The sequence below is a fragment of the Chlorocebus sabaeus genome, chromosome 11, assembly GCF_047675955.1.
Source record: "Chlorocebus sabaeus isolate Y175 chromosome 11, mChlSab1.0.hap1, whole genome shotgun sequence".
Taxonomy (NCBI): domain Eukaryota; kingdom Metazoa; phylum Chordata; class Mammalia; order Primates; family Cercopithecidae; genus Chlorocebus; species Chlorocebus sabaeus.
This window is the reverse complement of record NC_132914.1, coordinates 22,862,385-22,934,473: the sequence shown is the minus strand read 5'-3', so window position 1 is coordinate 22,934,473 and position 72,089 is coordinate 22,862,385. Positions and strand designations below refer to the sequence as shown.

At 39.1% G+C, this 72,089-nt stretch overlaps 1 protein-coding gene across 1 annotated transcript; it reads right to left on the bottom strand.

The window, feature by feature from the left end:
* Positions 1 to 21,021: 21,021 nt before the first annotated feature.
* Positions 21,022 to 40,017, bottom strand: CMAS (cytidine monophosphate N-acetylneuraminic acid synthetase). Its single transcript, XM_007967885.3, has 8 exons — positions 39,639 to 40,017; positions 31,257 to 31,399; positions 30,939 to 31,094; positions 27,879 to 28,012; positions 25,728 to 25,822; positions 25,203 to 25,374; positions 24,238 to 24,391; positions 21,022 to 21,564 (listed from the first exon to the last, which is right to left on the bottom strand). The coding sequence occupies exons 1-8, from the start codon at positions 39,896 to 39,898 to the stop codon at positions 21,374 to 21,376; spliced, it is 1,305 nt and encodes a 434-aa protein (XP_007966076.1). The 5' UTR covers positions 39,899 to 40,017; the 3' UTR covers positions 21,022 to 21,373.
* Between the last annotated feature and the right edge of the window lie 32,072 nt (positions 40,018 to 72,089).

Here is a 72,089-nt window from a genome sequence, read left to right as displayed (position 1 = left end):
CCAAACCATATCAGAAGGCTTGATAGCAGAATGATTTTAGTGGGTGGGTAGGAAGCAAGTGGATAAAGACTTCTGTTTTCGTCATGCTCTTTGAAGTGTCTATTAGATACCAGGTACTTGGTTGTATATAAGAATTATTCTGACTGCTGCAGTTTTTGCTTGATTCCAGTGGGAAGTTGCATCAGATTACAAGATTTGTAGAACATTATGGTAATGAGCATCTGTATGATGATGAACTGGGAATCTTGGACTTCTGATAGTGGCTGACATAGCTTGGGATATAAATTAAGACGGATTGATCCTGCAGGTCAGAGCATACAATAGATGTAGACGCTGGTCATTACTTGGCTTGCTTCCACTGAGACAGTTTAATGATACTCAACAGCATATATGTTGAGAATTATCCTTAGCTTTTTCTTTTTCATAAAAAATTTTAATAACCAGTTTTAAAATCATTTTCCTGGTTAATCTTTCTAAAATGAAACTTTGGAAGAATTATTTTGTCAAAGTTTATTCTGTACCCATGAGTTCAATACTTCAATAATAAACATCACCCAGGAGTTGTGTCTTAGTGCACACAAATACAACGATATAAATTGTAAATGGTTGGTTCTTTCATTAAAGAGGCCAAATACAGCTAAAATATCCTAAGGGGTCACCTTTTTTTCCTTTACTTGTAGATATCAGGCACAATCAGGTACCTAATCACTGGGTATCTAGATTTTAATGAGAATTCCATCTTCCCTAACTTTAACTTACACCCATTGGGAAGGGGAGGGGCTCCACTTTTAGAGGGCAGAGCAAGGTTGGAGAATGTACAAATAGACTTGGGTAAGTTCTTTCAAATCTTAGTACTCATCCTTTGTTCATCTCCTGGATCATTGCCCAAAGAGTGGAAGAAATTGCCAGTCAAGCCAGCCAGGTGGGTTAAGTCTATCCTGGCAGTCCTGGAGACTGCTGCAGACTGACTGCCTGATGTCCATGCCCCTTGGGGCTTTTCCCCTTTCAGAAGGGATTTCTCCCTGATCTCTCCCCACAAACTCTGACTTTGCTTTCTCATTTCCTAAGAGCAACTCAATATGCATTTCCTCATCCAAGCTACCTTCCACTATTTCCCTACTGATTCTCTCTGTCATGTATATTTTTCATTCTTCTCTTCCTTTCTCTGCTCTACCCTTGCCCCTTTGTTGTCAACGAGTAACTGATAAATGTGAATGATTCTTCTAAGGTTTATTGACCAGCGCTTTCCCCCACCCGAGCATTTGTTGGTGACTCACAGGCATTTCATCCCATAGTCGATCAACACCAGTTCCATGACAATCTGCTCTGATAGTCCCCACTCCTTGCCCCTGTTACTTTTCATTTCTTCCTCATTGACTCTCTATAGACTCTTCGCTTATATTTTACTTTTCATATTTTATCACTTGAGCCTTGTGTTATTAAGTAAATGTCTACCTGCCATTCCAGTTTGTAAAGTTCTTGCCAGTTAGAGTCCATGTGCTGTTCATTTTTGCATCCTTCAGCACACCTAGCCAAGTACAGCACTCATGATAGATGTTTAACAAATGTTGGTTGTGAATGAGCTCATGGACCAACTTAAATTCTATGTCTTCTAGAAAAACTCAGTTCCAATACTGCAACCCACATTGATCCTATTTTTGTATTCTCCTAGTACTTCATGTCTGCATTAGTCAATTCTTTGTTTTTAACCTAATCATATGTTCTCTTCCATTACCATTTAGCTGTTTCACATTGTGTAAACCTTTTTCCCCTCATTTTATTGTAAACATACAGAGAGCTCATAACCAGCCTCTTCAGGGACTGATGCAGTGTATTTTCCACAGAAATTGTTCAATAAATGTGTGTTGCATGGAAGAATGAATGAATTAATGCATGATTTGAAGAATGAATAAACACACTCCTGTCTTTTTATCTACTCCTCAGCTTCCTGATCCTGTAGGCATGAATGCTTAGTGTCACTTAATTCTTTGCTTTTCCTCCACTTTCCAAATCAAACCAGTCACAATATGTTATTGATTCTTATCTTTCAGTGCCTCTTAATCCATTCTGAGTGTAATGAGAAATTTTACCCATCCTCTTTCAAACATAAAGGTAAGCAAAAATCAGTTATAAATTATAAAACTAGCTTGTAGCTACTACCCATATGATAAACACATCTGGCAGAGAGGTTGGTGGATTTCACTCAATGTATTTTAGCCTTTTCTTTGATAAGTTCTCCTTGTAAAGGAGAACTTCTTATAAAACATTAGAATTAGATAGAGAATATAGAAATTAAGATAGAGGTCATGGTAATGGCCTGAGGTAACCAGGTGATAGATCTGGGTAGCTTAGGGAATACATGTGTGTGTGTCTGTGTGTGTGTGTGTGTGTGTGTGTGTGTGTGTGTGTGTGTGTGTTTTGAGACAGAGTCTTGCTCTATTACCCAGATTGGAGTGTAATGGGACGATCTCAGCTTACTGCAACCTCTGCTTCCCGGATTCAAGTGATTCCTGTGCCTCAGACCCCTAAGTAGATGAGATTAGAGGTGTGTGCCACCACGCCTGGCTAATTGTTTTTGTATTTTTAGTAGAGATGAGGTTTCGTCATGTTGGCCAGGCTGGTCTCATACTCCCGGCCTTAAGTGATCCACCTGCCTTGGCCTCCCAAAGCGCTGGGATTACAGGCTTGAGCCACCCTGCCAGGCTGCGAATACATCTTTCTTTTTGGTTGGCACTGGTCCTCTAGTAAGGCAGTAGTTTAATCATTTACATGTCCTCTTCCTACCTCAGCCTTCCTACCACGCTTCCCCACTCGAGGCTCACTCCAGACATTGTTAGAAGAAACTTTCCTTCTATCCATGTGATTTGTTGTAAAGAAAGACTAAAAAGTATCCGAATTGTACTTTATAAAGAATTTCCCATAGTGGAGATTAACATTCGACATATGAAGGTCAAAGGATGAAGATGTGCCATGAAGCCTCATCAGACTCTATTAGTTAATTTCAATCAGCAAGTGACAACTGCACATTTTAAAGCCTAGATCTGTGATGACACCCAGTGGCCAAAATGTCAACCACTGAAATTTGAAAAATATATCCAGTAGTTTCATCAGCACACAAATAATATTGCATCCACTTTAAATTTTGATTAAATAACAAAGCATGAAAATGTTCTACATTGAGAATATCATCAATGAAATGTGGACAAACCAACTTTCTTTAGTACTATATTTAGTAGAACTTTCTCAACCAGTTCAGGCAGATAAAAGCACCGGGTTATCAAAGGTGACACATTCCTAAAAAAAAAAAAAAAATGCTTTTAAACTTGGAAAAAGTAATTTGTGTCAGTATACAGCAAAGAACCAAAGACCAAATACAGGAGAGTACAAACAGAGATTATTAAGACTTCACACATGGCCCTTTAAATAACTAGAAAATCATTAACATGCTTAGCTTGGCAATTCAGATCACATTAATTACTTTAGCCAGTACCCATCCCAAAATGTATAGGATGTTTTGTACATTCCTTCACTTGCTCATTCAAAAATATTTCCTGGTGTCCTGGGTTGAGAAGCAGACTTGGAGAGGGAGATTAATATCCATGACATTTGTGAAGGCAGGCTCTTGGGATCACACTTGTCGACGGAAAATGAAGGAGGAGGATTGTGGGGAGAGAGAGAGGAGATGGTTCCTATACAGCCTCAGTTGACCTCACAGAGAGCTCTGAAGCTAGCCTGGCCTCTCAGTGTTGTCCATTCTTGGGGTAGTGAAGCAGGGCTTTTATCCTCTGCCTCCATCCAGTCATTGGATGTGGGCTACTCCCAGAAAGGGAGTAACCTTAGGTGAGGCAGCTCTGAAGAGGCCTGACAGCTGAGGCTTGTCTACTGACAACACTCCCAGCAGCTGGGTGGGGGATAGGACCTCCAGACTCAAGGGTGATCTCTGTGGCCCACCACAGCATCCACCACACTGACGCAAGATGATGCCAACAAAATAAACAGGCTTTTTGATCTTCTGTAACTTAAAGATAAGTGTTAAGCCAATGAACACTTCGATATATACTTAAGGCTGTGAAGGAAGAGAGGGCTTTAAGACAAGAATGGGCAGGAGTTGGGGGAAGGCGAGGAGGGCTAATGCCTGGCTGTCTGCTGGTTTCATAATCAGGGCAGAGTGGCAGGAAGGATACAAAAGAGAACTATAACGCTTGGACTGGGAATTGTTCACTTTATTCTTTCGGCAGCATGGAGTCACTGAGAGGTTTTACAAAGAGAACAGAAAGCATAATGTAGACACGTGAAGTGGTAATGGAGTAGATTGGATTAGAAGGAAATTGGGCATTTTAAAGTCAACACAGGAATCAAGCATTTTCTTTTGAAGGTCATCTCCAATTTGGGCCTGTGTTTCTCGTCTCATTTCTCACCATTACCTTCTAGATCCTTTCGGGCCCATACAGATAATGGCCTCTTTCATTATCTGAACATAAATGTTAACTCCATTTTTTTTATATTGTCCTTTGACACCAATGAAATTTTCTAGTCTTTAAGATCCAGCTCAAATTTCACCTCCATCTGAAATGTTTTTTCTGCTTCAAGCCCTTCAAGGGTGTCTCTCTACCCTTATTTTCAGGATAAAGCAAAAATGTCTTACTGTAACTCACAAAAACGAGTAGGATCTGGCCTCTGTTTATTCACCTTGCCAGACTTTTATCATCCCATTCCCCTATGTTTGTTTGCCAAGGTGGAGAACTTGTGCCTTATTTGGCTTTTTAGTAGGTTGGTGCAAAATTAATTGTGGTTTTTGCCATTAACCACAATTACATTTGCACCAACCTAATAATTTCAGAAAAAATAATCATATATTTGACATGCTAAATGCTTCATTGTTAAATTGAAAAAAGGTAAACAATCTTCACAAATAAAATTACTTACTTTTGATAACTCTTCTCCTTCAAAGAATCATGGTTTAATGCAGAGTATTGGCTGGGTGCAGCGGCTCATGCCTGTGCTGCCAGCTTTTTGGGAGGCCAAGGCGGATGGATGGCTCCTGCACAGGAGTTCAAGATCAGCCTGGTAATATAGTGAGACCTCATCTCTACAAATAAATAAATAAATAAATAATAAAGAGTATTTCTTTTCTAAGTTCACGGATGTACTAACAAATTTAAGACTTCTGCACTATAATTTGTAGCCAGTCATCCCCGGAGCCTTAAATGCTCATGTTAATGATAAATATGATATATGTTTCTTCTATGTGAAATATTTCTTCTAAGTAAAACATTAGTACATTTGCAACTGTAGAACTAGAAGGGACAATTAGAAGGGACAATAAAGATCGCCTATTATAAGCCCCTCAGATTATAGTCAAATAAACTGGCTTGGGGGTGCTAAATATGACTTGAAAAGCATCCCTTAGCTTGTTCGTGACAATGTCGAAGCTAGAAACTAAGTTCATTTATTGCCAATAATAAGAAACATTTAGAGGCCCTACATGAGCCAGGTACTCCTCTGAACATGCTAGGTATATTATCTCATTTAATCTTCACAATCCTATGAGGTGATACTGTTATTATCTTCAATTAGAGCAAGGAAGCTTAGCCACAGAAAGGTTGGCTAAACCTGTCCAAATTGTAAAATGCAGAATCATTACAATAAAAACCCTCAAAAAGATCTTTCTCTTTTCAGCTTCTCAAATTTCGAAACCCAGACATATCAACATATATAATGCACTAAAAATTAAACTCCTTCCATTAGAAAGTAGACTCCATCTTCTGACCTCTTGATCTGAGCTGGATGGTCAGAAACCTGACTCACTTTGACCAGTAAAATTGAGGCTGAAGTAACATTGTGTGGCTTCTGGGGAAGTTATCAAAAAGTGTTGCAGCATCTAATCTCACCTTCCAGCTGCTCAGAGACTGCCAAGTTAAGACACTTAAACTAGTTTCCTTAAAGTTGACAGACTGCAAGAAGAGAACAGCCCAGATACCAGTAGATATATGTGAGGGAAACTCACTTGGACTGTTCATCAATTCCCACTATCAGCTGACTGCAACCACAGAGTGAGACCACGAGAACAACTCTACTTACCTTAGCCCAAATTGCTGATCCACAAAATTATGAAAAAATAATTATTTTTTCAAGCAAATATGTTTTGAAGCAATTTGTTATATAGCAATTGATAACTGATAGAGCATATGATATTGTTGTTTGATTGATTTAGCATGGTATTTCTTTTCCTATCACGTTGTTTTTAACTGTTCTGAGTCTCTCTCTCTCTCTCTCTCTCTCTATATATATATATATATATATATATAAAATTTTTATTTATTTTTTTTGAGACGGAGTCTTGCTCTGTCACCCAGCAGTGCAATGGCCGGATCTCAGCTCACTGCAACCTCTGCCTCCCAGATTTATGCCATTCTCCTGCCTCAGCCTCCCGAGTAGCTGGGACTACAGGCGCCTGCCACCACGCCCGGCTAATTTTTTGTATTTTTTAGTAGAGACAGGGTTTCACCGTGTTAGCCAGGATGGTCTCGATCTCCTGACCTCATGATCCGCCCGTCTCGGCCTCCCAAAGTGCTGGGATTACAGGCTTGAGCCACCGCGCCTGGCCTGAGTCTTTATATTTAAAGTAGGTTTGTGGTAGCCAGTACACAGTTAAGTCTAGTTTTTTTTTTTTTTTTTTTAATCCAACCTGACAGTCTCTGGTGTTTAGAACATTCATATTTAAAGTGATTATTGATATAGTTGCATTAAAATTTACCATCTTTGTAATTGTTTTCTATTCATTGCATTTGTTCTTTATTTCTTTCTTCTGCTGACTTTCTCTTTCTGACTTCGCTGGGGTTAATTAAGCATTTTGTATGATTTGATTTTATATGTTTACTTGGTGTATCATATACTTTTTATTAAAAAATTTAGTAATATCCCTAGGGTTTACAATATACATTTTAAAATAAGTCCACCTTCAAATAACATTATATAACTTTATAAGAACATGCTCCCGATTCATTCCTCCCATTCCTTGTGACATTGGTGTCAATTATTTTACTTGTCCATATGCTATAGTCACCCTGTACATTGTTACTATTATTACTTTAAATAGCTATCTTTAAGATCAATTAACAATATTATTTTAATTTCACTTATTCTTTTTCTAATGCTTTTCTTTGTATAGACACAAGTTTTTGACCTATATCATTTTTCTTATCTCTGAAGAATATCTTTAATGTTTTTGCAGGGCAGGTCTGCTGGCAATGAAAGCCCTCAATTTTCTCTAAAAAAGCCTTTATTTTTCACCACTGAAGAAAAATGTTGCTGGATATAGAAATATAGGTTGACAGGGTTTGTTTCAGCATTCAAAGATTTCACTTCACTCTTCTTGCTTGCATGGTTTCTGAAGCCAAATCTGCCATAATCTGTATCCTTACTTCTGTTTTTTTGTTTGTTTGTTTGTTTTGTTTTTTCCCTTCTAGCTTCCTTCAAGATTGTCTTTGATTTGCTGCAGTTTGAATATGAAATGCCTGGTTGTATAATTTTATTTTTAATCATTTGTTTTGGCCTTCTCTGAGCTTCCTGGATCTGGAGTTTGATGATACTGTTATTATCTTCAATTAGAGCCAGGAAGCTTAGCCACAAAAAGGTTGGCTTTGGTGTTTGTCATTAGTTTTGGGAATTCTTGGCTGTGTATTATTTCAAATAGTTCTTCTGTCCTGTTCTATTTGTTATCCTTCTGATATTCAGTTATACCTTTTGATACAGGCCCACAGTTCTTGCATATTCTATTGTTTTTTAAAATTTGTTTTCCTTCTGTTTTTCAGTTTGGGAGCTTTAAAAATTGACCAATATTCTGGCTGGGCCTGGTGGCTCACACCTGTAATCCCAGCACTTTGGGACGCCAAGGTGGGTGGATCACAAGGTCAGGAGTTCAAGACCAGCCTGACCAAGATGGTGAAACCCTGTCTCTACTAAAAATACAAAAATTAGCCAGGCGTGGTGGTGCGTGCCTGTAATCCTGGCTACTTGGGAGGCTGAGGCACGAGAATCACTTGAACCTGGGAGATGGAGGTTGCGGTGAGCTGAGATTGCACCACTGCATTCCAGTCTGGGTGACAGAGCGAGACTCCATCTCAGAAAAAAAAAAAAGAATTGACCAATATTCAAGTTTACCTATTCTTTCCTTAGCTATCTCAAGTCTACTGATAAACCACCAAAAGACGTTCCTCATTTCTGCTACTGTTTCTTTGATTCCTAGCATTTCCTTTTGATTCTTTCTTACAGTTTCTATCTGTATTGACATTATCTATCTGATTTTGCATTTGTGTACTTTTTTCAATCCCTTTATTAATCATACTGTAACTGAGTACCCTCATTTTTCTAAGAGAGAGTTCTTTACTCTTTCTTCTTCTCTCTTTCCTTCTTTTCCTCACTTCCTACTTAGGTCTTTAGAAATGCAGTTATAGTCTTTACCTCCTCTTCACCAGACACTCCTAGAGGGCAAGTTTATTTAGCTATGTTATTAGAAGCTCCAGAGTGAAACTCCTCTACCAGAAGGCTGCCTAAAGAAACAACAGTCCATCTACTACCCAAAGTATTTCCGCTATGAAACTCTCTCCCACCTGGAGAATTTTCTGCTGCTTTTACAACCTAGTCTTGTCCGCAAAGGGACCAGCAGTCACCAGCTTGACCACCCAGTAGATAAGGCACCAAAGCTAGTATGCAGACCCCCCCCACCTGCTCATTGCCTCCTCTGCATGTCATTCATGCCAGCATGCTAGCCCCCCTTTAAAAGCACCCCACTTTCTGCTCCAACGGTGAAGAGGTACACATAAAGACAAGATCCTGCTCTTCTTCCCCTAAGCAAGCTTTGGAACAAAATGTCACTTTCTTTATACCTTGCTCCTATTAATTGGAGTGACTGGACTTGTGTTTTGGTTACAAAATGTGGAGTGGGGAGTGACTGAACCTGTGTTTTGGTTACAATTTTTGTGGCTCATATGGGGAAGTGCTGCATGCCCTGGGTGAGCTAAGTTTGCCAGCCCAGTTTCACTACCGGGTGAGGTGCGGGGTCACCTGTGAGTGCTAGCTGCTCATGGCTAGCAGACCCCATCATGGGAACATTAGGAAACTTCCCAGAAGCTGCCAAAAATGAATTTGTTTTGGGGGGGAAGCTCCCTTTTGCCTCATGGCATGACATCTGCTGCCTTTGGTGTTTCACTGGTACAAGCAAAATGGCCTCTTAAGACACTGACAAACTTTGAAATTGAGTGAGTAGTTGGAGTACACCCAAACTGGGTGGCTCTTTTGAGGTATCACTGGGGCCTTGCCCTATTTAAGACTTGGCTCTTTTGGAGTGTCACTGGGGCCCTGCCATATATATATGTGTGTGTGTGTGTGTGTGTGTGTGTGTGTGTGTGTGTGTGTGTATTTTTTTTTGTTTGTTTGTTTTGAGATGGAGTCTTGCTCAGCTGCACAGGCAGGAGGTCAGTGGTCTGATCTCGGCTCACTGCAATCACCGTCTCCTGGGTTCAAGCAATTCTCTCATCTCAGCCTCCCAAGTAGCTGGGATTACAGGCATCCGCCATAATGCCCCACTAATTTTTGTATTTTAGAAGAGACAGGGTTTCACCATGTTGATCAGGCTGGTCTTGAATTCCTGACCTCAGGTGATCTGCCTGCCTTGGCCTCCCAAAGTGCTAGGATGACAGGCGTGAGCCACCACGCCTGGCCCAAGGCCCTGCTGTATTTAAGACTTGGCTGCTAGTGATAGCATTTGAGCATTTTATGCATTTGTATTTATTTGAATATGAAGTTCCATAGGAACTTGGCTCAGAGTTAGCTTCCTGTGGAGCCATTTGGAACTGGGGCAGGGGATTCAGGACCTCACCCAGACCCTTGACTGGGGACTCATTTGAAGCACACTGTCTGCATGTGTGAATGAATGACTTTCTATGTGGGCCCTGTTGCCTTTCTTTACCCTCTACTTCCCATTTCACCCTCCTGACTATCTTGGAGAGCCGCCCACCTAGGGTGCTGAGACTCTCCCTGACAGAAGATAAATGAGAATGGTGGGCCTAGTGCCCCCACACTGTGTCATGGTTGGAAGATTCCCAAGTTTCCATCTGGTCACTTTACGTTTTTTTTTCCTTCTCCTCCTTTCTTTCTCTCACTCTCCTTGTGAAACCTGGCTCCTATGCCCGGTATGGATTACACAGGAGCATAGGCCTGGCTCCAGTGAGGGCTGTCTTTCCCTCGCTCTTCTTTCCTGTCCTGCTTTAAATATGCTGTTACTAAGCTGCTGGTGCTGAGATAGGGCTCATGTGGTCTAACTAGAATGGAAACATCGGAAACTGTTCTGCAACTGAGGGAAGAAAAGATGAGTCTGTTTTGTTTTTCTCTCTTTTATAAGGAAGGGGTCTCTTTTGGAGCCAGGAGCTGTGCAACCTGGGGTTGGGGAGGGGAGATGGCAGAACTCCTTTGGCCGCCCCAGCTGGTGTCTAGTAGGTCATGTGTCCCTCCAGTCCACTGTCTCTAGACCCAGTCCAGCACTGGGACGCTACTGGGTGTTGCAGTCCTTGGGGCCTTGACTGCCTTTCAAGTTTATTTAGAGCCTCAGACTACTTTAGCTTGTGGTGGCAAGGCTTGCAGGAACTCAAGATCTGACAGTTGGGATTAGTGATTTCCCTCTGGCTACGGCTGGTTTAAATGCTCCCTCCATGGACAGGCATCAGCTGAATTTGGTCTGATTTTTTTCTTTCTGCTATAACAGGGCAGCACTGAGTTCAATGCCTTACAGTTGGAATGCTCTCCCTCCCCCAGGACTCAGAGACACTCTTTGCCCCACACTGCTGCTGCCACGGTGGTTTGGGACAGGAGGCAAGGGGTGGCATCGGTGATTCAAGAGTGTTTTTTCTACCTCTTCAGTTTCTCTTTCAGTGATACAAAGTTAAAACCAGGTACTGTGAGTGCGCACCTGGTGCTAGATGCTTTAAGGTCATAAAATACTTTTATGAGTTATAATAATTATTTGACTTGTCTGTTTTATAGCTATTAGATTCTAGGTAAGGTCTAGGGACATACAGAGTTAGCCAGGTTCCCTACCTAGGCTGGAAGAGTCAGACAGTTGTCTGCAGCTCTGTCCTTGTCCTGGGCTTTACAATCCAATATATGGTTAAAATTACTTACTTACCAGGTTTTTCACCAAAATTAAAAGTTGCTGAGAGTTAACATTGTAACATGTAATTGAGACTACTGGAGAAACAGTTTCACACGCAAGATATATAAGGAAAGTAGAATGTGATTTTGGTAAAAGGTTATAAGAAGGCATATAACTATGATATGGTTTTTGTTAAAGGTAATGTAATTTTGTCTAATTCAGAGGTTTTTTAAGGATTGGCCTAAGCTAAAAGAACAATAGAACAAAACTGAAAGTTTAAACAAATTGTGAAAGATTTGTGAGAGATTAATCTTGTAAAAGAAGTTCCATGGGTGTGAGAGAGCTGGCTAAAATTGGAAAGGGATTATTTAGTTCTTCCATAAAAGCACACTGATGCAGGATGAGAATCTGGCCCCATGTGTCTGAATAACAAGGTTTTCTTAGAAAGCTGATCTGCTCTTTAACACAACATTGTAAAGGATTATAAAAAATTTATGGAAATTTTACCTTGTGGTCATATTAATTAAGATTGGATAGATTTGTTTATAAGGTTTTATTGAGAATTGGGTTTAACATTAATAGTACAAATTAATGCAAAGGTGAAATTTGGCTTTCTCTTTTGAATAAATTTTTGTGTAATATTAAAAAATAATAAAAAATAATTTGTTTGCCTTTTGAATAAATGACAGAAAACAGAGGGGAAAGAAAAGAGACAGATTCAGTTGGCCTCACACTGTCTTTATTGGGTTTTGTTTGAAAAGCTGTCTATCCTCCATCAACAAGTAAAAATGTTTCCCTTTTACTTATAGTGACCTGAGATTTTATTTTGTAATACCAAGTGTTTAAACCTTTGATATCTGACAAACTTTCCAAAGTGAAATTCTAAATTAAGTTCTTTTTTTTTTAAACCTGGTTAAACTTTTCAGATATTAGGTCCCCTAAAGTCTAAAAGAGACATATCTGGCTTATTTGGCATATAAAAACCATACAGGAAACATTGTCAAATATAAAATGATGTTTACGTTTCTTTGGGTTATATTTATGTAAATACGTTCTGAGCATGTGTTCCAAAATTGTATGATTCCTATAATTCTGATATGTCTTAGCATATGTTGTCAGTAATAATTATGATTGTTATGCTAAATCACTATGTGCCACATAGCCAGATTTCCTCATTGATTGCATCTTTGTGGCTATTCTGAGACTTTTGTCATCCATAATTGTTATTTTATTCCAATTCTTTTCAAAGGTAGTTTTATAACCAGCTATAGGACTCTGACAGGTGCTCTTGAAGGCAGGTTTCTGATAACTGGAGATTTTGACATTAGAATACAGAAAAAATCTTCCAAAACTCCCATAAAAAGCTAATGCATTTATGAATATCAAACAGAACGGGAGTAAATTACATGGACTGAACTAATGGAAGACTGAAATAATCTTTACGATACTTTGTTTGAAACACTGCTAGTTCTTTGATTTTTCAGAATCCAAAAAACCTTTTTCCTTTTGAGCTATTTACAGCTTTTAATAGTTGAGTAAAGTATATTCCTGTGAGCAAAATTTGGAGAATTTTTCTTTCTTTTTACCGGATTTCTCCAGAATTTGTAAACTATTTGTAAGTAAACTTAATTTATGGCAGTATAGTTATCTGCATACGTTCAAGAAGAATCTGTTTCCTTCTGTGAAAGGACACCATTGAAGACACTGGTTATTTTACCAAGGCTTTGACTGAAATGGCATACTTCCAGGTATAAATAGACTGCTTTAAGGAATCAAAGTGGACTTATAGAGCCAATTAAAGCCTCTTGGAAAAAACTGGCCTCATACCTTGTTCATGAAATCCCTGTACAGGATTTCCTGACCTGTAGTAAGTAAAGAATGTCACTTTCTGATAGGCCCAAGAGCTCCAAATTATCTTGAGACGTCAAGAAGAGGAATTCACCCAATTCATACAGGTATTTGCAAGTACAGATAAGTCTGTGGCTGTGCTCAAGGTTTTAAAAGGTCAATTTAAGATTTCTTATAAGTAAAAATTTCAGCAAAACCAATTTTAAAAGGAGCCAATGCCTGTAATCCCAGCACTTTGGGAGGCTGAGACAGGCGGATCACAAGGTCAGGACATTGAGACCATCCTGGCTAACATGGTGAAACCCCGTCTCTACTAAAAAGTACAAAAAACTAGCTGGGCGAGGTGGTGGGCACCTGTAGTCCCAGCTACTCGGGAGGCTGAGGCAGGAGAATGGCATAAACCCGGGAGGTGGAGCTTGCAGTGAGCAGAGATCCGGCTATTGCATTCCAGCCTGGGCCACAGAGCGAGACTCCATCTCAAAAAAAAAAAAGAAAAGGAGCCAATTTGATAATTATTCTTGCTGCACTTTTTGCAAATAATCAGGCCAAACATAATAAGATGAAAACTTAGTTTGCAAATAAATTTGTCCTATTATGATTTGTCTTTAGTAATAACAGGAACTGGAGAAATAAAAAATTATATTTCAGAAAAAAAACTATAGGACACCTGTTGTTTGATTCTAGTTTTGTCCTTTGTTTTTGAGTTTTTATTATTTTCTGCAATTTGGATTAAATCCTGAATTCTTTCTGGGTTACAAGTCCCTAAACAAATGCTTTCAAATTCTTTTTCCATTTTTTTCTTTTCTTTTTTTTAAGACAAACTCTCACTTTGTTACCCAGACTGGAGTACAGTGGCATGATCTTGGATCACTGCAAACTCCACCTCCCAGGTTCAAGCAATTCTCCTACCTCAACCTCCCTAGTAGCTGGAACAACAGGCGAGCACCAACACACCTAGCTAACTTTTGTATTTGTAGTAGAGACGGAGTTTCACCATGTTAGCCAGGCTGGTCTTGAACTCCTGAACTCAAGTGATCCACCCGCCTCAGCCTCCCAAATTGCTGGGATTACAGGTGTAAGACTGTGCCTGGCCTTCCTGCATTTTTCTGATTCGGATTTGATGAAATCACTACTACCTTATTCCTCATAATACAGGAGAGAAAAATGTGTCAGGCTGCTACCGCCCTCCTCTGTAATTAAAGATGCTTTGAGTCTAACATCTGGATAAATTGTGCCCAACATTAACCTTTGTTTTTCTTCTGTTTCTATAGAAATGGCTCTTATTAAAAATCTGTTTGCCTTCATCACATACAGAGGACTAGCCCATCTGCAGTGCCACCTCCTAGATGAGACACAGCTAGGTAACTAAAATGATTCATTCTCAGAAACTAGATAGGATTTATGACCACCTTCGTGAATATTCACAGTTCTTCCTATAATCCGTTAAACATATATTTAACCAACCTGTTATCATATCTGGTTATAATTGGCAGTGGGGAGCCTGCATGACAATTAAGACTAAATGCTACATATAGATCCGAGATAATTCAGGAAATGTCTTGATAGCCTGCAAGACACAAACCAACAAATCAAAGCTATTTCTAACCCCACATATTGCTAGATCAATAGTTAGCATTCAGTTTCAGGTCAGGATTGTCCTGGTGATGGAAGCTACTTATCAGTTTAGCCCTGGCTGCAAGACTAGGCATACTTCTCTGCTTTGGATTTTACTACTGTTGCACCCTGTGTAGGGAAATGCAAGACAGGATTTTCCGTAGACTTTCCAGACCTCACACTATAATGTTCCAACCAATATCATCTGTAAATTCGGGTACTCATGAATATGTTCAGTTCCAAATAGATCAGTTCTGTTCTGATGCACAGTGACTGTGCCCCTTTCAGCAAGAAGCAGCCAGAATGAATACGGCACCTAAATCCATAGAATTGAAATGGAACTTGGCAGTGGAGAATCGTAACCCAATACTCCCATCTCCCTTTTTTTTTTTTTTTTTTTTTTTTAGATGGAACCTAGCTCTGTCGCCCAGGCTGGAGCGCAATGGCACGATCTTGGCTCACTGCAACCTCTGCCTCCCGGGTTCAAGTGATTCTTCCGCCTCAGCCTCCCAGGTAGCTGGGATTAAAAGTGCCCACCACCACGCCTGGTTAATTTCTGTGTTTTTAGTAGAGACGGGGTTTCACTGTGTTGGTCAGGCTGGTCTCAAACTCCTGACCTTGTGATCTGCCCACCTCGGCCTCCCAAAGTGCTGGGATTACAAGCATGAGTCACCACACCCGACTATACTCCCATTTTTCTAAGAGATAATTTATTTTCTCACTCTCTTCTCTTTCTTCCATTTCCCCACGTTTCTAGTCAGCTCTTTAAAAATGGAATTATAGTCTTGACACCTACTTCACCAGATACTCCCTGTTACAAGGCACGTTCATTTAACTATGTGCTTAGAAGCTCCAGAGCAGAACTCTCCACCAGGAGGCTGTCTCGAAAAACAGTCCATCTACAATCCAAAGTGTGCCTGCTACAAAACTCTCTCTCACCCAGAGAATTTTCAAATGCTTTTACAACCTAGATCTGCCCATGAAGGGGCCAGCAGTCACCTGCTAAACTGCCCAGGGGTAAATAAGCCACTGCAGTTGATACACACCTGCTCATCTTCTCCTCTGGATGCCATTCATGCCAGCATGCCAGGCCCCCTTTGAAAGCACTTGCTTTCTGCTCCAAAAGCAAAGCAGTACTCTTAAAGGCAAGAGCCTGTACTTCTTCCCCTAAGCAAGTTTTGGAATAAAAAGTCACTTTCTTTATGCCAGACCTTGCTTTTGTTAACTGATTGGATTCTGCACGTGGCAAGTGACTGAACCTGTGTTCTGGTTACCATAGCATTTTAAATTGCCTGCCTCATAGTACTAGCGTGTGTCATATCTGAGCCTGAACCTGAAGACTGTTTTATCTCTTCAGACTCTGCTTTTTCTTGTTTTTGATATATCTTACAATTTCTGTTGTTATTGTTGTTGAAAATCAGATATACTGCATAAGGTAATAGGTACCAAGACAAGTCTTTAGTGTGAAGCGTTATATTAATCTTGCTTGGAGTTAAAATGCAATTTAATCTTTCTTATAGCCATAGATACCAGAGATTTCAAATGCTTTCAGTGTCCTTGTTTTTGGCTTTGGGACTTCCTTTTGTATTTTTCCTTACAGAAAATCTGTGTCTTGCAGTTTCTTTTGGTTGAAATTCACTTTTATTATATTGGAGACTTATTGGTGTAGTGTATGGTGTGAAGAGAGGAAGGATTCTAAAATCATCTGTGTCTTGGTCTTTTAATGGGCTTGTATCTTGGGAGATGACCTTCACGAGTATTTCAATTTCTCCTCCAGGGGGATAGTTTTTTATCCCATTGCTTCCTGTTTTCCCTGGCTGTGGCATTCTCAATCAACTTCCTTGCTGCCTTCTCCCCTGCTGACTATGGATTTTTTGTCCCTTAGGTGAGACAGGAAAGTGGGCTGGCATTGAGCCGAGTTCCCTTCTCCTAGCTAGGCATTCTCCTAGCTAGTTTTCAGCATTGCCCTCTGGGGAGAAGTCCTTTCTATTGGAGACAAGGCCTTTGTTAGGGAGAAGGGGCTGGCAGGATTTAACAATGACTATTCTTTACCCTCCTCCTACCAGGCCCATTGGGAGATTTTTCTTGAATCCTCAAACCTCCTTGTGAGAACCTACTGGTATTTCTGGAAAGTGTATGTGCACGCCCGCCCCCTGCATGACAGCAACCACCAGGAGTTTCTCACTCTCACATTAGACCATACTCAGGGTCTAGCAATTCATGAAAATTACTAGGTAAGTGTTCCTATCAGCTTAGGGCATCTAGGAGCTTCTGCTGGATGTATCTGCAACTATCAGATGCTCTTGAATCTCTCTGGATGTGCATCTCTCTGAGTCCTTGGTTGTCTGGTGGGCCCAAAAGTCATTGATTTTCAGTTTGTTCAGTTTTTCTTGATGTAAGGATGGGAATGGCAACTTCTAAGTTCCTTACACATTGGAGCTGAACATATTATATTTTCTTGAGTAATATTTCCTACTACTAGGAACACAGGGAGTAGTTGTAACAGTGAGAACTGAATTATCTCCGTATACTCGGCTTGGAGTCATTGAAACAAAACAAGGACTCCAATATGATTTACATTCATACAGAGAAATTGATTTTGGAAGTATTTTAGCAGAAGTTTTTTGAGGAATGAGTTGTTCATGCTGATAAAGGTAGGACTTGAGAATAAGCTACGATTGAGGTGAAAAGCCCACAATAACTTGTGGGAACAATGGCTGGAAATATTAGGTTGTGACCAGGCTATAGTGTTTGGTTTGAAGTATGCTTTATGCTGTGGTCAGCATGGAGTCACTAAAAGATTTCAAAAAGGTTAATAACTAGTAAGAATCTGAACAAGTAATCTGGTGACAGTACTGAATAAACTGAAAGGACACTGGGCTAGTAGTATCAAACTCAAGCTTTGGTGTCTGAATAGAGATGAAAAGGAGAAACTGAAAAGCTGTAACATTTTTAATAATGATAAAATCAGAAACTTAAGGGATGAAGTCCAGGAGTCTGGCCTATAACATGAAGAATTTGAGATGTGACTAGAACTCACAACTGAGGATTGGGGTTGAAGATTATATTTGAGGTTCGTCTGCATGGAGGTTGTAGCTGAAACCTTGAATAGAGATGTGATACCTGGGAGAGAACAAGAAGTGGGGTTAGAACCTTTGTGGATATGTAAATGTAAAGGGGTGAGAAAAAATAAAGTTAGTAGCGGGAAAACTGGAAGGATGAGAGTAAAACTAGGACAAGATATAAAGAAAATTAATAAGCCATTAATTTATTTTAAAGCTATTAAAATAAATTAATAAACCATTAAAGTTTTTAAAATAAATTTTTTTTTTTTTTTTCTCCAACTTACGTATGTTCTATAGGGGCATACTCTGGAGTATGCCAATCCAACAGTCTTCACAGACGAAAGCAGCTTCCTGTATAGTTGGCCTGAAAGATCAACCTCTCGTCAGAGTTTTACATGAATTATTTTTATGGTGGAAATAGATGTAAATGTTCCACCAAAAATGATTTTTATTAGGTAAGTGTCCACATTTATGACATAATACTTCACTATTGGAATCTAATCAGGTAGAAGAGTGATTTATGTCAGCTGTAAAGTTGTGACGATAGCCAAATATAATACAGGCATACCGTGTTTTATTGAGCTTTGCTTTATTGTGCTTCACAGATACTGTTTATTACAAATTGAAGGTTTGTGGCAACCTTGCATCAAGCAAGTCTATTGGCACCACTTGTCCAACAACATGGACTGACTTCATGTCTTTGTGTCACAATTTAGTAATTCTCACAATGTTTCAAACTTTTTCATTATCATTATATGTTATGATGATCTGTGAATCTGTGATCCTTCATGTTACTGTTGTAATTATTTTGGGGGGGCTGTGAACTATGCTCATAGAGACAGAAAACTTAATCCGTAAATGTGTGTTCTGACTTCTCCACCAACCAGGTGCTCCCTCATCTCTCTTCCTCTTCTTGGGCCTGCCTGTTCCCCAAGACACAACAATATTGACATTAAGTCAATTAATAAGCTTACAATGGCCCCTAAGAACTCAAGTGAAAGGAATATAGTCACACATCACTCATTGTAAATCAAAAGCTAGAAATGATTAAGCTTAATGAGGAAGGCATGTCAAAAGCCAAAATAGGCTGAAAGCTAGGCCTCTTGTGCCAAATGGTCAGCGAAGTTGTAAATACAAAGAAAAAGTTGTAGAAGGAAACTCAAAGTGCTACGTAAGTGAACGCACAAATAATAAGAAAGTCAAACAGCCTTCTTTCTGAGATGAAGAGTGGTCTGGAAAGAAGATCAAACAGGCCACACTACCTTAAGCCAATGCCTAATCCAGAGCAAGGCCCTAACTCTCTTCAATTCTATGAAGGCTGGGAGAGATGGAGAAGCTGCAGGAGAACAGGTAGCTAGCAGATGTTGGTTCATGAGGTTTAAGGAATGAAGCCATCTCCATAACATAAAGTGCAAGGTGAAGCAGCAAGTGCTGTTGTACAAGCCGCAGCGTGTTATCCAGATCTAGCTAAGATGATTGATGAAGGTGGCTACACTCAACAACAGATTTTCAGTGTTGACCAAACAGCCTTCCACTGGAAGATGCCATTTAGTATTTTCATAGCTAGAAAGAAATCAATGTCTGGCTTCAAATCTTCAAAGGACAGGCTGACCCTTTTGTTAGAAGGTTAAAGCAGCCGTGATTTTACATTGAAGCTGATCCTCAATACCATTCTAAAAATCCTATGACCCTTAAGAATAATGCTGTATCTACCGTCTGTGCTGTATATATAAATGGAACAAAAAGCCTGGGTGATAGCACACCTGTTTATAACATGGTTTCGTGAATATTTTAAGCCAACTGTTGAAACCTACTGCTCAGAAAAAAAGATTCCTTCAAAGTGTACTTGCTCATGAACAATGCACCTGGTCACCCACGTGTTCTGATGGAGATGTACTAGATTCATGCTGTTTTCATGCCTGCTAATGTAACATCCATTTTGAAGCCACGGATCAACGCATAATTTCAACTTTCAAGTCTTATTAGTTAAAAAATACAGTTCTAGGAGTATTGCTGCCATCAATAGTGATTCCTCTGTTGGAAATAGGTAAATCGAAAACTTTCCGGAAAGTATTCACTATTCTAGATGCCCTTAAGGACATTCATGATTCATAGGAGGAGTTCAAAATATCAACATTAATGGGAGTTTGGAAGTTGATTGCAACTCTCATGGATGACTTTGAGGGGCTCAAGATTTCAGCGGAGGAAGTAACTGTAGATATAGTATAAATAGTAAGAGAATGAAGTTAGATGTGGAGCCTGAAGATGTAATTGAATCGCTGCAATCTCATGATAAACTTGAATGCATGAGGAGTTGCTTCTTATGGATGAGCCAAAAAAGTGGTTTCATGAGATAGAATCTACTCTTGGTAAAGATGCTATGAACACGAAGTAACGACCAATAATTTAGAAAATTATATAAATGTAGCTGATAAAGCAGTGGATTGAGAGAACTGACTTCAATATTGAAAGATGCTCAATTGTGAGTAAAATGCTATCAAACAGCATCACACACTACAGAGAAATCTTTCATGAGTCAATTGATGCGGTAAACTTCATTGTTGCCTTATTTTAAGGAATTGCCACAGCCACCTCAACCTTCAGCAACCACCACTGTTCAAGGCAACATCCTTCAACAGCAAAAAGATTGACTCGCTGTAGGCTCAGGTAATTGTTAGCATTCTTTAACAATATTTTTAAATTAAGGTATATACATTGTTTATCTGGGCATAATGCTACTGTACACTTAATAGACTACAGTTTACTTTAAACATAATATTTTATGTACCTGGCATCCAAAAAACTCCTATGACTCACTTTATTGCAAGGGTTTGGAACCCGTAATATCTCCAAGATATTCCTGTATGCAAAATTACCATTATCTCAGGGGTAACTGCAAATAATTTGCTTCCTCCAAATAAATATATAACCTTCATAATACATACATTTATTTGGCTATTTGTATTTGTATATACTGTTGATCCTTGAACAACATGGGTTTGAACTGTGTGGTCCACTTTTACATGAATTTTTTTAACCATGTGCAGATCAAAAATACAATATTCTAAGGATGTGAATCATGCAGTAGATGGAGGGCCCACTTTTTGTATATGTGGGTTCAACAGTGCTGACTGTGGTACTTGACTATGCACAGATTTTGGTATATGTGGGTGGTCCTAGAACCAATCCCCCACATAGACCATATGCTGTTACGTATACATACGGGAAGTACAATCAGATGCTCTACCCCGGCATCGAATGGCTTGTTTCTAAGATTGGTTAATGTTTAAAGGAAAGAAAGAAAATGCTTGGTAAATTTCTTCTACAGCAACAAGGCAGTTTTCATCAAGTTTGAGAAATGTAATTTTATTAATAGAAGGGCATGTCTTACCATACACAGTCCCCAGATAAATAAAATCCCGACATCTTTGAAAGCACACAAACACAGTTTTACAGGGTACAATACAAAGTGAATTTTGATGATGTTCTTACTTGCATTTACTAAAAATCTGAGAAAGACTATAATCAGTCTCTAAATAATTATCTTGCATAAAGAGAAAAGGAGAGCACAATATATATATCACAAACCAAATCACACTCTCTGTAACATTACAACATGAAATTTTACTTAATCAAAAATAAAAGCAAACTGGCTGAAGAAGGCTGTATCATTTTTTTCTCAATATTACACTAATTTCTATTTTTGGCATGAATTATTAACCTTTTCCATTAGTAGGAAAATGTGCTCTGCAAATTCTCGGATGGCACCACGGCCACCATTACATTTGCAAATGTATCCAACAGCCTTCTGGGCAGTGGAACAGGCGTCAGCAGGAGCGCCACTTAGGCCCACTCTCTTCAAGCACTCTTCATCAGACACTTCATTTCCTATCAAGTAAAATAAATACTGAGCAAACATTTAAAGAGACAAAGAATATTCTAGCTAAATAATGCAGACAGCAACCAACAGGTAACTGGCAACTTCAGTAAGACCTAGGGGCACTGCATATAAGAATACTAAAGATTAGATGGAACAAAAATATTTTACAGTATAATTGAGGTCCAGGGTTTTCCCCAAGCAATCAAAAATGAACTCTTATGAGCTAGAGAAGAATGGAGCATACGTCCTACCTGCCATGCATATCACAAATGTTAGAAATTTTATATATGAATTCTAAGTTATTTAAATTTTTTATTAAGCAAAATTTCAAACATATGCAAGAACCCCAATTTAATATTGAAAAATTATCAGAATTTAAAATCACGTAATAATATTGTTTTCTATGCCCTGCCCCCTAGTTTATTTGGGGAGAGGGAGAGGAAGGAATTCCCAGACATAATATTTTATCCAGAAACTCTTCAGCATTTATCTTTAATAGATAAATATAATTTTTTATCTGACAGAATATCATTAAACCCACAAAACCAATAATAGTTCCTTAATATCCTCTAATAACCTAGTATATGTTGAGATACCCCCAGCTGTCTCAAAATTGTCCTTTTATAGTTGACTTATTTGAATCAGGAGTGAAATAAGGTTAACATACGGTCTCTTGTTTATATATATCTTAAATCTCTTTAAATCTGTAATAGTTCTGATTGGTATGCCACTTACTAATATTCTCTGAAAAATTACCATTTTTGAAGAATAAAAATAAATACTAAATCACACTGACATAATGATATCCTTTTCCTCCCTCTCTGTTTATCCCTTTTTTGGAATAGGATGTATTTCAGAAGCTCCCAGTATCTTCAATTCACCATTCTGAGTAAAACTATTACCATACTTTAGACCACATACAACAATACAATCTTGGTTGAAAAGAGTTTCTTTTAAATTTGTTCTATGCTTATCTACTGAAATTTTCTCATTTATTATTAAATGTGTTGAGATTTGAATTGTTTTCACTAAAAGATAATAAAAGTTAGTTTTTGCATAATCCAGCCTTTAAGCTCTATTTACTAAATTTTACTTTTAAAAGTATTGATTTTTTAAGAAATATATTTTTATACATTTATGTCACCCATATAAAACATTGCTGAGTTTTTTGTTTTTTTTAGTAGACATGGGGCCTCACTATGTTTCACAGGCTGGTCTCAAACTCCTGAGCTCCAGGGATCTGCCTGCCTCAGCTTCCCAAAGTGGTGGGACTGCAGGCATGAGCCATCATGCCTGGCCTGCTCTGAGTTTAAAATAAAAATTCAAATGCTCTTCTCTATTTTCTTACCTCTCCTTTTAAAGTGTTTTTTTTTTTGTTTTTTTTTTTTTTTTAATGTCATATAAGTAATACATATTCATGGTAGAAATATTTTTTTAAAAATAGAAGCAAAAAAATCAAAATCATCCTAATTATCACTATTTGTAGATAATCACTACATTTTGACACATATAATTCTAGAGTTTTACCTACATAAATGATACACTTATTATTATCTGTAGGCACTATGTTAAGTATTTTATATTATCTTTGTTTTCCTTTCTGATGGCTTTATAAAATTTGGTTTGTGTTTATATTCTAAGTAGAAAACTAAGGTATATAGAAGCTTGCTTAATATCCCAAAGATAGTAAGTATAGTTGGAATTTGTTATACATTCCATTAAAATTGTTTTCTTCTAATAAAAATTGAATCTGCCTTTAACAAACATTCTGCAGTATTTATGTCCATTGAATCTTCATGCATGGTTTAAGGGTTATTCCTGAAGTCCCTAGGTCATATGCTCCCAAAGTATTCCTGGGCTTCTTATTTTGAGGCTCATATTACCCTTGTAAATATTGCTTTCATACATGATTTATAGTTATTATGCATCTTAATAACTTATCATTGTCAATTTTAAAATGTTGACATCATCAGGCTGTAAGCTCAGCAAGCAGCAAGCCTACAGCTGCCACAACCAGTTCCATGCTGCGTATCATCGTGGGTACCTGATAAGTGTATTGTTTAATATCAAAGTGAAAAACTTATTGTTCTATTTGATCATGCAAATAAATACAGGTCACAGCACTGTTTGTAATGATTGCATAGTATTCCTTTTTAGGGATATTCTAGTTTTCGCAGGACATTTAAGTGGGTTCTTTTAACTTCACTACTGGCCCATTTGTCTCACTTCTTTCCTGGAATTGGAATTTGGGGAAAAAGTATGTACATTCAACTAACAGCAAAAAATATTCAGAGTGTAATTCCTATGTACTAGAAATTCTGCTAAGTGCTTTACTCATATTATTTTATTAATCCCTACCAGAGCCCTATAATAATAGGTACTCTTGGTATCTCCAGTTTACAGAGAAGGAAACAACATTCATCTTATCACAACTGGGTAATCAGTGGTACGGTCTGACTTCACAGCTTATGCTAGTAATCATTCCTCATTTGATACATATTATCAAACTAACCTCCAGAAAGACTGTCCCAGTTTAACACTTTAATCAGCAGCGTAAGAGAGTTCCTATTTCCTACAATCATACCCATCTGGGGGATGTGCTTTGTTATTTATTCATTTCTTTAAAAATAAGTAAATAAATCCTGGTCCATTTTACTACGGGTGAATAAAAAGATACCAACCAAGATACGCCACTTCTTTCCAGCACAGGCCCATTTCTTTTCTCCATTCATCTACAACTGCTAGCTTGTCTGATATACTGACTTCCATTTTGCAATCCAGTTTTAAAGAAGACAGCGTCTGCTTTGAACAGGCCCTTTCTGAGATTAGCCTCACCTTAAAAAAAAAAAAACAGGATCGGAGGAAAAAGGGAAAAATTAAAAAATGAAGAAAACAGAAATCTTTCATAATAATTGACCTTGTAGATAGTCCAAATCACAAAGGAGTCATCTTTTGACCTTCTGAAGGTCCAAGTAAGAAAACTGACTGTCATTTTAAAATCACGATGCTTTAAAACAAAGCTTATTTCTCATAGCCCAGTAAAGGTGAGACACAGTATTTTATTTTCTACAACAGAAAGGATTCTATCTACAGGTAAAAATTACAACATACATTGTCTGATACTAATCTAAGATTCTCTTATAATTCAATTTATCCAGAGGAAAGTCTATAACCTGTCTCGTGCTGCTTAGCAACACATATTTAGGATTTCTGGTAAATTATCATTATCTTAGCTTTCATTTAAAAAATACACTTACATTAAGTTATTTTGAATCAAAAATGTCATTCATAAGAATAAGCTAGATTTTAAAAATCCACAAGATATCGTCCTTTTCTGAAATGGCATACCTATTATCTAGGAAATCTTTCTTGTTGCAAGATCCTATGGGAAACACTAGATAGCTCCCATTTAAAAGTAGTATGTTTATATTTACTGAATAAACAAGAAATATTATTTGCTGATTAACAAATTCCTAATTCTACTCATCTAAAAGTGAATAGTATAGTAATTTTCTAGGCATAAGAAGGCCAAATTTCAGATATTTTAAAAGTTAACACTAAAAATTTAAATCTCTTAATTCCTTGCATGTTCTTTGACCCTGAATGAAAATATTATGAAATACTGCTATATTCAGGGAGCACATACCTCAATACCACTTTTCTTTAATAAACTTATCCCAATAGCATCTTTTACATCATAAGATATTATTTCTTTTTGGTCTCCTGATACATAAATGTGGCCATTGGTGAGACATCCATCAATATTGCAAACCAAAAGTTTTATTTCCTTAAGCTTCTCTTTGCCAAAATAGCCATATCTAAAAGAAACCAAAATAGACCTTTGAGTATAAGTGCAATACTAATCACTCCCTCTCAACTGGCTAAACCAATACATTAAATGTCACCCTCCATTCAACTATTCAAACATTACTCTCCAAATTTACTTCACATATATATTTCAACTTTTAGTGCAGTAACTAAAAGTAGTGTGGTCTAACCAGATAATTTCTTACTTTATTGAAGCCATGTAAACACACATTTTACATACGTCTTCCCACATGAACAAAGTAATTACAAAGATCCTAAGATGTTTGAAGTATCAGAAATCAGTATCTAGAAGTATAATTATTAGGATTTAGTACAAAGGTTATACAGGTTTGTTTGTTTTTACCTTAATACTCTTTGCTCTGCAATAGGCCAATCAATATCCACATCTATATCCACACTATGCTCAGCTCGCATTTCATAGTATGCCATTTTTCCACCCTAAAGATAGTACACATGTCATGAATACCGTTTTTAATATTCATTCACATATATCAAAACTTTATTATAATACAGCACAATGAATTCATTTCTACAGTACTGAGAAAAATGAATAACCCAGTAAAAATCAGTCACATAAAAATGATTTTTTAATTTATTTTTACTTTATTTTTTCAAGTTAGGGTTTCACTCTGCCACCCGGGCTGGAGAGCAATGCTGCAATCATAGCTCATTATAACCTTGAAATCTTGGGCTCAAGCAATCCTCCCACCTCAGCCTCCTAAGGATCTGGTACTTCAGGTATACAACTCCATGTGTGGCTAAATTTTTAAAAAGTTTTCCGTAGATACAAGATCTTGCTATGTTGCCAAGGCTGCTCTTGGAAACCTGGCCTCAAGCTATCCTCTTGAGGCCTCAAGCTGGCCTCTCAAAGTGCTAGGTGACATGCTTCAGCCACCATGCCTTTTTTAAGGAGAAAGCTCACACAAAATAACTTTAACATTTTTCAAATTCTATCTAAACAGTTCAAGTTCCCTATTTAAGAAAATTTCTATTTTAATATTGAAAAAAGCAGAAATATTATAGCCTCGAGGATTCTGACCACAAGGGGTTTTGTGGAAATCCCTTAATCATATCCTCCTTTCTTTCAAGAATTCTCTCCTGTCATCATCCAAAAGCAGTATAAAGGTTTTTGGAACTTCTGTTCTAATTTGCAACTAACAGGCAACACAGGGGAGGAAAAATAACTGTAACATCTGTTGTAGAGAGTTTTCTTAGATCCCTGAGCTACTGATGAAAATGACTAATAGTCATCCAAGTCACATGTGGGCAATGGCAAGGGCAGTCTCTTGATTCTAGGCAAGGGTCGGCAAGAGAAGGGGCCTTTCTTCTGATGGTAATTATTTGAATGACCAGATCCATTACTGGATAATTTCAATTTCATTTTTTTCCCCAGAATTGTCAGTCTCTTCATAAATCTTGTTTTAATGAGAAACATTTTTCTCCACACTTTAGGAATGGGTTGCACCATGGTCCTCCTTAGAAAAGAGCTTAAAAATAGTAGTATCTATGTGTGTCAAATCTAATTTCTCTGAACACTTAAATTTAACTACACAGTCAGTCTATAGTTTGCCTATACATTGACCAGAAGATTTGTAAAAATGTTTTTCTCTCTTTTGCTCAGAATAAGAGTACCATTAGAATTTTTATCAGACAATGGAGAGATTTCCCTCTCTCTCTTTAAAAACGCTATTTCTTGAGTATCATAAGAACCTGAATCCAAATCCTGACAGTACCATTTATTAGCTGTTTTTGCCTTGAGTCAATTACTTCATTTTTCAGAGATGCAGTTTTCTCCTCTGTAAAACTGGGTAGAAATGTCCACTTCATTCATTTGCTATGCAGATTACGTAAGATAACATATGCAAAGTGTTTCACATACTCCACAGTACACAGTAAATAATAAATAATAATGATAACTAAAATTAACAAGTTAAGAAATATATGATGCAACCATGTTGCAGGCTCTAAAATGAGAGAGACATTAAATCTGTTATTTGAAAATGAGAGAAATGAGAGTCAGAACAGATAAAATGATATATATTCAAGCTTACACAGTAGAGGCAGTTAGAGTTAAGAATCCGGGTTTCCTGCCGCCCAGGTTGTAACTCTTTTCACCTCTATGAAATTATTTGTCTTTTTAGAGCAATACAAGTTATTCAATCCTACAGCCACAACATAACTATAACACAAACATGGATTACATAGTTTTAAATGGAATAATATGAGTATCAGGGCATGTGTAGACACGCAGTACTTGATTCATTTTTTTATCGTTATAGCAGAATTCCTTGTATATTTACTGAATGGATTCCAAAGATCACCTTGGGGTAAACCTGCAGGATAAATGCCTCAGATAGCAAATGTTGTTAGCTATTACCTTTCCTCTATAGGTTGATACTTTTATCATAAAGAAATTGTACCATACTTCTTTCCTAGAACTCAAAGTATGCCTACAAAAGTGCTTAAAAGGATTATGCAAAATGAAGGTACAGACCTGCAAGTAACCCATCTCTATCAAATGTCTTTTAGCAAAATAAAATGAGCCGTTTTCATATAATTCTCCATCCCAATCTTGTCGACGAGGCCGTTTAGCTGGATTTAAATTCAGAGGTTCGGTCACTTCACGAACTAAAAGCAAAAAGTTAGAGTAAGTCCATGTTGCTCTGAATATAGAAAGTGTTCATTTAGTAACTTTAAAAAAGTTAATAAAAACGAACTCAGAATGCAGAGCATTTCTCTATCTAGATAGATAATTTTTTTTTTTTTTGAGACAGAGTCTCGCTCTGTCTGGAGTGCAACGGTGCCATCTCGGCTCACTGCAACCTCTGCCTCCCGGGTTCAAGCGATTCTCCTCCTCAGCCTCCTGAGTAGCTAGGACTATAGGCATGCACCACTATGCCTGGCTAATTTTTGTATTTTTAGTGGAGACGGGATTTCACCATGTTGGCCAAGCTGGTCTTGAACTCCTGATCTTGTGATCTGCCCACCTCGGCCTCCCAAAGTGCTGGAATTACGGGTGTGAGCCACTGCGCCCGGCCTGATAAATAACTACTTTTAGACTGGATGCGGTGGCTCACGCCTGTAATCCTAGCACTTTGGAGGCCGAGGCGGGCGCATCACTTGAGGTCAGGAGTTCGAAACCAGCCCGGCCAACATAGTGGAACGCCGTCTCCACTAAAAACACAAATTTAGCTGGGCGTGGTGGTGGGCACTTGTAATCCCAGCTACTTGGGAGGCTGAGGCAGAAGAATTGCTTGAACCCGGCGGGGGGTCGGGGGGTGGAGCTTGCAGTGAGCCGAGATTGCGCCACTGCACACCAGCCTGGGCAACAGAGCAAGACTCCATCTCAAAAAAAAAAAAAAAAAAAAAGAACTTTTTTTAAAGGAATCAAATCTGTAATAATTCTGATGATTTATATTTGCTTTCCAATGGCTACCAGAAAAATAAAGTATTTTATAATGAAATGTGAAACAATTAAGGTATTCATACAAATATAATGCTTTGGGAGGACATTAAGACAACCTTAAAGTAGCTTTCAAAGAACTGAATTGGTCATAAAATGCCTATATTCAATATTTGAGCCCTTTAATCTTTTTTCTCATTGAGCATACAGAAATAAGCTTTACTTATCTAATGTGGTTGAGAACTTGTTTTTATACAATTATTGCTGAAAACTATAGATTTCTCCATTAAATTATTGAAGATTTTATATTGATGAAAATGTTTATGTAACATTATACATTCTTCCCATTAGTTAAAAATATACTAAACATAATAACAAATTATGTTTATGAGTATACCTGATAATAAAGGCTCAGAATGTCAATATTAATGAATAGAACATAATGTAATCAATGAAGCCTTTGGTATTGTCACACAGAGATTCTTTTGTCTTTTCACTGAGTTTTCCTCAAATCTGTGTGCGCGTGTGTGTGTGTGTGTGTGTGTTTAACAGCAGCTTATTCTCCAGAATCTTTCGTCACTTTTTGCTGTCATTTCTGTGTGTATAAAGGCCTCTAGGAATAACCTCTACTTACTTGTTTAACTAAACCATCCCCTGTTCAATTCCACCCCAGTATTTGAAATAACCCAGGAAAAAACCTTAGCAAATACAAATTAAATAGCTAGAGATAACATAGCTTTACAGGCACTGGCTACACAGTAGTGACCAGAACCCTCTCTATTCTCAAAAAGTGTACAATCTAGGGGTAGAGACAGGTAATTAAACCAACTAGATAATTCAAGTGGTACTCTGAAGAAAAGAGAGGGATCAGTCTTTCCTAGTATCAGTGGCTGCTTTCTCCCTGGGCATATCTGCTGAGTATGAGGAGAAGGTGCAAGAAAGATCAAGCTTTGCATAATCATAGGGACTCTGCTGAGGTAGGCAAAAACTAGAATGGCTTTTAATGGCCTTGTGGACTTGAGTTACAGATTGTCATCTGTAGGAACTACAAAGATACAGCTAGTTTTTCCACCTAATCCTCCTACGAGACTTTGGCTGAATGTACTGTGCGGGAAGCTCGGAATGGGCTGGAAAGATATCATTACAGTATTGTGGTCCTCAGATCCCTTAAGAGTCTTGTTAGCAAGAGTAGGGGATGGGTGTGAGTGTCAGTGACACACACGAGATATATCTCCTAGTAAGACACCTAAACTAAGAGGTGAGATGAAATTAAAGTTTCAACCCAGTCCAACTCCTAACTGGATCAAAGGGATCAGCCCCTTATCCTATCTGCCTGATAGAAGAAAAGGTGCAACCTCTCTGGAGGAAAATATGTACTCAAGTGTCTATGCCAGATATACAATTAAACATGAGCCAAATGAAGAGGCAGAAATAGGTGACTCACAATCAACAGAGAAGCAGTCAGAGTACAGAACTGTAAGTGACCAGATGTTGAAATCTGCATTAAGGACTTTTGAATAGCTATCAAAAATATGTTAAATTAGAGGAAAGGACTTTTTTGTTTAAATGGATTTAAAAAATGGAGAATTTCAACAGAAAATGGAATCCCTAAGAAACAACTGAAATGTACTGAATGGAAAAACACAGTGTTTATAATAATTCTCTGGATAAGATTTACAGCACACTGGACATGGCAGGCGAAATGCCTAGTAAACCCTATGAAACCCTTTTTATATATGGAGTTAGGAATTTGGGGAAGAACTTCGAAATGTCATTCTTAAGATCCTTCGGAACACTTTGGTGGATGTTTTCTATTTCTATATAATTCGTATGGAGTTCATCAAACATGTCTAGAACCAACATAAAAGTATTTGATCTAGAAAAACAGCATGTCTGCCTCAAAAGGCAAATAGAAATAAGAGGATTAGAATGTCCCTTTGTAAAGAGTAAAGCAAAGAATTAATTTGGTCTAGCTGTGTTGGCTCAATAACAGATTTAGAACTGATTGTAAATGTCATTACCTACTAAAGTAATGAGTCAAATATTCTCTTTTCAGCTCCCTTTTACTCTCCTCATGCCTAAAGAATATTTATATATAAAAAAATTGATTCTCAATTAAATGAGCTAAAATCAAGACTGCTAAGAGATTACCTCCTTTCTGAATTTCACTCCATCGAAACTGATGACGTCTCACAACAGAGAAAACAGAATCATATCCTTCTTCTCGAATCATTTCTGCAACTTTCTGAAGATCGGTAGGATGTAAACATGGAGAAGTAGCTTGGATATTTCCTACAATGTCAACCTCTTAAAAGGATGAGAGAAATGAAAAGGATATTTAAAAAAAAGTTCCTTGCAAGCAAGAAATATTAAGGTTTGGAATTCAAATGTTAAAACAAGTCTTATGAGATAATAAAGGAAGTAGAAAAGTACATAACAGTTTGAATAAACTATTAATCAAATTCATACCATTATGATAATTAAGAAATTCGATGATGGCATCTAGTGAGGTAGAGCTGTCTTTTGAAACTTCAGAACTTCTTCGATGAACTTGTGCACCAAATTGTTTGGCCACATTCTCAATTTCATCATGGTCTGTCGAAACCCATACACTGTTCGGATATCAAAAAAAATTAACAGCCAAATCAAAACAAATCATTAATAATAAAATGGAGCTCTGTAACCATAAAATACAGCTTATATAATGTGAGAATATTTTTTGCACAATGATAATAATGTTACAGATCCACAGGAGTATAAAAATGTAAGAAATCATAAAGTGTTTTGTATATAAACATACTAATGAATAAAAATGCAGACCTAGATATACTTTATATAAAGAAAGGAACAACACACACTGGGGCCTACTTGAGGGTAGAGGGTGGGAGGAGGGTAAGGATCAGAAAACTACCTATCAGGTACTATGCTTACTACCTGGATGACGAAATAATCTGTACACCAAACCCCCGCAACATGCAATTTACCTCTGTAACAAACCTGCCATGTACCCCTGAACCTAAAAATAAACTTTTTTAAAAACACACTAGAAGTCAAATCTAAAAAAAATTAAAGATCTTGTTTATTCTCCATTCAAATCCAAAATATTGTATAAAATATTTTAATATGCTTGCTAAAAAAAAATATATAAATGGACCTGGCTTAGCCAAACCCTAAAGGTGAAACAGTTTCAAGCTTAGAAGATAATAAATGCCCAAGTCTGGGCTCAAAAAAACTCAGATAATACAACTCTTTATTTTTTAAACAACAAATGATGGGTATATAGATATAGAATCAGCTAGGTTATAGCCATTGATAACAACAAACATGGAGAACATGACTTCATTGGCTCAAAACAATTTAACTTAATACTCTATTAACTGCAGGTTACACAGTTGCCTATTTAGACTTTATAAAATGATGAGTAGGCAAAATGCTATTTTGGAGAGGGGTACTAGTTTCTATTGCAGTTTTGTTTCCTGGACAGTCACAAATTCCCACTACTAAGAGCCGAAGATGTAAATACTACTCCAGCCACAATGTTTGGTCGGGCCTGGAGTCTCACGCCTGTAATCCCAACACTTTGGCAAGTCGAGGTGGGTGGATCACCTGAGGTCATGAGATCGAGACCAGCCTGGCCAACACGGTGAAACCCGGTCTCTACTAAAAATACAAAAATTAGCTGGGCATGGTGGTGCAGACCTGTAATCCCAGCTACTAGGGAGGCTGAGACAGGAGGATCGCTTGAACCTGGGAGGCAGAGGTTGCAGTGAGCTGAGATCGCGCCACTGCACTGCAGCCTGAGAGACAGTGAGACCCTGTCTCCAAAAGACAAACAACAACAACAACAACAAAACCCCACAATGTTTTAATAGTGATTTATGCAAAGATATCTTAATGACTTATAGTCTTTGGCATATACATATATAGTATATATATACACACACATATATACATATTATCATATATATACAAAATTATATATAAAATAATGTGTATATGTGTGTGTGTATACATGTATACACACACACATATATATATATTTTTTCCTTTTATCCCACTCTTTCAATACCTACCGAGGGAAAGATGAACTGCATGTTTTGTTTGTTTTTTTGACAGTCTTGCTCTGTCACCCAGGCTGGAGTGCAGTGGCCTGATATCTGCTCACTGCAAGCTCCACCTCCCAGGTTCAAGCGACTCTCATGCCTTAGGCTCCCGAGTAGCTGGGATTACAGGCACGTGTCACCCACGCCTGACTAATTTTTGTATTTTTAGTAAAGATGGGGTTTCGCCATGTTGGCAAGGATAGTCTCAAACTCCTGACCTCAAGTGATCCTCCCACCTTGGCCTCCCAAAATGCTAGGATTACAGGTGTGAGCCACCACGCTCGGCTGAACTGCATGTTTAATATGTCTATGCTCAATTATCATGAGTGAAAAGAAAGTGAGAAACTAAAGAAAAGTTTCTAATATCCCTGGAGTTCATTTATTTATTTCACTTATTCTCTTTAATATTTATAGATGGATTTAAATCGAGGGATAAAGTCAGTAAGAAAAAAAAAAAAATCAAAGGAAGCCTGGCAAACAAAATGAGCCACTGGCTAGGGGCCAAGAGTCCCGTGATATCTACTCATGTCACTCTATGTAAGGCGGAACACAGGAGCCCCCATTTTCCTCCACCTTGAAATCTGAAATAGTGGGAAAAAAATGTTCTCTTGGGAAATGTCATAGTCAAAGGTATATAACAAAGTAAAGTACCAATGAAAACCTAGTGGATTTTTAAAACAGAGATGAGGGGAGGATGATACGATGGAATTAGGATACAATAAAAAATAAACAGGGAAAGCAAAAGACTGGTAATTTGGCATCTAATTTACGTTATTAATTGAAATAAGCTGCTGAAGCCATTTACTTTACTATCCTGATTTTTACTGCAATGAAAATTCAATACCAGAGGGTTCAGTGGTCTTTAAGAAATGTTTAAAAGGTAAGAAAAAAAAAAAAGAATTTTGGAGGAGGTTAGCTTTTCTTCCTTCCTTCTTTCATTCCTTCCTTTATGAACTATTTACTAAGTGCCTATTCTGTCCCAGGCATGATTCTGGACACTAGAGATATAATAATGTATACAGTATAGTTTATTTTCTTGAGAAAGTCTTGGCCTATCGATAGAAACTGAGACCAGTATGGCACTGTAATTCTCTTTAAACCATCAGGGAAAGAGAAGTAAGGGATCAATTAAGTAACGATGGTCTTTTCAATGCTTTACTTTTTACAAAGTACTTTCACAGTGACTGCTACATATCAGGTGCTCAATACAGATCTGCTGAATGAATGAAACAGTAAGTGATTAAGAGGATGGGTTCTGAAGGAAGAGGTTCAATTCTGACTCCACCACATGCTAGCTATATGACCATGGGAAAAATCCATATCTTCTTATGCCTCAATTTTCAGTAAAATGGAGGTAGTAATAATAGTGGGTACCTCAAATGGTTTAGAGGATTAAATATAAACCATTAACCACAGAATCAACATTTAATAAATGTTAGCTATTCAAAATACTAAAATAGGAATGGTAATAAAGTAATATCTACTCTGTCTCATTTAATCCTCACAATCTTCAGAAGGTAGACTGAAGGCCTGCTTCCAGACCTTCAAAGGTCCAAATGTCTAATTTGTATGTGTTATGTTAAGCAATTACACTGTGAAAAAATATGAAAATAGTATCCCATATGTACACTTAAAATACTATGATCATCAATATGAAAGGGACTGAGTAGATAATTTTCTTTGGTTTAGGGACATAAGATGAGGATGGGCAAAAGAGAAAATGAGCAAGTGAACAAACAGGTCAGTCAAGCAGAGTGAATGTCAAAGTCTAATGCCAATGGCTTTATCCTCAAATGAAGTCACACTACACCTAACAGGACCAACAGGAATATCAACCATGGCGCCTGTGACAACTATTTTAAATCAGAAGCTGCCATTTTAGGGATAATAACAGCATAGGCCTTTCATTAATCAAAAGTCTATACCCGAAGCATAAAACTAAAACATGTTTATTTTTCACAAGTATGTTAGGCAACACTTACAAATCAATTTGTTCTGAGGTTTACTTACACAGCACTGAACCACTGTTGAAAATTAAGCTCTTACAAAATCAACTCTGGCAATAACTCTGTGCTAAAGGGAAAAAAATTATTTCAGCATTTTTCTTAACTGCTAACTAGCCTAGTTAGTATGCAAAGTTGGCAACCTTGAAAAGTACTGTTCGCTTTGATTCTGAGCAGGCCAGAGAAATCTGCCTCAATTAAGTCAAATCGTGGTTTTGAACAAAATAATCTCAAAGGTATCTGCTAGCCCTGAAAAACACAAATCAGACAGCTGCAATTTTCTTCAGCTCTCTCCTAAGGTAAATATTTTTTGAAGAAAAGAGAGGGTAGGAGGCAGGAAGGGTGCTCCAAAGTCCTCCTACAGCTTCATAGTAAGTCAAGTGAATTCAAGTCAACACATTTTAATGATCTAATATATAAAGCATACCGCGATGAATAAGCGGGTACCTGCTCACAAGCAGCTTAGCTTTTCACCTAGTATGGCAGAAGTCTCCCCAGGCGAAATTCTGCCCACTTCTCAGCCTGTTTCTGTAACATTTTATTGGAATGCAGCCACACTCTTTCATTTACGTATTGTCATGGCCACTTTCACAACATACACAACAGCAGAGCTGAGTAGTTGCAACAAAGGCCATCTGGCTTGCAAAACCTAAAATATTTACTATCTGGCCCTTTACAGAAAGTCTGCCGGCCACTGAAACTGAAAAAGAGAATAAAGATATCTTTCCATTAACTCTTCAACGTCAAAGAATGTTAGCACTAGAAAGAATTTTGAAGATCATTACAACTTTCCCATTTTACAAGCAATGGGAGAGTTTCCCTTTTACAAGCATGAAAGATAGTAAAAACCTTCTGAACAAGAGGAAAATGTCAATAATAGACTACATACTATGTGCCAGGCACTATTCTAAGAGCTCCACATACATTATCTCACTTAATTCCCTCAACAAGCCTGTGAGGCAGACACTTCAGTACATTTTGCAGATGAAGAGATGAGGCACAGAGAGGTTAAGTGATTTACCCAAGTTTGCACAGTTAATACACGTGATGCAGAAATTAAAATCCACAGTTTGACTTCAGAGTCTGTGATCTTATCTCCCTACATAGGGCATGCACTAAATGAAGGTACAAACAATGTTGCTATGTATGGGAAAACAAAGGCACAATTACTTTTCACTGAGGGGATCAGTAAAGGCTTCATGGAGGAAGAAGGGCTGGTCCCTTCTATTATCTTTTGACCTAATATCTCCAGATGCCTGGAAAGGATGACAAATAGCACAGAGCCACAAAACTTGAACAGAGTAAATTCACATTGTTACATGATACTGTTAAGTTAGAAATACATTCATTTTGCTAGTTTAGAAAAACTAATTTTTTTTTTTTTTTTTTTTGAGACAAGAGTCTTGCTCTGTTGCCCAGGCTAGAGCGCAGTGGCCCAATCTCGGCTCACTGCAACCTCCGCCTCCCAGGTTCAAGTGATTCCCCTGCCTCACCCTCTTGAGTAGCTGGGATTACAGGCGTGCACCACCACACCTGGCTAATTTTTGTATTTTGGTAGAGATGGGGTTTCACCATGTTGGCCAGGCTGGTCTTGAACTCCGGGCCCCATGTGATCTGCCTGCTTTCGGTCTCCCAAAGTGCTGGGATTACAGGTGTGAGTCGTCGTGCCCAGCCAATTTTATTTCTTCTAATCGCCACTACTGATAGAGTGACAGATACCATAGGTGGCTGGAGGAAGTATAAAACATTATCCCTGTGGTCAATGAGTTTATACTCTAGTCTACATGTATTAAATAAAACTACTTGGTACAGAAAAAGTTGATACTAGAGTCTTTTTTTTTTTTTTTTTAAAGAAGTGTTATACAAATGCTAAAATGTGGAAATGGGAGAATCATTGGTCAACATACACACATATTTTCCAATCATTTCATAGCAAAATCCCCAATGCTTGATGTAATGGTTGGTTGTTGGGTTCTCACCAACAGAATCTATTCCCCCTCACTTTTGGTAATTGTACTCCAATTTTCCTCTTGATGAACCTGTCATGTCGTTCACTGGGGGCTCCATCACTGGTTACAAGAGCGGAAGATGCAGCTATACTCTACCGATACAAGCACTGTGTCCTTCTTGCCATAGAGATTGGCTGAAGAGTGAGCAGGGTACCCAATGAGGCACAATGAAACTTCGAGCTTCGAGGAGAGCACTCTGACTACATTTAAACTTGGAAGAATATGAGGACCGCTATCAAAGACACACAAAATTGGCGACTAAAGTGTTAAGCACAGATTATATTCTGTCACTACTGCAATAGGGAAAAGAGTCCAATGCAAATTGTATTCACAGCCCCAGAAAACGAAAGGCTGGAGACTTTAAAGGCTGAGTTGTGCTAAGGGAAAGGCACTGAAGGGTGCTAAGGGGGCTTAGTCCATGTGACTAGGCCACCTGGATTTGTTAACTGGTGCTTATCTGGAAGAGAAACAATCTTCTATCTTTATGAGACAAGGCAACTGGGCAAGTTGAAGCAACGTGTCCACTGAACTTCGCCCTTTATCTTCCCAGAGGGACTGGGAAGGAGAGTGGGAGTTAGAATGTTCGCATTTCAGTGAGACAGGGTCCTGGGGCTCTCGGGTCCTTGAGGAAACAGTTTTGTGGGGTAGATTTCCATCTCAAAAGGCAGAGAAAGTTTTTATAATTGTAAGCTTTCTAAACTAACTGCTCTAAAAGAGGGTTCAGGGGCCTATCACCAGGTTTTTCCTGGAACCATCAGGAAATTCTAGCAGCTTTAAGCCTCTTCAGGAAGGCATTTTAAGGGAACCTGAGATCATCCTAGGGACATGGCCTTAAACTGCTAGAAGCCATGCTAGGGCTTGGTCAAGTCTCTTGAGGCAGAGGTTTGGAGCAAGTCATTAGGTACCCTGAGAGTTCTGCAGTTCTCAGTACAACCACCTTGAAGCCATAAAGCATCTATCCAGAACTAAGAAATTGAGGATTCTGGCAACAAAGTGCCCCATCCTCTTATCCTGCTTTACTTTTTCTTAAAAACATTTATCATAACCTGATACAACACATATTAATGTTCTTGTATACTGCATGTCTTTCCTTATTATAACGTAAGCACTATGAGACTAAGGGCTGTCTCTACTGCTACTACACCTGGTTCGGTACATACAACAGTGCCTGTTACACAGTAGGTAGGTAGTAAGTATGTTGAATGAATGAATCATTTTTTTGGTCCTTGAATCTGATTGCACCTTAACAAGCCTTTCCCTCTTTTGTTATGTCAGTTTGAACGGGGTTTTCCGACATACAACCTAAGAGTTGTAAATGGTATTAACAGTTTTGTTCTCCATTTACTGTGAATATGATTTTGATCTCTAGTTCATTTCACAAAGATTATATTTCACTATATTACTGCAGCCTGGATGCACCTACTTCTCTCAGTCCTTTTTAGTTTGTACCCTTTCTAAGAAGGTAAAAATATCCCAAAGTCTGTGGGCTTCACAAGGACAAAATCTGTGTCCCAATCATCTTGGTATTCCCTTGGATATGTATAGCAGAAATTAGGGCTCAGTAAATAGTTACCGAATTGAACAAAATCCCCAGGTCCTTCCCTATCTCTCCTTTGCACACTTCCTATTGCACTAGTGTTATCTTCTGAGTGGTAGCTCCTATTTGCCTTGCTCCATCCAGGACTTCCTTTGGGTTGAAATATTAAGAAAATTAGTACATTTATACTTTTTCGAATCTCCCTTTTTTAAACAAGACTGGTTAAATGAAAATCACTTACCCATGTATTAACATGGGTAAGCAAATACAGGTTCAAAAAGAAAAAGAGATGACTTCAAAAACAGTCATCTCTTTAAAAATCGAAACATTAAAAGGTTAACATAAATTAATTTCCATAATAACGACACATTCAAATGTAGTTAGGTTGAGGCTATATGTGTAAATTCATTCTTGGCACAGAATTTCATCTCCCTTCTTTTATGAATGACATCAGCTTGTAACTCCTGACCAATTTGGCAATGTATCTAAATTATGTATAATTAAAACTGTCCTTAGGGCAGGCAAGGTTCCAAAGGTATGATGATTAAATGATTTGTAAGCATTAATATACCATAAAACAGTCAGTTGTATACCTTCCCACTGGGTCTCACGTATTTATAAATGTAGGGAGCTTTCTAGATTGTGCTGACTCACAGGCAGATAGCTAGAGTATTTTTCAAAGGTTAGGAAAAGATCTCCAAGCTGAGCTTGAAATTCAGCTCTGACACCCCGACACTCAACTCCATTCATGAACCTGATGCTTCCCTAATCGATCAGCACCAAGCAGTTATCAGAGGCTGAGCAACAGGGGAGCCTCGATGGCCCCCATCCAAAGGAGTTCACATATTATCACAGACGTTGCACCGGGGTGGCCTCCTTTACTTTCCCCGTAAGGTCAACCCGGGAGTAGGGGACGGTTGGGGTGGTGTAATCTCCCCTTTTACGGATGATTCTCAAGGGCGGAGACAGGAACTGTCCCAGGTTATGACCATTGGCAGCTACGGAACAAGGAAGGAGCTGGAGCCCTTCCTCCTGGGCTCTCAGCCCGGCCCCAGGCACCCCGGATCCTGCACGTCCCTGGCAAAAGAGATGGCCCCCTTCCAAGAACGCTGGCCCCGGGGGCCCCAGCCCCTCCAGCAGCCCGACTCCCTCTCCCGACCCCCGCCCAGGCCGCGCCGCCCACTCTCGCACATGCGCACCTCTGGAAGGCCCCTGAATCCAGGGCCGCACGCAGGACCCAGCCAATGAGCGGGACCCCCGCCAGGTGCTTAATGTTCTTCAGGGGGATGCCTTTGCTGCCTCCCCGGGCCAGAATTAGGGCTGCCAGGTGCGGGGGCTTCTCCACACCTCGGCCCTGGCCGCCGCGAGAGTTGCGCTGCAGCTTCGGCGGCCGGCCCCGGGACGGCCGCCCCCGCGGGTTGGAGACGGAGGTGGCGGCCCCCTTCTCCACCGAGTCCATCTTCCTCCCACGCCTTCTCCCCAGCTTCTCCACATCCGGGAGCTAGTCCCTCACCACCTCTGCTCGGCGCCGCCCGATCCCCGCCTGGCAGCTGGCGCGCGCGGCCGTCCCTCGCCCCGCCCACTCCCCCACTCCCCCGCCCCCCGCGGGGCTCTCTGGGAATTGTAGTCCGCAGCCGCCTCGTATGGGGCCAGTAGGCCGAGTAGGCTCTGCTGAGGTGACCCCAAAACTAAGACAAACAGTGGGAGTCCGGAGATATTTGGAGGAAGTGCGGCTTTTGGGGGTGCTTGCAAGTGTCTGGAGATTTCTGAAACTAAAAAAATAGAGTATTTATGTTTGCCAAAGAACTTCCCCACTTTAGAATTGTAGTGGGTTTCGCGTTGCATACCTTGATGCACCCTAACACGAATTCATTTTATATTTTAAAATGTATATTTTAAACATACACCTTTTTTTTAATGCCGCGGGTCAGCTTTTTCCAGAAAATTACCAACCAGCTCATGCAAATCTCCTACAGGCGCCTTAAACTCAACGTTTTAAAAACTCAATTTTTCATACGCGCTCAAACTGCTTTTATCTCTGCACTTCGATCAACATCAGCATTCTCTAGCAGCAGAAACTTGGAATTCAGCTTTACTGGTCACCTCTAGTGTGGCGGACACTTGGTTTTTTGGTTTTGTTTTGTTGTCTGCTAAAAATCTTTTCCTTTTAGGAATTGATGCCTCTCTCACCCGGTGAGGGTTTCCCTCACGTTCTCTGCACTGTAATAGTAAGTGTGTGACCCAAGCTGGTCCATCTAAGCACCCCATTTTCCTAAACACAGCTGTGGTCTAGGGACAGGCATATGACCAAGCAGAGCCCACTGGAGTCCTTTCTAGACTCTTGGAAAGAAAGGATCTTTCTCGTGCTGATTTTTTGGGTGCTAAGGACCTTGTTAACCTGAAGCCTCAGGGCAAGGGTAGGGTAGGGTGGCAGGGGGGTTTGCTGTTCTGAAATGGGCTGGGAGACTGATGTTCAGCCTGAGGAAGCAGAAGAAAGACATGTAGGGATTAAAGAGAAAGAACTCTGAAGGCATCATTTAAGCTCTTTTTTTTTTTTTTTTGAGACAGATTCTCACTGTCTGCCCCAGGAGGCTGGAGTGCAGTGCGCGATCTCGGCTCACTGCAACCCTTGGCCGCCCATTCTCAAGCGTCCTGAGTAGCTGGGATTACAGAGGTGCACCACCACACCCAGATAAGGTTTGTATTTTTAGTTGAGATGGGGGTTTCACCACGTTGGCGAGGCTGGTCTTGAACTCCTGACCTCAAGTGATCTGCCCGCCTCAGCCTCTCAAAGTGCTGGGATTATAGGCGTGAGCCGCCGCTCCTGACCATTTAAACCCTGATCCAGTCAAGAGGCTCAAAGACATACACCCACACACACCTCTCTTAGAAAATAATAATAATAATAATACTTTAAAGCAGGCATCTCTGACCTAGCATGCATTTTGTCTTTCAGCACGTTTGCAAGCCTATATTTGAAAGTAGAGTCTTTTACATTTCGGAGATGGAGGCTGATACAAACAGAAGGAATGGATTGTAGTGTATCGCCTTGCCTTCTCCTAGAGGGTAAAAGGATTTTGTGCTTCTCAGGTCTTGGCCATTTTTGAGAGGAGAGAAGTCTTTGATGTTTTGGGTCCTAGGAGAAGTACTGGATACCTTACATCTCTTAGTCTGTGAATTAACTGATGGCCCAGCCCTTCCTGGGACTGGTGCTGGAAGAAGGTGCTTCATGCAGACACAGAGAAGGGAGGCTGTGAACAGACATCAATGCCATGCCTGGGAAAGGGGCAGGCTCTATGAGCTATTCCAGCACTGAAGGGCAAGGGGACAACTTGTCCCTATACACTGGCTCTTTGAGTAAGGCCTTTACAGTTGCTGTGCTTCAGAGACGCCAGCACTGACCTTTTGGTAATCATGTGAGGACCCCTAGTACACCCCAGTAACAATCTTGGTTCCTATTCTTGATGTAGTTGCCCTTCTCCACAGTAATTCCCTACAGGCCCGTAAATCCTAGTGGGCTACAGACACCTGAGTAGTTTTGACTCCTGGAACACATTGGTGTCCTCTAAGCTGGGAACAGAGCAAGTGGCACCACTGTTACTTTATCAAATGAGATTACAGCGATTTACATAAATACCAAGAGACTTTGAACTCTTCCAGGAGACGGACTGTTCCTTCTTTGTAATCTTCTCATCCAGAACAATGAATGGGTCACAGTACTGCTCAGTAAACATTGGTGAACTGCCTCTCATATTATTTTTTCAGTCTCTGCCCACACATGCTTTTTAAAATATAGTTGCAAACTTATGATAATAAGGCATTTTATATCCTTTGTATGGTTACAGCACAATTTTGATTAGACCTGACAATTGGCTATTCCCAATCTTGAGACGGGGAGACAAAGGAAGAGAGAGAGGTGGTGGTAGTAAAAGTGGAAAGTGATGCATCTAGTTCAGTATATGGCACACAGAGATTTGATGAATTTTTAAAAATGAAATTAGAGTTTACTCATTAACAATATTTTTACTTAGTCCAAAGAGAGAACGATTGTTCCGGGAAGAGGAAGAGGACGGGTTATCAATCTTTTTCTTTGGATTAATTTTGAAGAATAAAATACTCTCAAAGCAAATATTCAGTCATCTTTCCTTTAAAGATCAGTATGAAGTATGAAGTGTTGCTGCTGAAGAATAATTCATTCATATTTATTGTGAAATAATATATCCTTATATTATCTCTTGTTTTATGATTTTGTATGTAAACAAACTTTGTACACAGAGGAGTCCTTTCACTCATTCATTCGTTCACATTCACTGCATTCCGAAAGCCAGGCTCTGTGCTACATATTAGAAATACCAAACCAAGAGGAGAAAGGCAGCGAATTTAGCATTATGACAGGAGACAGGCACGCCCCAGTAGTGTGGTTTGTGCTGTGAAAGAGTGTACATGAAGTAAGCAAGCACAGAGGGAGGTATTTCGGCTAGAGTAAGATTTTTCTTGGCTGAGATGACTCTTGAAAGACTGTTAAAGTATACGAAAGACCTCAGCTGAGGGAATGGCATTGTGCAAGGTGCAGAGGAATGAAACTACAGGATGATTTGGGAAACTTGAAGTGAGTCACTGTGACTGAAGCAGAATATACTGGTTGGTTAGTGGCGAAAGATGAAAATAGAGAGGAAAGCGTGGCCCAGATTGCAGCACATAAAGACCTTATGTGTTCAGCTTTGTTAAGGAAGTTACAGATAGGAGGGATATAACTTGATTCATGCCATTCTTTCAGCACATCGTTATTGCATTACAATTGTGTCAGGCACTTTCCTGGGCACTGAAAATATACTGAGGTGATGAAAAGTGCTCAAATTCTGGGTATATCTTAAAAGTATAGCTAATAGGATTTTCTGACAGACTAGGTGAAATGCGTGAGAGAAAGAGGAAATTTGGTGTGATTCCAGAATCTTTGGTCTGACCATTAGCAGGAGGAGTTGCTATTAACTGAGATGGAAAAGATAAGACGGACTAAGGTTTGGAGACAAAATTATGAATTCTGTTTTATAAATGCCATGTGTGGAACATCTATTAGCTATCCAAAGGGAAATAAACAGTGGGCTATTGAATATGCTAGCCTAGAGTTCATAGGAGGGGTCTAGGATATAAATATAGCTTGGAAGTCATCAGCATATAGGTACTATTCGCAGCCATAGGACTAGATGAGAGTGAGAGGTGGTGGTAGACAGAAAAGAGAAGAAACTAGATGAGATCAGCTAAGATTGAAAAGTTAACAGAAGAGAAAACAAGTCCGAAGACTGCGCCCTGGGGCTTTCCAACACTTAGAGGTTAAGAAAATAAGAAGACACGGCAAAAGAGACTGAGACAGAATGCAAAACAGAAGCCGATTGGGTACCCCGAAACCTATGGGAATAAAAGAGTTGGAAGGAGGGAAAAGTGATCAATTATCTAAAATGCTGTGATTGTCACTGTGAAAGTCATCAATACCAAAATGAAGTTGCTTATGTTTAACTCTAAGACAATAGAGCCAGGAGGCCATGAGGGAGGGGAGCTCTATGCTTCCACCAAAAAAAATATCACAGGAAATGTTTTCAAAGTGCAGCTTGCTATATGAGTCATACAATGAGAGCTAGCAGCCACACAAGGACACAAGGCTAGCCACGCAAGGACAGCTAGCTGCTTGCACAAGAACACTTGCCTGTCTCCACTAATAAACGGATGTCAATTTCTGCCATAAGATTCTGTAACCAATGTTTCCGGCTTCAAAACAACTTGTATGTACTTCTCTCTCTCTCTCTCTCTCTCTCTCTCTCTCTCTCTCTCTCTCTCTCTCTCTGAGACAGAGTCTTGCTCTGTCACCCAGGCTGGAGTGCAGTGGCACGATCTCGGCTCACTGCAACTTCTGCCTAACGAGTTCAAGCAATTCTCCTGCCTCAGCCTCTCAAGTAGCTGGGACTACAGGTGCCCACCATCGCACCTGGCTAATTTTTGTATTTTTAGTAGAGATGGGGTTTCACCATGTTGGCCAGGCTGGTCTCGAACTCCTGACTGACTTCATGATCTGCCCGCCTTGGCCTCCCAAAGTACTGCGAGTACAGGTCTGAGTCACTGTGCCTGTCCTTCTTTCTCTTTTCTGTCTTTAGAACCTTACCCTTACCACAACCTTGGATGTGCTTCTGATCCACCATAAATTGCATATCCTGACTTGTAATTCTCTCCTAATCCCAAATAAGCTCTCTCTTTTGGCACCTGTTTACTCCTTCAACGACTATCCCTTTTTCTCTTTTTTCTTTACACCAAAAAACTCTTTAGTTGTCTATAATCATGATCTCCGCATTCTCTCCTCGCATTCCCTCCTCTCATTCCCTCCTTAATCCACTCTAATCATTTTTTTTTTGCCACTGCAAAATCAGTGGACTTACTTTTCTTAAGATCAACAGTGAGTCCACATTCTTAAACACAACAACACGTGACAATTCTCTCTCTTACATGATGTCAACCTGAAAAGGAACAGTATATTGTCATGTGTTGTTGTATTTAGGAATGTGGACTCATTACTGATCTTAAGAAAAGTAAGTCCACTGGTTTTGTGGTGGCCAAAAACCTGATTAGAATGGATTAAGGAGGGAATAAGAGGAGGGAATGAGAAGAGAGAATGTGCAGATTATGAGTATAGACAACTAAGGAGTTTTGGTTAAAAGAGGGAAGGGATAGTAGTTGAAGGATTAAATGGGTGTCAAAAGAGTTGTTTTTTTTTTAAGAGGTGGGAAATAATACTATCTTTGTGTGTTGATAAAAGTAATCCAGTAGAGAGAGGAAAATTAATGATAACAGAGAAGAGAGGGAAGAACTGCCTAAGCAATTTCCTTAATTAGACCATAGGGAAAGTGATCTAAACCTAGGTGGAAGGACCGGCTTTGGCTAGTAACAGAAAAGAGGAACTTCTAGGGCATGAAGCTATGGAACCAAGCCCTCAAACTGATTTAAGACCACCAAAACCAGAAAAGGTTCTGCCTAGCAGTCCTGGAAAAAGAATGCTTCCAGAACAATACCCTGCAATATGATGAATGAAAAATGCTCACTACTTTGATAATGTTGATGGAGAATGGTCATTTTCTAGAGATACCTAAACATATTCAGTTTACCTCTATGGAGAACTTATATGGCATTCAGACTATTCAGTGTTTACATGCATTATCTCATTTTATCCCTGCAACAACTCTTAACCACTTAATATCATCCCCAATTACAGTTAAAAAACAGAGCCTCATTTCTAGATGTTTAACTCCTATTCAAATCCCCACAGCTGGCAAGTGGTCAAGATAAGACTTTTTTTTTTTTTTTTTTTTTTTTGAGACGGAATTTCTCTCCTGTTGCCCAGGCTGAAGGCTGAAGTGCAATGACGTGGTCTCTGCTCACTGCAACCTCCGCCTCCTGGGTTCAAGCCATTCTCCTGCCTCAGTCTCCCAAGTAGCTGGCATTACAGACACTTGCCATCATACTTGGTTAATTTTTGTATTTTTATTAGAGATAGGGTTTCATTTGAATGTAGTCTTAAGCTCTAGAAGCAGTATTCTAAGCCCTTATGCTATGAAAACCGCTTGAATGATTTAGTAAAGTTGAATTTGATGGGGAGAGAAAAAATAGAGGCATGTAGCATCTACCCAGACTCAGAATAGATAGGATCTACTGAGAGATATCCTTATAGCATGTTCTCTTCTTTTAGATAGATGGGGCCCTTGGGCAAGATAGTAGATGAGATTTTAGGAGTGAGGCCAAGAGTAGATTGGTACTGATAATATCAAATGTCCTCCCAGGTTACTTCCTAAAAGGGAGCTGATGGAGAATTCTACTGTTTACCACACACTCGCTACAGAGGCATTAAGGCTGGAGTAGGGTAGGAAGGAATTGTTCCAGTTGGAACCACCAAGGATGTAAAGACAAAAGTGTAACCCCTCATCGAAGGATGAAGAGGGTGGGTCTTCTTACCAGATCTTTGACCCCAGATGTCTTGAGCAGAAGACAGCTACTATCCCCAAGTCACACAGAAACATATCAACAGGGGCCAGCCCCATTGCTGAAGAAGCCCATGTTGGGGAAAAGGAGGCTCTAGACAAAGGTGAGTTATCCATAGGGAATGTCACAAAGTTGCTCCATGTCCCTGCTTCCTTGTGCTGCTGCTTCTCACCGTGGGAATGGGACTGGATAGCATTGCTCCTTTCAACAAGTAGGAATCTGTGACCCTGGGAAGAAGCCAGAAATACCAGATTGTCCTAGTTAACACATTGTCCATTTCTCCAACTGCCACGATGTGACGTGTGCATGCATTGTGCTCAATGGCCTATGCGTTCAGATCTTTTCTTGACCACATATGAGTGGACTGACCTTGGGAAAATTACTTATCCTCTATGAGTCTAAATTTTCTCATCTGTCTCATAGATATGATAATAATAATGACCACATCATAAGGTTGTTTTCAAGACTAAGTGACAATGCATAAAAAGGATTTAGCACAGTGAATAGCATATAATAAGAGTCCAACAAATGGAATTATTAAAATATTTGTATGTCAACAAAGTTTAGTTTATAAGCAGATGCAAAATAATATATTTCATAAGAAGATAACTGAAGTGCTTTATTTTCTTAAAGCATAATACCGAGAGAGGCTCTGCATAAAAGAGGTGGAGGGCATGGCCTGGATGAGCTAGAATTAGGGCATTTTAAGATGTTTGCTGTGTTCCTGCTGTGCTTTGCTATAAACACCTTCTGTGCCTTCCTGTTTCAACTAGAGTCAGCTATCCAAATAACCTCTGTCTGGATTAAGGTCAGGGTTAAGGAAGTGCAGTCCTCAGGGCTATGTCCAGCATGTGGGAGAGCATGCTAAAGGGGCATAGAAAGCACAGGATACCAGATGTGAGTAAGATTATGAATACTACAAAAGCAACAAGTCAGAACTACTGATGAGCAGAAGGGCAAGCCTCCCAAGTGCTCTGAGAAACACAGAGAGATAATGGCTATCCAATTATATGTAATGCAAGAGTTGGAGGAAATTTTCTTTAAATCTTGTAGTAAAATTGTACTTCAGTTGTAACCACACCAGGCTCAAGGACTCTGATGACTTACACACAACTGATACTTAGGTTACAATTATTACTAGTTTGATTCCAAACTTAATAATGTTGGCGAATGATTGCCAAAAATGATGATGGGTCTTGAATTACTCAATTATCTTTGTTTTCATGAAGGCTGAAGGACAGTGCGGTAGGCTGAATATTGGCTCCCCAAAAGTCTCCAAACTTGAATCCCTAGAACCTGCAACTGTGTTACCTTACATGGTAAAAGGAGCTTTGCAGAGGCATTTAAGTTAGGGATCTTGAGATGACAAGAGGATCCTGGGTTATCCAGGTGGGGACAATGTACTCAGTGTAATCACAAAGGCCCTTGAAGAGGGAGGCAGTAGGGTCAGAATCAGAGACCTTGTAAAAATGGAAGCAGGGGTCATGGAGGAGAGAAGATGCTGGCTTTGAAGACAGAGAAAGCGGCCATGAGCCAAAGGATGCAGGTAGCCTCTAAAACCTGGAAAAGGTAAGGAAATAATTCCCCCCGGAACCTCCAGAAGGAATTCAGGACTGTGGATGCCTTGATTTGAGCCCAGGGGACTGGTTTGAGCTTATTGCACATCGTTATGGTTTGCCAGAGCAATAACCTGAGACTTATAGTCAGCGGGTACTATTTTTGCTTGTTTGTTTTACAGGGTTAGATTAATGCACACGCTCCTTTTTTTCACTCTTTTTTACTTACAAGTGTTTGGTCACTTGCATGTTGACCAGGACCTTCTTATCTATGAAGTCATATCATTCTATGTTACCTAGTAGGTTTAAAATGTAGGAGGGAAAAACACTGAAATTAATCTTGTTTCAAAGATTTAATTTCTTTCTCCTTTTCAGAAGGATGGAAGGATATAATACAAAAGAATTTAACTGTTCATATATTCATCCTTCTCTTCATCGAACAAACATTTATTGAAGGCCTATTCTGAGCAGAACACATTCACTAAGTATTGTGATAGGTTATATAAATTTTTTTGAAAACCCACAGCTCTAACTGTAAAGAACCTTAAGATTTCATGGAAGAAAACAGATATGTAAATTATTAAATATGACATATGGGAAATAAAATATATAATATAAGCTGTCTTCAATCTTCATGCATTCAACTGTCAGACATTCTTTATTTTTATACTTGATACATTGCCACTTCCTTTCACTAACATTTATAATATTATTACACTAGGAAAATGTGTTGGAGCTTCCAAACAACTGACAAAAAATAAAATCTTGTAACACAGCCATTATAAATTCAGCAGTCATATCCCTAGACATAAGAGAAATGACAAGTATCCATAAAATTGATCTGAAATCATTAGAAAGTCCAGGAAATGGGAAAAATAGAGAATTTTACTTTGTTCTCTAAATGACCAAAAATGAAATGGAAACAAGTAAAAATATTGTAGTAGAATAATATTTTGAAATACTAATAATATTTGAAAAATACTAATGTATTCTCCCGATTACCTGGTTGTCCTTCTCACTGTTTGGGCAGCAGGTTTTGTTTTGTTTCCTGAGTTAAGGTGATGAGATTTGAGACAACAGTCTTGTTTATTACATTCTATTATCACTGGTCTATGAGACCTAATTCTATTTTTCCCTCTAATTTTATTTTTTTCCCTTTCATTCTTACTCCCTACTAACTTTCTCTTCCTATTCACAGACGCTTACCCTGTTATGGTTCATATATGTCTTTGGTTACGCATGTATATGTGGATGTAGCTTTGGTTTGTGTACTTTAAAAGTACTATGTACTAAAAGAAAACTCCTTCTTTTTTCACTTAAGTGTGTCCAGAATATATACCAGGCTACTGGTATAAGGAGGGGAGCAAAAATACCAGATAACCTTAAAGATGCCAAAAGCAGAAGAGACCAATGCCCTGTTCCTAAGCAGAGACTGGGGAAATGGTAAGACTTCAGAGTTAGGGTTGATTGCTTTCCTGAAAAGATTCATATCCACTTTTATTTCAGGAAACTTTTTTAGTACACAGTTGACCCCTGAACAACATTGGGGTTAGGAGTGCTAACCCCTTGTGCAGTCAAAAATCTGCGTATAACTTTTGGCTCCCCAAAAACTTAACTACTTAACAGCCTACTGTTGGCTGGAAGACTTACTGATAACGTAAACCATCTATTAATACTTACTTTGTATGTTCCATGTGTTTATAGTGTATTCTTACAATAAAGTAAGCTAGAGAAAAGACAATGTTGTTAAGAAAATGGTAAGAGAAAAATGTATTTACCTTTTATTAAAGGAAAGTGGATCATTGTAAAGGTCTTTATCCTCGTCGTCTTCACATTGAGTAGATGGAGGAAGAGGAGAAAGAAGAGCAGTTTATCTTCTGTTTCAGGGATGGCAGAGGTGGAAGAAAGGTTGCATATAAGTGGACTTCACAGTTCAAACATGTGTTGTTCAGGGGTCATCTGTCACTTCAAACGCATCTTCTGTCCTCTTATTGAAGTTTTATTTGACATGGGAATTTTGGTGATGTGTGTTATCTGTCTTTGCCTTTTGTCAATTTCTATTACTTTTTCTTTGATCATTTGTAACTCTTCATTTTCATTTAATTTTGTGGGCTCACTTTATTTTTATCTTTGATGCCACTTGCTGTACTTTCACAAGTACCTGTTTCCCCCCGTGTCTCTTCCACCTCATATTGGTTCAGTAATGATTCTATGTATTCCCCTCATTTCTGATTTCTCCCAGCTTTTATTTCATCTCATTCTATTTTCTCACTAAATCTTTGCTGAGTTGGTGAATCTTTGCTGCTGCTTCTTCTTTTTTTTTTTTTCCACAGAGGCAATTGCTACATTAAGATTTTCTCATTTATACCAAACATCCGGTGAGAATTTTTATTTACTCCTTTGCAAAATTATTCTGCTGAGTGTCCCTAATATGTCAGTTGATTTTCCTGTTTCTTTTTCTCCTCTCACACCATTCTTATTTTCTTTCTCCTTCTAGTATCTTTATGTGGGTTCTGAACAGACTTCCTCCTTATTATCTATCACTGAAACAAGTACATTCCTCCAGATATCTACAGGAATTTGGGGCCATGAGGGAGGACCAAGGTCTTGTGTCAGAATAGCTGGATAGGCAAGCTAAGTTTTGTTTGCTTCTTTAGCAAGACAAAGTCTCTCCTCTACTGCCACAGAGAAGGCCTGCTTCAACCGAAACGGCCCCGTGTGGTTCCTCATGTGGCCTAGCCTGCACCATTTGAAAACAAACCGACTTCTTATATTTAGTGCATGCTTCTTCTTCCTACCATTGTGGACCAGGAACATAGATTTTTGCCCTTTAGGGTGTCACCCTATTTCATGAAATGTCCTTTTGTTCTGGCTCCTTCCAAGGTAAACAGCCGCAGCATGTTATTTTCCTCTGCTTCCTTTGTAAGAATTCACTGCTTTCACCTATATTATGGTAAAGTTTTAACTGACTTCTCATCTTGCCAAAAATAGCTTTACTCTTTTATTCCTCTTTTTCCTCATTGCTTTCGGATGAGTTCTAGGAAAAGTCGGAAATGGCAACTCTACACTACTATTTTGAAACAAATATCTCCTTCTCGAATTTGGACATTTCTTGCACTTGCTTTTCTTCCCCCTCTTCTTTCACTTTATACTCTTCTTTGTGGTTTCATCTTTGCTCACAGTTTCATCTAAATGAAATAACTATCGAATCACCATCTTTTTCTTGCTTTTCTCCTATTGGTTGGTCTCTTTTAGGGCCTATTGTCAGTTTCATAGGGATATTCCCAAGAGACTTCCATTATTGTCATTCTCTATATCAATGGCATCACAGATTCTCCCAGCTAACCTGGCTGAAACGACTGGAATCCTATTTGATGCCATGTTTCTGTTCATTCTGTTTTCAAAATACCTCTTGTCTCATTGTCTCCTTTTTATTTCTGCTAATAAGACCCTAGTCTGGACCCCACATCTGAATACCACCTAATATTCTTGGTTGTCTTATCTAATTAGCCTGCTTATTGTACCACAGTTACCTTCCTTAAATATATCTGATCTGGCTGGCGTGGTGGCTCACGCCTGTAATCCCAGCACTTTGGGAGGCCAAGACAGGCAGATCACACGGTCAAGAGCTTAAGACCAGCCTGGCCAATGTAGTGAAACCCCATCTCTACCAAAAATACAAAACATTAACTGGGCATGGTGGCAGGTGCCTGTAATCCCAGCTACTTGGGAGGCTGAGGCAGGAGAATCACTTGAACCTGGGAGGTGGAGGTTGCGGTAAGCCGAGATCGTGCCATTGCAATCCAGCCCAGATGACAGAAAAAAATATATATATATTTATCTAAAATCTATCTATCTATCTATCTATCTATCTATCTATCTATCTAATCATGTTACCCTTTCCTGTGAAATCTTTGTGGTTCTCCAACACAGAATAATCTCTTTAACCTTCCATAAACTGACATCCAAAGTCTCTACTAACATAAAATTATTGGTTGTTTTCTACTCTTCATTCATCGATTGCTATAACTTTTTTTATTTTTCATCCTTTTCCTGATAGGACTATTTATTTATCCCCATTTGCTGATGTCACAATTAGCTTCCAAGGATCTTCTTTTTAAAAACAATTATTTTTATTTTTTTGATAAATTATAATTGCATATAAATATGCTACACAAGGATGTTTTGACATGTGTATGCAATATAGAATGATTGAATCGAGCTAATTCAAAGTTCTGCTTACAGAGGACATTTCAAAATATCCATTTGCAAGTCACTCCTTTCCTTACACTCTCCTTCCTTCCTTCCTTGCCTCCTTCCTTCCTTCCTTCCTTCCTTCCTTCCTTCCTTCCTTCCTTCCTTGCTTCCTTCCTTCCTTCCTCTCTCTCTCTTTTTTTTTTTTTTTTTTTTTGTGACAGGGTCTCACTCTGTTGCCCAGGCTGAAGTGCAGTGGTGTGATCTTGGCTCACTGCAACCTTTGCATCCCAGGCTCAAGCGATTCTGTCACCTCAGCCTCTGGAGTCACTGGGACTACAGGCATGCACCACCACGCCTGGCTAATTTTTGGTAGTTTTAGTAGAAATGGGGGTCTCCCCATGTTGCTCAGGCTGGTCTCAAACTTCTGAGCTCAAGTGGTCCGCCTGCCTCAGCCTCTCAAAAGGCTAGGATTACAGGTGTGAGCCACCGCACCAGGCCTTTTTCTTTTTTCCTTTTCTCAACTTATGTGTTATACCCAACAATGCATGCCATGTATGTGTCTGCCTTCCTCATTACTTTTGGATTTCCTGAAGCACAGGAGCCATGCCTTTTTCAGCTTATATTAACCACACTACATGGCGAGCGACACAGAAGACCAGCGATTTCTGCATTTTCAACTGAGGTACTGGGTTCATCTCACTGGGGAGTGCCAGACGATCGGTGCTGGTCAGCTGCTGCAGCCCGACCAGCGAGAGCTGAAGCAGGGCGAGGCATTGCCTCACCTGGAAAGCGCAAGGGGGAAGGGAATCCCTTTTCCTAGCCAGGGGAACTGAGACACACAACACCTGGAAAATCGGGTAACTCCCACCCCAATACTGCGCTTTAAGCAGACAGGCACACCAGGAGATCATATCCCACACCTGGCCGGGAGTGTCCCACACCCACGGAGCCTCCCTCATTGCTAGCACAGCAGTCTGTGATCTACCGGCAAGGCAGCAGCGAGGCTGGGGGAGGGGCGCCCGCCATTGCTGAGGCTTAAGTAGGTAAACAAAGCTGCTGGGAAGCTCCAACTGGGTGGAGCTCACAGCAGCTCAAGGAAACCTGCCTGTCTCTGTAGACTCCACCTCTGGGGACAGGGCACAGATAAATAAAAGCAGCAGAAACCTCTGCAGAGGCAAACGACTCTGACAGCTTTGAAGAGAGCAGTGGATCTCCCAACACGGAGGTTGAGATCTGAGAAGGGACAGACTCCCTGCTCAAGTGGGTCCCTGACCCCTGAGTAGCCTAACTGGGAGACATCCCCCACTAGGGGCAGTCTGACACACCACACCTCACAGGGTGGAGTACACCACTGAGAGGAAGATTCCAAAGCAAGAATCAGACAGGTACACTCGCTGTTCAGAAATATTCTATCTTCTGCAGCCTCTGCTGCTGATACCCAGGCAAACAGGGTCTGGAGTGTACCTCAAGCCATCTCCTACAGCTACAACCTACAGCTGAGGATCCTGACTGTTAGAAGGAAAGCTATCAAACAGGAAGGACACCTACACCAAAACCCCATCAGTACATCACCATCATCAAAGACCAGAGGCAGATAAAACCACAAAGATGGGGAAAAAGCAGGGCAGAAAAGCTGGAAATTCAAAAAATAAGAGCGCATCTCCCCCGGCAAAGGAGCGCAGCTCATCGCCAGCAACGGATCAAAGCTGGACGGAGAATGACTTCGACGAGATGAGAGAAGAAGGCTTCAGTCCATCAAATTTCTCAGAGCTAAAGGAGGAATTACGTACCCAGCGCAAAGAAACTAAAAATCTTGAAAAAAAAGTGGAAGAATTGATGGCTAGAGTAATTAATGCAGAGAAGCTCACAAACGAAATGAAAGAGACGAAAACCATGGCACGAGAAATACGTGACAAATGCACAAGCTTCAGTAACCGTCTCGATCAACTGGAAGAAAGAATGTCAGCGATGGAGGATCAAATGAATGAAATGAAGCGAGAAGAGAAACCAAAAGAAAAAAGAAGAAAAAGAAATGAACAAAGCCTGCAAGAAGTATGGGATTATGTAAAAAGACCAAATCTACGTCTGATTGGGGTGCCTGAAAGTGAGGGGGAAAATGGAACCAAGTTGGAAAACACTCTTCAGGATATCATCCAGGAGAACTTCCCCAACCTAGTAGGGCAGGCCAACATTCAAATCCAGGAAATACAGAGAACGCCACAAAGATATTCCTCGAGAAGAGCAACTCCAAGACACATAATTGCCAGATTCACCAAAGTTGAAATGAAGGAAAAAATCTTAAGGGCAGCCAGAGAGAAAGGTCGGGTTACCCACAAAGGGAAGCCCATCAGACTAACAGCAGATCTCTCGGCAGAAACTCTTCAAGCCAGAAGAGAGTGGGGGCCAATATTCAACATTCTTAAAGAAAAGAATTTTAAACCCAGAATTTTATATCCAGCCAAACTAAGTTTCATAAGTGAAGGAGAAATAAAATCCTTTACAGATAAGCAAATGCTTAGAGATTTTGTCACCACTAGGCCTGCCTTACAAGAGACCCTGAAGGAAGCACTAAACATGGAAAGGAACAACCGGTACCAGCCATTGCAAAAACATGCCAAAATGTAAAGACCATCAAGGCTAGGAAGAAACTGCATCAACTAACAAGCAAAATAACCAGTTAATATCATAATGGCAGGATCAAGTTCACACATAACAATCTTAACCTTAAATGTAAATGGACTAAATGCTCCAATTAAAAGACACAGACTGGCAAACTGGATAAAGAGTCAAGATCCATCAGTCTGCTGTATTCAGGAGACCCATCTCACACGCAGAGACATACATAGGCTCAAAATAAAGGGATGGAGGAAGATTTACCAAGCAAATGGAGAACAAAAAAAAGCGGGGGTTGCAATACTAGTCTCTGATAAAACAGACTTTAAACCATCAAAGATCAAAAGAGACAAAGAAGGCCATTACATAATGGTAAAGGGATCAATTCAACAGGAAGAGCTAACTATCCTAAATATATATGCACCCAATACAGGAGCACCCAGATTCATAAAGCAAGTCCTTAGAGACTTACAAAGAGACTTAGACTCCCATACAATAATAATGGGAGACTTCAACACTCCACTGTCAACATTAGACAGATCAACGAGACAGAAAGTAAACAAGGATATCCAGGAATTGAACTCATCTCTGCAGCAAGCAGACCTAATAGACATCTATAGAACTCTCCACCCCAAATCAACAGAATATACATTCTTCTCAGCACCACATCGTACTTACTCCAAAATTGACCACGTAATTGGAAGTAAAGCACTCCTCAGCAAATGTACAAGAACAGAAATTATAACAAACTGTCTCTCAGACCACAGTGCAATCAAATTAGAACTCAGGACTAAGAAACCCAATCAAAACCGCTCAACTACATGGAAACTGAACAACCTGCTCCTGAATGACTACTGGGTACATAACGAAATGAAGGCAGAAATAAAGATGTTCTTTGAAACCAATGAGAACAAAGATACAACATACCAGAATCTCTGGGACACATTTAAAGCAGTGTGTAGAGGGAAATTTATAGCACTAAATGCCCACAAGAGAAAGCAGGAAAGATCTAAAATTGACACTCTAACATCGCAATTAAAAGAACTAGAGAAGCAAGAGCAAACACATTCGAAAGCTAGCAGAAGGCAAGAAATAACTAAGATCAGAGCAGAACTGAAGGAGATAGAGACACAAAAAACCCTCCAAAAAATCAATGAATCCAGGAGTTGGTTTTTTGAAAAGATCAACAAAATTGACAGACCACTAGCAAGACTAATAAAGAAGAAAAGAGAGAAGAATCAAATCGACGCAATTAAAAATGATAAAGGGGATATCACCACCGACCCCACAGAAATACAAACTACCATCAGAGAATACTATAAACACCTCTACGCAAATAAACTGGAAAATCTAGAAGAAATGGATAATTTCCTGGACACTTACACTCTTCCAAGACTAAACCAGGAAGAAGTTGAATCCCTGAATAGACCAATAGTAGGCTCTGAAATTGAGGCAATAATTAATAGCCTACCAACCAAAAAAAGTCCAGGACCAGATGGATTCACAGCTGAATTCTACCAGAGGTACAAGGAGGAGCTGGTACCATTCCTTCTGAAACTATTCCAATCAATAGAAAAAGAGGGAATCCTCCCTAACTCATTTTATGAGGCCAACATCATCCTGATACCAAAGCCTGGCAGAGACACAACAAAAAAAGAGAATTTTAGACCAATATCCCTGATGAACATCGATGCAAAAATCCTCAATAAAATACTGGCAAACCGGATTCAGCAGCACATCAAAAAGATTATCCACCATGATCAAGTGGGCTTCATCCCTGGGATGCAAGGCTGGTTCAACATTCGCAAATCAATAAACATAATCCAGCATATAAACAGAACCAAAGACAAGAACCACATCATTATCTCAATAGATGCAGAAAAGGCTTTTGACAAAATTCAACAGCCCTTCATGCTAAAAACGCTCAATAAATTCGGTATTGATGGAACGTACCTCAAAATAATAAGAGCTATTTATGACAAACCCACAGCCAATATCATACTGAATGGGCAAAAACTGGAAAAATTCCCTTTGAAAACTGGCACAAGACAGGGATGCCCTCTCTCACCACTCCTATTCAACATAGTGTTGGAAGTTCTGGCTAGGGCAATCAGGCAAGAGAAAGAAATCAAGGGGATTCAGTTAGGAAAAGAAGAAGTCAAATTGTCCCTGTTTGCAGACGACATGATTTTATATTTAGAAAACCCCATTGTCTCAGCCCAAAATCTCCTTAAGCTGATCAGCAACTTCAGCAAAGTCTCAGGATACAAAATTAATGTGCAAAAATCACAAGCATTCTTATACACCAGTGACAGTCAAACAGAGAGCCAAATCAGGAATGAACTTCCATTCACAATTGCTTCAAAGAGAATAAAATACCTAGGAATCCAACTTACAAGGGATGTAAAGGACCTCTTCAAGGAGAACTACAAACCACTGCTCAGTGAAATCAAAGAGGACACAAACAAATGGAAGAACATACCATGCTCATGGATAGGAAGAATCAATATCGTGAAAATGGCCATACTGCCCAAGGTAATTTATAGATTCAATGCCATCCCCATCAAGCTACCAATGAGCTTCTTCACAGAATTGGAAAAAACTGCTTTAAAGTTCATATGGAACCAAAAAAGAGCCCGCATCTCCAAGACAATCCTAAGTCAAAAGAACAAAGCTGGAGGCATCACGCTACCTGACTTCAAACTATACTACAAGGCTACAGTAACCAAAACAGCATGGTACTGGTACCAAAACAGAGATATAGACCAATGGAACAGAACAGAGTCCTCAGAAATAATACCACACATCTACAGCCATCTGATCTTTGACAAACCTGAGAGAAACAAGAAATGGGGAAAGGATTCCCTATTTAATAAATGGTGCTGGGAAAACTGGCTAGCCATAAGTAGAAAGCTGAAACTGGATCCTTTCCTTACTCCTTATACGAAAATTAATTCAAGATGGATTAGAGACTTAAATGTTAGACCTAATACCATAAAAATCCTAGAGGAAAACCTAGGTAGTACCATTCAGGACATAGGCATGGGCAAAGACTTCATGTCTAAAACACCAAAAGCAACGGCAACAAAAGCCAAAATTGACAAATGGGATCTCATCAAACTAAAGAGCTTCTGCACAGCAAAAGAAACTACCATCAGAGTGAGCAGGCAACCTACAGAATGGGAGAAAATTTTTGCAATCTACTCATCTGACAAAGGGCTAATATCCAGAACCTACAAAGAACTCAAACAAATTTACAAGAAAAAAACAAACAACCCCATCCAAAAGTGGGCAAAGGATATGAACAGACATTTCTCAAAAGAAGACATTCATACAGCCAACAGACACATGAAAAAATGCTCATCATCACTGGCCATCAGAGAAATGCAAATCAAAACCACAATGAGATACCATCTCACACCAGTTAGAATGGCGATCATTCAAAAGTCAGGAAACAACAGGTGCTGGAGAGGATGTGGAGAAATAGGAACACTTTTACACTGTTGGTGGGAGTGTAAACTAGTTCAACCATTATGGAAAACAGTATGGCGATTCCTCAAGGATCTAGAACTAGATGTACCATATGACCCAGCCATCCCATTACTGGGTATATACCCAAAGGATTATAAATTATGCTGCTATAAGGACACATGCACACGTATGTTTATTGCAGCACTATTCACAATAGCAAAGACTTGGAATCAACCCAAATGTCCATCAGTGACAGATTGGATTAAGAAAATGTGGCACATATACACCATGGAATACTATGCAGCCATAAAAAAGGATGAGTTTGTGTCCTTTGTAGGGACATGGATGCAGCTGGAAACCATCATTCTTAGCAAACTATCACAAGAACAGAAAACCAAACACCGCATGTTCTCACTCGTAGGTGGGAACTGAACAATAAGATCACTTGGACTCAGGAAGGGGAACATCACACACCGGGGCCTATCATGGGGAGGGGGGAGGGGGGAGGGGGGAGGGATTGCTTTGGGAGTTATACCTGATGTAAATGACGAGTTGATGGGTGCAGCACACCAACATGGCACAAGTATACATATGTAGCAAACCTGCACATTGTGCACATGTACCCTACAACTTGAAGTTTAATAATAATAAATAAATTTAAAAGAAAAAATAAAAAAAATTAAAAAAAAAAAAAAAAAAAAAAAAAAAAAAAAAAAAAAAAAAAAAAAAAACCACACTACATAACACAGGTTCTTGCAGAGTGGATACGATTCTTTGACTTGAATTGAAATAAGTTGTGCTAATATATTTCTAGTGTATCCTACTGATTGTATTTGACTTTGAATATGTATATATATATATTTTGAATATATATCCAAATATATATATCCAAAAATATATATCCAAATATATATTCAAAATATTCAAGCATTTTATATATATAGTGTGAATATATATCTCAAATCATATAAAATTGTTTCATATATATATAACTGGTCAATTTTATATATACATATAAAACCAAATAATTTTATTTTATTGCTATTTTATAGTAGCTCTAATAAAATGAAATAAATATAAAGTATTTTTTTAGAGCCGCTATAATAAAATGTTATAAATCAAGAAAACGGAAATTTATTTTTTATAGTTCTGGAGGCTGGAGATTCGAGATCAAGCAGTCAGTGGATTTGGTGTCGGTGAGGACCATCTGGTTCATAGAAGAAGTCTTGCTGCACCCTCATATGGTGGAAGGGACTGGCTATAAGTGCACTAATCCCATTCGTGAAGACAGAAGCCTCACAACCTAATCGTCTCTGAAAGGCTCCACCTTCTAATACTATCACCTTGGTGATTAGAATTCCAATATATAGATTTAAAAAATATCTTTAAAGAAATGTATTCTGAACCAAATATGGCCACCCAGTGGCTTGTGATAGAGCCCTCAGGAGATCCTGAGAACATGTACCCACGATGGTCAGGCTACAGCTTGGTTTTATACATTTTAGGGAAACATAAGACATCAATCAATACATGTAAGATGTACGTTGGTTTGATCTGAAAAGGTGGGACAACTCGAAGTGGGAGTTTCCAGGTGGATTCACAGGGCAATTGGTTGAGAGAGTTTATCTAAAGACCTGGAATCAATAGTATTGAGTGTCTACATTAAGATAAGGACTTGTAGAGACCAAGAGGTTTTTTATGCAAATGGAGACTCCAGGTAGCAAGCTTCAGAGAGAATAGATTGTGTCTCTTATCAGAATTAAAAGGGAACCAGATGCTTAGTTAATTTTCTTCTGGATCAGGGAAAAAGACCTCAAAAAGGAAGGGGATTCTCTTCAGATTGTAGATTTTTCCCCGCAAGAGACAGCTTGGCAGGAATTCAATATATGGATTTTGAGGGGACATAAACATTTAATTAAGCCATAGCAATATTTAATTTATAGTAATTGTGGTATTTGAAAGCAACAAATCTGTATGTATTGTTTTATTTTTTATTTTTTGAGACAGGGTCTCACTCTGTCACCCAGGCTGGAGTGCAATAGCATGATCTCAGCTCACTGCAGCTTCAACCTCCCGGGTTAGAGTGATCCTCCCACCTCAGTCTCTTGAGTGGCTGGGACTACAGGCACGCACCACCACACCCTGCTAATTTTTTTGTATTTTTGCAACAGAAGAGTTCCTCCATTCCCCTCTCAGGGCATGTGACAGGGGTGTGGCTCACCTGCTTGGTTGCTCCAAATCTCAGACCCGTAGAGGGTAAGGAGAGCATGCAGACAGGCAGGTGCAGAGGCCAGGGCAAGCAATTTTTGGGCTTTGGCCCCATGGCAGTGTCTAGGGGTGGGTGTCTGCAATTCCCAAAGCCCAAGTGGGCATGGGCATGGCTTTTTCAGATTTCCTGCCTGCAGACAGCCTGTGTGTTAATCAGCTCAATGGACCTTCTGCCTTGTCACAAGGACAGAGGGCCGGTGTGACAGCCTTCTGTATCCTGAGCTCTTGCCCAGTGTCCCAAAAGAATTGAATCACACATGGGCTTGAAGGATGAGTGCAAGGCTTTGTTGAGTAGTGGAGGTGGCTTTCAATGAGAAGGATGGGAAGCCAGAAGCAGGGATCGAGTGGGAAGGTGGTCTTTCCTTGGAGTCGGGCTGCCCAGTGGCCAAACTCTTCTCTGAACGCCCCCGGCGAACTCCCCTCAGCATCCAGACATCCCTCCTCTTCTCTCTTTCTTATCATGTCATTCTGCCATGTCTGGTCTGCTGGCCTGCTGGTATCCACATTCAGCTGCTTGCATGTGTGCCCACTAAGGTCCTGGGTTTATATGGGCACAGGTTGGGCCAGAATGGTCTTGGAAAATGCAACATTTAGGCATGAGAACAGGAGTGCCTGTTCTCACTTAGGTCTGTGGTCACAGGCCCAATGGTGGACCGCTTGCCAGAGACCGCACCCTCTCAACCCAGCACTTCCCTGACCCCCTTCTGTATCATTTTTTTGTAGAAATGGGGTTTCACCATGTTATCCAGGCTGGTCTTGAACTCTTGGAGTCAAATAATCTGCCTGCCTTGGCCTCCAGGTATTGGAATTACAGGCGTGAGCCACCATGCCTGGCTTTAATCTGTATTTATTTAAATATTTTTATAATTTTGATTTTACTAATAAAATATTTTTTTAAGTATTTCACTGAATTTCATTTTATAATATGTAATAACATAACCAAGTAACTTAGCTTCATAATTCATTTTAAAATGCTTTTTTTCTTCTCTCTGGCCTTGACATGTACTTTGAAGCCCTTTATTTCCTTCCCTTCGCTGGGTACTTTTTGCACTGGGCTAGTTTATCTAATTATGTACTTGCTTAGAAATTACAGGAGCTAATCTTGAAATAAACCCAGCATGGAGATCCGGCTGTGGAATCCTCCCCATCTAGAGATTACCTCAGGCTGGCTCATCTACAACACAGTCATTGTCAAGATGATACAAGTCTGTACCAGACTGACAATAACTCAAGATAGCCATTGGAACAAGACATGCAGACCCTGTCCCCTATGCTGCTACTCTTGTATGTTTATCACACCAAGTTTCCCTTCTTTTTTTTTTTGAGACGGAGTCTCGCTCTGTCGCCCAGGCTGGAGCGCAGTAGCACGATTTCGGCTCACTGTAAGCGCCACCTCCCGGGTTCACTCCATTCTCCTGCCTCAGCCTCCCCAGTAGCTGGGATTACAGGCGCCCGCCACCTCTGCCAGCTAGTTTTTTTGTATTTTTTAGTAGAGACGGGGTTTCACCGTGTTAGCCAGGATGGTCTCCATCTCCTGACCTCATGATCCGCCCTCCTCGGCCTCCCAAAGTCCTGGGATTACAGGCTTGAGCCACCGCGCCCGGCCCAAGTTTCCCTTCTTAATTCCTTTACCCAGACCTAAATTTGACGTATATGTTAATTTGCTTTATTGCAGTAATCATTTCACAGTGTATACATATATCAAAGCATAATTTTGTACACTTTGAATATATATGATTTTCATTTGTTAATTACACCTTGATAAAACTAGTTAAAAAAAGAGAACTTAAAACACAGTCAAATGTCATATTTTAGCTTCATCACCTCAATACCAGTTCAATACTTCGTCCTGGTTCTTAACTTACCCAGCTTTGATAACTTGGCCAAGTCTCTTTCTCTTTTTGAAAAAAATTTCGATAGCTTTAGGGGTACAGTGGTTTTTGGATACATGGATGAATTATATAGTGGTAAAGTATGTGATTTTAGTGCACTAGTTACCTGAGTAGTGTACATCCGATATATGCTTTTTTTCCCACTCACCCACTTCCTCTTCTCCCCTTTTCCGAGTCTCCAGTGTCCATTATACCACTCTGTATGCCTCTGTGTTCCCACTTGTAAGTGAGAACATAATGCGATTTGGTTTTTCATTCCTGAGTTACTTCAGTTAGAATAATGGCCTCCAGTTTCATCCAAGTTGCTGCAAACGACATATTTCATTCTTTTCATGGCTGACTAGTATTCCATGGTGTATATATGCCACACTTTATTTATCCACTCACTGGCTGGTGGGCACTTAGCTTGGTTCCACATCTTTGCTATTGTGGATTGTGCTGTGATGAATATGTGCATAGGTGTCTTTTTGATGTAATCACTTCTTTTCCCTTTCCTTTGATGGGGCTGGATCAAATGGTAGATCTATTTTTAATTCTTTGAGAAATCTCCATACTGTTTTTCGTTACAGAGTTTGTACTAATCTACATTCCTACCAGCAGTGTATGTGTTCCTTGTTGTTGTTGCTGTTGTTGTTGTTGTTTTTCCACATCCATGCCAACATCTATTGTTTTTTGACTTTTTAATAATAGCCATTCTGGCTGGAGTAAAGTGGCATCTCATTGTGCTTTTAAGTTGCATTTCCCTGATAATTAGTGATGTTGAACTTTTTAAATATGTTTCTTGGCCATTTGTATATCTCCTTTTGAGAAAGATCTATTCATATCATTTGCCTGCTTTTTGATGGGATATTTTTTTCTTGCTAATTTGTTCGAGTTCCTTGTAGATTCTAAACATTAGTTCTTTGTCAGACGTACAGTTTGCAAATAATTTCTCCCCTTCTCTGGGTTGTCTGTATACTTTGATGATTATTTCTTTTGCTGTGCAGAAGCATTTTCATTTAATCAGATCACATTTATTTATTTTTATTTTTGTTACATTTACCTTTGGGGTCTTAGTCATAAATTCTTGCTCTAGGCCAATGTCCAGAAGAGTTTTTTTGATTTTCTTCTAGAATTTTTATGGCGTCAGGTCTTAGATTTAAATCTTTTTATCATTCTTGAGTTAACATTTGTATATGGTGATAGATAGGAATCTAGTTTCATTCTTCCACATGTGGCTATCCAGTTTTCCCAACACCATTTATTGAATAGGGTGTCCTTTCCCCAATTTACGTTTCTGTATGCTTTGTCAAAGATCTGTTGGTTATAAGTTCTTGGCTCTCTTTCTGCATTGTCTTTTTCTGTTCCATTGGTCTGTGTATTTACATTTATACCAGTATCATGTTGATTTGGTGACTATAGCCTTAGAGTATAATTTGTAGTTGGGTAATGTGATGCCTCCAGGTTTGCTCTTTTTGCTTAGGATTGCTTTGGCTATTTGGGCTCTCTTTTTGGGTTCCATATGGACTTTTGGATTTTTTTTCTAATTCCATGAAAAATGATTTCGGTAGTTTGATAGGAATTGCTTTGAATCCATAGGTTGCTTTGGTCAGCATGGTCATTTTTGCAATATTGATCCTTCTAATCCATGAGCATGGTATGTATTTCCATTTGTTTGTGTCATCTCTGATTTCTTTTAGCAGTGTTTTGTAGTTCTGCTTGTAAAGATCTTTTACCTCCTTGGCTTAGTATATTCCTAGGGATTCTGCTTTATTTTATTTTTGCAGTTATTGTAAAGGGAGCTGAGTTTTCTATTTGATTCTCAGCTTGGTCAGTATTGATGTATTGCAGTGCTACTAATTTGTGTACATTGATTTTGTAATTTGGGACTTTATTGAATCCCTTTATCAAATCTAGGAGTCTTTTGGAAGAGTCTTTAGGATTTTTGGAGATATATGATCATATCATCAGCAAACATAGATAATTTGACTTCTTCTTTTCCAGTTTAGATTCGATTTATTTCTTTCTCTTGCCTGATTCCCTGGCTAAGACTTCCAGTAATATGTTGAAAATAAATGGTAAAAGTGGGCATCTTTGTCTTGTTCCAGTTTTTAGGGGGAATGTTTTCAACCTTTCCCCACTCAGTATGATGTTGGCTGTGGGTCTGTCATACATGGCTTTTATTATTTTGAGTTATTTCCTCTTATTCCTAGTTTGTTGAGGTTTTTTAATCATAAAAGGATATTAGATTTTATTGAATATTTTTTGTACATCTATTGAGATGATTATATGGTTTTTGTTTTTACTTCTGTTTATGTGATGAATCATATTTATTGAGCTGAATATGTTGAACTCTCCCTGCATTCCTGGAATGAAACCCACTTGATCATGTTATATTATCTTTTTGATGTGCTATTGGATTCAGCTTGCTAGTATTTTATTGAAGATTTTTTTCATCCATGTTCATCGGGGGATATTAGTGTGTTCTGTAGCTTTCTTTCTTTCTTTCTTTCTTTTTTTTTATGTCCTTTCCTGGCTTTGATATCAGAGTAAAACTTCATAGAATGAGTTAGAGAGGATTCTCTTTTTCTCAGTCTTTTGGAATAGTTTCAGTAAGACCAGTACCAATTTTTCTTCAATGTCTGGTAGAGTTTGGCTGTGAATCTATCTGGCTCTAGAATTTTTTAGTTGTTGTGACAATTTTTAAATTACTGATTCAATCTCATTGCTTGTTACTGGTCTGTTCAAGGTTTTTATTTCTTCCTGATTCAAGCTAGGAGGGTTGTATGTTTCCAGGAATTTATCCATTTCCTCTAGATTTTTCACTTTGTATGCACAGAGGTGTTCATAGTAGGCTCGAATGATATTTTGTATGTCTGTGGTGTTGGTCAGAATGTCTTCATTTTCATTTCTAATTGAACTTATTTGAATCTTCTCTCTTCTTTTCTTGGTTAATCTAGCTAATGGTCTTTCAATTTTGTTTATCTTTTCAAAGAATAAACTCCTTGTTTCATTAATCTTTTGCATTATTTCTTGGTCTCAATTTCATTGAGTTCTGCTCTGATCTTCATTGTTTCTTTCCTTCTGCTAGCTTTCAGTTTTGGTTTGCTCTTGTTTTCCTAGTTCCTTGAGGTATGCTGTTAGGTTGTCAGTTTGTGATTTGTCAGACTTTTTGATGTGGACATTTAGCACTATAAACATTTCCTTTAGCATTTGCATGAAAGTTTCCTCATATGTTTGCTGATATATAAAATAACTCCTTGCTCTATAATTATAATCCTCTGCAAGGTGATGAAGCATAGAGAAACCTCGGATTACTTGAGAATGTTTATTCTGCCTGGCCTATTTAATTTTGGCTTACTTAGACCCATAATAATAAAATATAACCTTTAATTAAACATGCAAATACCTAATAATGTTAATAACTTTAAGTATTCATTATATAACAGAATGGTTTGCATTTATTTTTAATATTTTTCAATGTGAATATATTTTAGTATCATATCAGTATTTTAAAAAGCTTTAATGAGGTATATTTGATATACAAAAAATGCACATATTTAATGTATACAATTTCATGAATGTGAATGTATACATAAACCTGTGATATCATCACCACAGCCAAAGTACTGAATATATCCATCACCTCCAAAAGTGTGTGTGTGTGTGTGTGTTTTGGTAAGAACACTTAACATGAGATGTATCCTCAACACATTTTAAAGTGCACAATACTGTACTGTTAACTAGGGCACAATGTTGTACACAAGATCTCTAGGACTTATTTATCTAGCATGACTAAAACTTTATACCTATTAAAACTTTGTACCTTTATACTTATTGAAAATAATTTCCCATTTTCCCTTTCCCCCACCCCCTGGCAATCACCACTTATTCTTTGCTTTTTATGAGTTTGATTGTTTCAGGTACCCTATGTAAGTAGAATCATGAGCATTTGTCTTTTTGTGACTGGCTTATTTCATGTAGTGTAATAACCTCTAGGTTTTTCTGTGATGTCACAAATGGTAGGATCCCCCCCCTTTTTTTTTTAAAGGCTGATTAACATTCTATTGCAGTATATACTACATTTTCTCTATACAGTTAACTCTTCATGAGCATTTGTTTTGTTTCCATGTCTTTACTATTATAAATATTGCTACCGTAAGAAATAGAAAAATACTTATGATGAGGAATTGGCCCATGCTACTATGGAGTCTGAAAAGTTCATCTGATATCTGTAAGCTGGAGACTCTGAAAAACCTCTGATGTTGTTTCTGTCCAAACCCAAAGGCCTGAGAATGGAGCCAATAGTTTAAGTCCCAGGAGCACTGATGTCTGAAAAGAGGATGTCCCAACTGAAGCAGAGGGAAAATTCATGCTGCTTCTGCATTTTTGTTCTGTTTGTAGGCCCTAAATAAATTAGATGATACCCACCCACATTAGTGAGGGTGATCTTTATTCAGTTTATTGATTCAAATTCTAATCTTTTCTAGAAACACTTTCACAGGCATGCCCAGGAATAATGTTTTACCAGCTATCTGAGCATTCCTTAGCTCAGTTAACACATACAATTAACCATCACATAGCCAGGCGTGATGGCTCATGCTTGTAATCTCAGCACATTGGGAGGCAGAGGTGGGCAGATTACTTGAAGTCAGGAGTTCAAGACTAGCCTGGCTATATTAGTCCATGTTTATGCTGCTGATAAGGGCATACCTGAGACTGGGTAATTTATAAAGAAAAAGAGGTTTAATGGACTCACAGTTTCACGTGGCTAAGGAGTCCTCACAATCATGGTGGGTGGCAAAAGACACCTCTAACATGGTGGCAGGCAAGAGAAAGAATGAGATCCAAGCAAAAGAGGTCCCCTTATAAAATCATCAGATCTCATGAGACTTATTCACTACCACGAGAACAGTATGGGGGAAACAGATCCCATGATTCAATTATCTCCCACCAGGTCCCTCCCACAACACATGGGAATTTTGGAAGCTACAATTAAAGATGAGATTTGGGTGGGGACACAGCCAGACCACATCATTCCATCCTTGGCCCCTCCCAAATCTCATATCCTCACTGTTTAAAACCAAGCATGCCTTCCCAACAGTCCCCCAGAATCTTAACTCATTTCAGTATTAACTCAAAGTTCACAGCCCAAAGTCTTATCTTAGACAAGGCAAGTCCCTTCCACCTATGAGCCTGTAAAATCAAAAGCAAGTTAGTTACTTCCTAGGTACAATGGAGGTACAGGCATTGCATAAATATGGCTGTTCCAAATGGGAGAAATTGGCCAAAACAAAGGGATGACAGGCCCCATGTAAGTCTGAAATCCAGCAAGGCAGTCAAATCTTAAAGCTCCAAAATGATCTCCTTTGAGTCCATGTCTTGCATTCAGGTTACACTGATGCAAAAGATGGGTTCCCATGGTCTTGGGCAGCCCCTCCTGTGGCTTTGCAGAATGCAGCCTCCCTCCTGGCTGCTTTCATGGGCTGGCATTGAGTGTCTGCTGCTTTTCCAGGTGTACGGTGCAAGCTGTTGGCGAATCTACCATACTGGGATCTGGAGGACAGTGGCCCTCTTCTCACAGCTCTATTAGACAGTGCCCCAGTGGGGACTCTGTGTGGGGGTGCCCATCCCACATTTCTCTTCTGCCCTGCCCTATCAGAGGTTCTCCACAAGCGCCCCCCTGCCACAGCAAACTTCTACCTGGACATCCAGGCATTTCCATACATCCTCTGAAATCTAGGCAGAGCTTCCTAAATCCCAATTCTTGACTTCTGTGCACTTACAGGCTCAACACCACACGGAAGCTGCCAAGGTTTGGGGTTTGCACCCTCTGAATCCATGGCCCAAGCTGTATCTTGATCTCTTTTAGCCATGGCTAGAATGGCTAGGACCCAGGGCACTAAGTCTCTAGGCTGCACACAGCAAGAGGGCCAACAAAACCATTTCTTTCCTTCTAGGCCTCCAGGCCTGTGATGGGAGGGGCAGCTGCAAAGATCTGTGACATGCCCTGGAGACATTTTCCCCACTTTCTTGGTGATTAACACTTGGTTCCTCATTACTTGCACAGATTTCTGTAGCTGCAACATTAAGTGCAGAATCTGCTTAGTGAGCCTATATCAATAGCTTGATCTGGTCCAACTTCATGTTGTATTCAGGCCCTCAGTGGATTGGATGATACTCCCCCACATTGCTAAGCGTGATGTTTACTCGGTTTGCTGATTCAGATTATCCCAGAAGTATCCTCACAGACACACAGATAATATTTTACCAGCTGTTTGAGCACCCCTTGGCCCCACCATGTTGACAAATAAAATTAACAATCATGCTACTATTTTGCCTTAATTTACTACCTACATGCTTAACTACTGTTATCAGTTATTTGTAATAATCTTTGAATGAAGATTAAAAATCCTAATAAAAACTATTGCTTGAGTAGATGTTTGTCTCCACTATAGAGGTGAATCAAGGGAGTACCTATAGGAAGCACTTGTTCTGGTGTCATATTTTATATGTCTGGTACCTTAGTTACCATGATTCTAATTCTAAATCTCTTTTGAACATTTTGGGTTCTAGCACTAAGCATCTTTATGGTTATTCTAATAGCCTGGACTGTTTCTCTGACTACCTACATTGTAACCTGCCACTTTCTTTTGGGTTTTTAGTAAATTTAATTCATAGGCATTTTATTTTCAGAAAATGTGGAAAGAAGCCTTCCCCAGAGATGACTACAAAATGTCATTTTTGCATTATGCTCAATTCCTGAATGATATGACAGATTTTGTAATACTGTTCACTTTGCTAAGTAAACAAAATTGTGTAAATATTACTTTTACCTTTGTTGCTTCCTTTTGATTTGATCTTTCAATCACAAATACTCTTTTGTAGGCCTCACACAGTGCTGGGGGGTTATATTCTATGAGATTTCAAATGTACAAATAATTTTTATCATAACTTTCACTTTCCTATAAAAGGTTATGAATTGAAGATGAAAGATAGCTCAGTCACATGGAAAATGATTTTATTTTATTTAAATGAGATCAGTTTGGAAGTGCTGAAGAAATAACCTTTCAAATTTAAAGTGATCCCCTAGGAAATGCAATAGAATAGCATGTAGACTGAAACTTTTCACTAAATAAAATACAAATATATACTTTTATAAATATATGTGACCATGTGTATATATATATGTGTGTGTGAGTGTATACAGTTTTGAAATGAGCGCGTTTACATTGCAAGTTGTGTGATGACAATAGGTGGTAAACAAGTCAGTTTGATTTGAGTAACGTGCTTACAGGCAGGTGAATTATACCTTTTCAAGGTTCAATCAAATCAACATTTATTAAGCTCATGTCATGTAGAAGACACTAGCATGAATAAGAGACAGCTTCTGTCCTAAGGGAATTATTGAAGGGCATTATACAAACAGATTTAACAGAAGACAAGTGGAGAAACGTAAGTACCAAAAAGCGAATAGTAGAGTTTGGCTGTTTAAAGGGAGAAACAAATTACATTGAGTTCGGAGAAATTACAGCAAGTTTGGAGGATCAGAAAAGACTTCAAGGATTATATGGCCTTTTGAAATGAGCCCTATAAAGGTATGGGAATTTTAACAGATATTGATGGGGTGGGACAGGAAAATTTATGCTATTAGATACTACACGTGTTTTTATTTCTCTCTCATCACTACCTTTTTCTCTGTCTGGCCCTCTTCCTCCAAAGCCTCTTTTTCTTGGCCTACTAAGTGAATTTGAGGACACAAGGGAATTTGAGAGTTCATTTTTATTTTTAACACAATAGAGTATTACTATGGGCCGAAGAATAATGGGTTAAAATAAAATGAAAACCTACTGAGATCTTGTGTATATATACTTTTTGTCTTTGTTTTCTCCTTGCCATTTCCATTCCTATGATTCACACTTCATTTCATGGCACCAAAGTTTGCTCACCACTGCACACCCACAGCCTACAAGTGACAGGAATTCAACAAATATTTGCTAAATGACTGAACAAATGCAAGTATAGAGGCGAGGAAGGAACAGAGGAAAGCCTAAAGGCTTTTTGTTTGTTTATTTTGAGACAAGAGTCTCTCTCTATTGCCCAGGCTGGAGTGCTGTAGTATGATTTCGGCTTACTGTCACCTCCGTCTCCCGGGTTCAAGTGATTTTCCTGCCTCAGCTTCTGGAGTAGCTGGGATTACAGACATGCACCACCATGCCTAGCTAATTTTTCTATTTTTAGTAGAGACAGGGTTTCACTATGTTGGCCAGACTGGTTTTGAACTTCTGACCTCGAGCGATCTGTCTGCCTCAGCCTCCCAAAGTGCTAGGAGCCACCGTGCTCAGCTGCATAAAGATATTTGCACTTACAATTCCTTCATTTTATTTTAATAACCTCACATCTTTAATGTTTACCAGTTTTTCTGTAAACTTATTGTAGAATAATTAGAATGTTGACAGGTAAAATGACACTTAACTTTGTTGTAGATGCAGAGCACTTAAAGCCCAGAAAAAATAAAAGAGTCAAACAATGATCTTGCATTATGAAAACACAAAGATTTGTATCCTAGTAGAGTTTTAAAATTAAAGTCATCTTATCAAACAAAATATCTTTGTGTAATTTTAAAGGGAATTTTAAAAAGGGAGCATAAGGTGAGAAAATGTTGAATATAACATTTTGTTAAAGCTTGTGAATATCTGAAATTAAGTGATAATATTTGAATTCACATCAGGTTATTGTCTATTAGAGATGTGACAAATCTGTGCAACACACAGACATTAGTTAATAGAAATTTAGTCCTTACTCTCCTCAATGTGCCAAAGTCCACAGGCCCCCACAGAACTGTCCCTATTCAACAGTTTCCCGTTAAAAATGGCTGTTGGTGTTTCATACCCTAACTTCATAGAACATATTTATTCTTTACTGCAACTTTTTTCGCTGGTTTATATATTTTCTATTTACATTGCTAAAACCCAATACAGATTTTAATTTCTTTCACAGTATTTAATTGAATTGCTTCTCCTATTTAATTGTGCTTTATAATTATGTAGTTGAATCTACTAAGCAAGGTGTATTTAAGGAAACTTTGTTTCCATTTTTTTTCTCTGCTGGAGTTCCTTCCTCCTTTTATAGGATACTACTTAACACACATGTAACTATATATACTTATTTATTTATATAACTATATATAGATAATTGACCCTTGCACAACGTGGGGGTTAGGAATGCAGGTTCCCCATGCAGTCAGGAATCCATGCATAATTTTTGTCTCCTTCAAAACTTAACTACTAATAGTCTACTGTTGACCAGAAGCCTTACCAAGAACATAGATGGTTGATTAACACATATTTTGTATATTCTATATTCTCTCTCTCACTCTCTCTCTCTCTCTCTATGTGTGTGTGTGTGTATATATATATATTTTTATATATATATAGATATATATATATCTATATATATATATTTTTTTTTTTGAGACGGAGTCTCGCTCTGTAGCCCAGGCTGGAGTGCGGTGGCGCGATCTCGGCTCACTACAAGCTCCGCCTCCCGGGTTCCCGCCATTCTCCTGCCTCAGCCTCCCGAGTAGCTGGGACTACAGGCGCCCGCCACCTCGCCCGGCTAATTTTTTGTATTTTTAGTAGAGACGGGGTTTCAC

Coding starts and splice junctions, on each gene's coding strand:
- CMAS (XM_007967885.3), bottom strand. CDS start 39,898: ATGGACTCGGTGGAGAAGGGGGCCGCCACCTCCGTCTCCAACCCGCGG. Junction 28,013..30,938: donor GAGTGAAATTCAGAAAGGAG/GTAATCTCTTAG, acceptor TTTTGCTTTTAG/TTCGTGAAGTGACCGAACCT. Junction 24,392..25,202: donor TAAAGAAAAGTGGTATTGAG/GTATGTGCTCCC, acceptor TTTTTTTTTAAG/GTGAGGCTAATCTCAGAAAG.